The sequence below is a fragment of the Odocoileus virginianus genome, chromosome 4 (assembly GCF_023699985.2).
Source record: "Odocoileus virginianus isolate 20LAN1187 ecotype Illinois chromosome 4, Ovbor_1.2, whole genome shotgun sequence".
Classification (NCBI taxonomy): domain Eukaryota; kingdom Metazoa; phylum Chordata; class Mammalia; order Artiodactyla; family Cervidae; genus Odocoileus; species Odocoileus virginianus.
The window spans coordinates 68,635,159-68,707,247 of record NC_069677.1 but is presented as its reverse complement, the minus strand read 5'-3'; the positions used below and the strand labels follow the sequence as shown (position 1 = coordinate 68,707,247).

The 72,089-nt window shown below is 41.0% G+C and overlaps 1 long non-coding RNA gene across 1 annotated transcript; it reads left to right on the top strand.

The window, feature by feature from the left end:
• The first annotated feature begins 20,178 nt into the window (after positions 1-20,178).
• On the top strand, positions 20,179-37,057 carry LOC110141402 (uncharacterized). The gene is made up of 3 exons (XR_002315040.2): positions 20,179-20,590; positions 28,159-28,427; positions 35,910-37,057. It is a non-coding gene; the product is annotated as an uncharacterized lncRNA (long non-coding RNA).
• Positions 37,058-72,089: the final 35,032 nt, after the last annotated feature.

The window sequence follows — 72,089 nt, the reverse complement described above, 5'->3', positions numbered from 1 at the left end:
AATGGACAGATCCTTAGAAAAGTTCAGTCTTCTAAGACTGAACCAGAAAGAAATAGAAATTGTGAACTATCCAATTACAAGCACTGAAATTGACGCTATGATCAAAAATCTCCCAAACCACAAAAGCCCAGGACCAGATGGCTTCACAGGAGAATTCTATCAAATATTGAGAGAAGAATTAATGCCTATCCTTCTAAAACTCTTTCAAAAAATTGCAGAGGAAGGAACACTTTCAAACTCCTTCTACAAGGCCACTGTCACCCTGATACCAAAACCAGACAAAGACAACACAAAAAAAGAAAACTACAGGCCTATATCACTGAGGAACATAGACGCAAAAATCCTCAATAAATTTTAGCAAACAGAATTCAGCAACACATCAAAAAACTCATACACCATGATCAAATTGGGTTTATTCCAGGAATGCAAGAACTCTTTAATATATGCAAATTAATCAATGTGATACACTATATTAATGAACTGAAAGATAAAAACCATAGAATCATCTCAATAGATGCAGATAAAGCCTTTGACAAAAAACAGCACCTATTTATGATTAAAATTCTTCAAAAAAATGGGCATAGAAGGAACCTACCTCAACATAGTAAAGGCCCTATATGATAAGCCTACAGCAAACATTATTCTCAATGGTGGGAAACTGAAAGCATTCTCCCTAAGATCAGGAACAAGACAAGGGTGTCCATTTTCACCACCATTATTCAACATAGTTCTGGAAGTTCTAGCTACAGCAATCAGAGAAGAGAAAGAAATAGAAGGAATCCAGATCGGAAAAGAAGTAAAGTTCTCACTGTTTGCAGATGACATGATACTATACATAGAAAACCCTGAAGATAGTATCAGAAAATTACTAGAGCTAATCAGTGAATTTAGCAAAGTTGCAGGATACAAAATCAATACACAATAATCACTTGTATTTCTATATACTAACAGTGAAAAATCAGAAAGAGCAATTAAGGAATCGATCCCATTCACCACTGCAACAAAAAGAATTAAGTATATAGGAATAAACTTACCTAAGCAGACAAAAGAACTGTACACAGAAAACTCTAAGAAACTGATGAAAGAAATCAAAGACATAAACAGATGAAGAGATAGCCCATGTTCCTGGGTAGGAAGAATAAATATTGCGAAAATGACTATACTACCAAACACAATCTACAGATTCAATGTGATCCCTATCAAATTACCAATGGCATTTTCCACAAAACTAGAACAAAAAATTTCACAATTCATACGGGAGCACAAAAGACCCCGAAAAGCCAAAGCAGTCTTGAGAAAGAAGAATGGAGCTGGGGGAATCAAGCTTCCTGACTTCATATTATACTACAAAGCTACAGTCATGAAGACCGTATGGTATGGGCACAAAAACAGAAATACAGACCAATGGAACAAGACAGAAAACCCAGAAATAAACCCATGCACCTATGGGTACCTTATTTTTGACAAAGGAGCCAAGAATATAAATGGGGCAAAGACAGCCTCTTCAATAACTGGTGCTGGGAAAACTGGACAGCTACAAGCAAAACAATGAAATTAGAATACTTCCTAATAGCATACACAAAGATAAACTCAAAATGGATTAAAGACCTAAATGTAAGACCAGAAACTATAAAACTCTTATAGGAAAACACAGGCAGCACACTAGATGACATAAATCAAAACAAGATTCTCTACGACCCACCTCCTAGAGTAACATAAATTTAAAAAGTAAACAAATGGGACCTGATTAAACTTAAAGGCTTTTGCACAGCAAAGGAAACGCTAAGCAAGGTGAACAGACAACCCTCAGAATGGGAGAAAACAGCAAATGAAATAACTGCCAAAGGATTAATCTCCAAAATATACAAGCAGCTCATATAACTCAATACTAGGAAAACAAACAACCCAATAAAAAAGTGGGGAAAAGACCTAAACAGACATTTCTCCAAAGAAGACATACAGATGGCTAACAAACACATGAAAAGATGCTCAACACTGCTTATTATTAGAGAAATGCAAATCAAAACCACAATGAGATATCATCACACACCAGTCAGAACAGTCATCATTAAAAAGTCTACAAACAATGCATGCTGGAGAGGGTGTGGAGAAAAGGGAAGGCTCTTGCACTGTTGATGGGAATATAAATTGATACAGCCACTATTGAAGACAGTATGAAGATTCCTTAAAAAACTAGGAATAAAACTGCCATATGACCCAACAATCCCACTTCTAGGCATATACCCTGAGGAAACCAGGGTTGAAAAAGACATATGTATCCCATTGTTCACTGCAGCACTATTTATAATAGCTAGAACATGGAAGCAACCTAGATGCCCATCAACAGATGAATGGATAAAGAAGCTGTGGTACATATACACAATGGACTATTACTCAGCCATAAAAAGGAATGCATTTGAGTCAGTTCTGATGCGGTGGATGAACTCAGAATCCATTATACAGAGTGAAGTGAGTCAGAAAGAAAAAAAATGTTGTATTCTAACACACATGTACAGAATCTAGAAAAATATTTCTGAAGAATTTATTTACAGGGCAGCAAAGGAGAAACAGACATAGAGAATAGACTTATGGACACGGGGAGAGGGGAGAAGGGGTTGAGATGCATGGAAAGAGTAACATCGAAACTTACACTACCGTATGTAAAACAGATTGCCAACAGGAATTTGCTGTATGCTTCAGGAAACTCAAATAGGGGCTCTGAAGCAACCCAGAGGGATGGGATGGGAAGGGAGACGGGAGGAAGGTTCAAAAGGGAGGGGATATAAGTATACCTATGGCTGATTCATGTTGAGGTTTGGCAAAAAACAACAGGGTTCTGTAAAGCAATTATACTTCAATAAAAAAATAAATTAAAAAAAAAGAATATTGTACAACACAGGGACTATATCAATACTTTATAACTCTAAATGGAGTATAATCTTTAAAACTTATGAATCACTATATTGTACACCTAAAATATTGTACAACTACCCTTTAAGAAAAAAATTTTCATTTTTTAAAAATTAAATAAATGAATGTTAAAAACCAGAAGGTAGTAGTCTCCTTGGAGATTACTATTTACTTCTTAGTAACAACAGGCCTTTCTTCACTGAGTCATGAAATAGTACCAAGGATTCCTGAGCTTATTCAACCTACCTGACATGAGTTTGAGTAAACTCCGGGAGTTGATGCAAGCCTGGCACGCTGCAGTCCATGGAGTCGCAAAGAGTCGGACACGACTGAGCGACTGGACTGGACTGAACTGAACTGAGTAGATAATGTACCAGTATACAACTAAAACATGGTTAATACTGTAGAGCATTAAGCACACATAAAGTTCTCTACAAAATTAATCTTCTGGGGAAATCCCTGGTGGCCCAGTGGTTAAGACTCTAAGCTTTCACTGTCAACGGACTGGGTTCAACCCCTTGTCAGAGAACTAAGATCTCAAAAGATGCACTATATGGTGAAGCCAAATAAGTATATAAATAAACAAAAATAATCCTCTGAACACGATCTCAATCACACAGAGTTCCTATTTCCTGATTTTCAGTATTATTGTAAAGTATCTTGGTGGAGAAGAGCTTTGCTACAGAGAGCATGAACTAATCTTTGCAGGCAACCATTAGTCTACTTAACCAAAATAGACACCCAGGTAAAAGGTCAACGCAGGGGGATTCCTGGTGGCTCAGTGGGAAGGAATCCACCTGCCAATGAAGGAGACATGGGTACAATCCTTGGTCTGGCAAGATCCCACATGGTGCAGAACTAAGTCCATGAACCACAACTAACTGCAGCCAATGCGCTCAAGGGCCTGCATGACTCAACTACTGAGGCCACATGCCACAACTACAGAAGCCTGCACACCAAGAGCAGGTACTTCACAACAAGAAAAGCCACTGCAATGAGAAGCCTGCGCACCACAATGAAGAACAGCCCCCACTCACCGCCACTAGAGAAAGTCTGCTTGGAGCAACAAAGATCCAGCACAGCCAAAAAATAAAACAGATAAAGTGTCAAGCTAGCATGTATAGGAAGTAAAAAGTAAAAGGCATACTATCTACCAATAGAAGGGTAGATAAACATGCTAACACACAAAACTAGTAATTAACTGACTGTAAGTTAAGATCATAACTTGTATTCAGTGATTCTATTTAACCACAGGATAAAATCATGGCTCAGAGCCTTTGTCGTGGCAAAGGGACTTGTGTAACTCAATGAAGCTATGAGCCATGCCCTGAAGGGCCACTCAAGATGGACGGGTCATAGTGGAGAGTTGTGAGAAAATGCGGTGCACTGGAGGAGGAGATGGCAACCCACTCCAGTATTCTTGCCTGGAGAACCCCATGGACCGTATGAAAAAGCAAAAAGATAAGACACAAGAAAATGAGCCTTGGTAGATGGTCATTAAGCTGCTGGGGAAGAGCAGAGTGCAATTACCAATAGCTCTAGAAAGAATGTAGCTGCTTGGCCAAAGCAGAAATGATGCTCAGTTATGGATGTGTCTGCTAGTGAAAGTAATGTCCAGTGCTGTAAAGAACAGTATTACATAGGAATCTGGAACTTTAGGGCCATGAATCAAGGTCAACTGGATATGGTCAAGCAGGAGATGGCAAGAGTGAATACTGCTAATTTAGAAATCAGTGAACTAAAATGGACAAGGATGGGCAAATTTATTGTAACTCAGATGACTATTATATCTACCACCATGAGTAAGAATCCCTTAGAAGAAATGAAGTAGCCCTCATAGTCAACAAAAGAATCTGAAATGCAGTACTTGGGTGCAACCTCAAAAATGACAGAATAATCTCAGTTCATTTCCAAGGCAAACCATTTAACATCACAGTAATCCAAATCTATACCCAAACCACTGGTGCCAAAGTAGTTGAAACTGACCCGTTTTACATGGAGAAGGCAATGGCAACCTACTCCAGTACTCTTGCCTGAAAATCCCATGGACAGAGGAGCCTGGTAGGCTACAGTCCATGGGGTCGTGAAGAGTAGGGCATGACTGAGTGACTTCACTTTCACTTTTCACTTTCATGTATTGGAGAAGGAAATGGCAACCCACTCCAGTGTTCTTGCCTGGAGAATCGCAGGGACAGCGGAGCCTGGTGGGCTGCCGTCTGTGGGGTTGCACAGAGTCAGACACAACTGAAGCGACTTAGCAGCAGCAGCAGAAAGACCTACAAGATGTTCTAGAACTAACACCAAAAACAGATGTCCTTTTCATCACAGGGGATTGGAATGCAGAAACAGGAAGAGAAGAGATACCCAGAATAACAGGTGAATTTGGCCTGGAGTACAAAATGAAGGAGGGCAAAGGCTACCAGAGTTTTGTTAAGAGAACACGTTGCTCACAGCAAACATCCTTTTCCAACAACACAAGAGACAAAGACTCTACAGATGGACATCACCAGAGTCAATATTAAAATCAGATTGATTATATTCTTTGCAGCCAAAGATGGAGAAGCTCTATACAGTCAGCCAGAGACTCTACACAAGCACTATCACCTCAAGCTGACCATAGCTCATATCATAAGCTCCTTATTGTAAAAGTCAGATTTCAATTGAAGCAACTAGGGAAGACCACCAGGCCACTGAGGTATGATTTAAATCAAATTTCTTATGATTAGACAAGAGAGGTGAAGAAGAGATTCAAGGGATTAGATCTTGTAGACAGAGTACTCGAATAACTATGGATGGAGGTTCATAACACTGTACAAGAGGCAGTGACCAAAACCATCCAAAACAAAAAGAAACACAAGAAGGCACAGTGGTTGTAAGAGGAGATTTTACAAATAGCTGAGGAAAGAAGAGAAGCAAAAGGCAAAAGAGAAAGGGAAAGATACACCCAACTGGATGCAGAGTTCCAAAGAGTAACAAGGAGAAATAAGAAGCCCTTCTTAAATGAACTATGCAAAGAAATAGAGGAAGACAATAAAATGGGAAAGACTAGGGATTTCTTCAAGAAAATTGGAGATATCAAGGGAACATTTTATGCAAGCATGAACACAAAAATGGACAGAAATGGTAAGGACCTAACAGAAGCAGAAAAAATTAAGAGAAGGTGGCAAGAATACAGAGAAGAACTATACAAGAAAAGTCTTAGTGATCTGAATCATCCACAATGCTGCAGTCATTCACCAAGAGCCAGACATCCTGGAGTGTGAAGTCAAGTGGGCCTCAGGAAGCAATAGTATGAATAAAGTTAGTGGAGATGATGGAATTCCAGGTGAGCTATTTCAAATCGGAAAAGATGATGCTTTAAAGTGCTGCACTCTATATGTCATCAAATTTGGAAAGCTCAGCGGTGGCCACAGGACTGGAAAAGGTCAGTTTTCATTCCAATCCCAGAGAAGGACAATGCCACAGAATGTTCCAACTATTGTACAATTGTGCTCATCTCACAGGCTAGCAAAATAATGCTCAAAATCCTGCAAACTATGCTTCAACAGTACGTGAACCAAGAACTTCCAGGTGTATAAGCTGGGTTTAGAAATGGCTGAGGAGCCAGAGATCAAATTGCCAACATTTGTTGGGTCATAGAGAAAGCAAGGGAATTCCAGAAAAAGGTCTACTTCTGCTTCATTAACTACACTAAAGGCTTTGACTGTGTGGATCACAACAAACTGGAAAATTCTTAAGAAGAGATGGGAATACCAGACCACCTTACCTGTCTTCTGAGAAACCTGTATGCAAGTCAAGAAGCAACAGTTAGAACCTTACATGGAACAATGGACTAGTTCAAAATTGGAAAAGGAGTACGTCAAGGCTTTATATTGCCACCCTGCTTATTAAACTTCTATGCAGAATACATCATGCAAAATGCCAGGCTGCATGATGGAACATGATTGCCGGGAGAAATAACAACCTCAGATATGCAGATGATAGTAACTGAAGAGAACTACAGAGCAAATTGATGAGGGTTAAAGAGGAGAGTGAAAAAGCTGGCTTAAAACTCAACATTCGGGGGACTTCCCTGTGGTCCAGTGTCTAACACTCCTTGCTCCCAAAGCAAGCAGCCTGGGTTCAATCCCTGGTGGGGGAAATAGATACCACATGCCACAACTAACAACCAGTGCAGCCAAACAAATAGGTAAAAATAAAATTTTTTTTTTAAAGTCTAACCACTAAAAAACAAAAACCTCAACACTAAAAACTAAGATTACAGCATCCAGTTCCATCACTTCATGGCAAACAGAAGGGGAAAAAGTGGAAACAATCATAGATTTTATTTTCTTGGGCTCCAAAATCACTGCAGATGGTGACTGCAGCCACGAAATTAAAAGACACTTGCTCCTTGATAGGAAAGCAATGACAAACCTTTCTTGTTCAGTCACTAAATCATGTCCAACTCTTTGAGACCTCGTGGACTACGGCACACCAAGCTTACTTGTCCTTAAGAACCTCTCAGAGTTTGATCAAATACATGTCCATTGAGTCGGTGATGCAATTCAACCATCTTATTCTCTGCAGACCTCTTCTCTTGCCCTCAATCTTTCCCAGCATTAGGGTCTTTTCCAAAGAGTTGGCTCTTTGCATCAGGTGGCCAAAGTACTGGAGCTTCAGCTTCAGCATAAGTACTTCCAATGAATATTCAGGGTTGATTTCCTTTAGGATTGACTGGTTTGATCTCCTTGCTGTTCAAGAGACTCTCAGAAGTCTTCTCCAGCACCAGTTTGAAAGCATCAGTTCTGAGGCCTTCTTCATGGTCCAACTCTCACATCCATACCTAACTACTGGAAAAAAAACCACAGCTTTGACTATATGGACCTTTGTCAACAAAGTGATGTCTCTGCTTTTTAATATGCTATCTAGGTTTGTAGATATATCACTTTGCCAACAACATAATTATTATGGAATCTATAAGATAGGATTTTCCTGTTCTAAATGTTTGCTTTCTATTTTGTAAAATAATAGTTTGGGAAATGTTAATAATGTTGAGGGCAAAATAGGTAACTAAAATAACCCTGGTGGTCACTGAGATAACTGCTAACAGAAAAAATTCAGACTTCTAAGAGAGAAAAGTGACCCCATCTACCCCAATTTGAGCCCACTAGAGCTTGTCTATGGGAAGAAGCATATTCAGTAAGATCTCAACTCTTCAGCAGTAAAGAAAATAATCACACAGATTTCCCTGGTGGCACAGTGGATGACAGTTCATCTGCTAATGAAGGAGACACGGGTTTGATCCCGGGTCCCTGAGGATTCTGCATGCCACATGGCAACTAAGTCCATGCACGGAAACTACTGAAGCCACTGAGCCCTAGAGCCTGGGCTCAGCAACAAAAAAAGGCAGCACAATGAGAAGCCTGTGTCCACAGCTACAGTAGCCCTGCTCACTACCACTAGAAAAAGACCATGCAGCAACTCAGCGTAGCCAAAAAGAAATAAAGAAATAAAAAGAAAATCACCACAAATCTCCCATGTGCAGATAGGATATGCTGTCGTAATGGCTTATAATGGCATCACAACCAGAAACTTGCCTGAAACAAGTTACCTGGGCTCCAGAGTTAGACAAAAAAATCTCCATTCTGTCCTGTGCATCTCCTCCTATGTGTCCAGGTACTGCTAACAGCAAATGTAATGGGAATGCTCACATTCCTTTCTCATGTGAATATGAAGAGGAAAAAAAAGGCCAAATAGTACCAATTCTTCTCAAACCATTTTTTTTTTTAACGTTAAGGGATTAAAAATTGTCTACTGGTTCATTTATTTAAAAATAAATTTATGTCTACCTTCCTCTATTCCCATTAATTTAGGATCAAGCTTAGTAATATGTTTTAATGAACCACCCAAACAAATGACCTAAAAAGACGAGGGGAAAAATATATATCTTTTTTTTAAATGTAGATCATTTTTAAAGTCTTTATTGAACTTGTTATAATATTATTTTCATTTTATCTTTTGGTTTTTGGCCATGAGGCATGTGGGATCCTAGCTCCTGGACCAGGGATAGAACCCACACCCTCTGCATTGGAAGGCAAAGTCCCAACCACTGGACCACCAGGGAAGTCCCTGTATTTTCTTATTTTAAAACTCTGTAAAGATTATCTACACAAGAAGACTAGGACCTCTAACTACATGAGGTCATACATTAAGTGTATTTGTTACTTACATATATATATGACAAACCACAAAGCCACAGTCCAACTGTAAAGCCAAGGGAAAAGGAAAGCTTATCTTACATTCAAAACAAAAGTATACTATATCACATAACTAATTTATTGTTTAACTCTTATCCATAAAAAAGGACTATACACATAAAAACTTGCTCAAGAGTAGTGAGTGAAGAACTTTCTGGGTGGCCAGTGGTTAAGGCTCCGTGCTTCCAATGCAGGGGACGCAGGTTCAACCCCTGGTCTGAGGAACGAAGATCCTATATGCCACTCAGTGCAGCCAAAGGAGGAAAAAAAAAAAGTACTGAATGAAAGAAAGTTAATGGTTAAATGACTAAAAAATTGCTTCCTATATCCAAATACACAGGTACTGTCAAATCAAAGTGGTGATTATCATGCTAATAAACAACACTTCAAACTTACAGTCTCTTCTAACCTTCCTCTGAAAAAACCAAAAAATAAAAAAATTATTAAGGTGATCAGTTATAAGCATAAATTCTATCCCAGTTTTCACTGCAACATTGTTTACAATAACTAAGATATGGACACAACCTAAATGTCCATCAACAGATGAATGGATAAAGAAGAATGGTATACACAGAATGGATGACTGCTCTGCCATTAAAAACAAGAATGAAGTTTTGCCATTTGTAACAACACGGATGGATTCAGAGGGTATTATGCTAGGTGAAATAAGTCAGACAGAGAAAGAAAAATACTGTATGATAATACTTACATGGGAATATAAAAATTAAAACAAACTAATGAATAAAAAGAAAAAAAAAGACTTGACAGATATAGAGAACAAACTAGTGGTTACCAGTAGGGAGTGGGAAATGGGGAGGAGCAAGGTGGAGTAGGGGATTAAGAGGTACAAACTACTACATATAAGATAAATAAGCTAGAAGGGTATATTGCACAAGACAGAGTATTTTGTAATAACTATAAATGCCATATAATCTTTAAAAAATTTTCATCACTATGTTGTATACCTGAAACTTATATAACATTATAAATCAACTATTCCTCAATAAAAAAATAAACAAATTTTATTAAAATAAACAAGAACATAAATTCCAGAGTCATACAGATTCAGATTTGAAACCTGAGTCTCCCACTTAAAATCTGTATGCCACCTGGCATGTTAATTTCCCAAAGCTTCAGTTTTCTCATCTCTTAAATAAGGATATCATTAGTACCTTCACAACAAGTTTGTTATGAAGATAAACTGAATAATACACAAAGAGCACTTAGCATAACCTGACACATAGGTGTACATTTTACAACGTTAACTATGGTTATAGTTTAATTCTATATAGTAAATCACACAGTTTCTCTAATACATATATTGAAGCCACAATTTTGAATGGCAAACAAACATAAAACAGGTAACAACAACAAAAAAAAAAGAAAACAAGTAACAATAGACAGAATACATGGAATTACAGAAATCACTGACTAAAAAGTAACTGCCTATACTTCAATGAGAAGACAGTGAATTCTTCACAAATTAAAGATAAAATAATTGTTGCTGGTTGGTATGGTATATATAGTTCTCATAACACACACACACACACAGAGAAACATTCCTTTCCTGTAGGCAGAATGAGAATCTAAACTCAGAAGCCTCTCAGTTAGTTAGGGGATATTTTAATAACTTAATACAATTTAGTAATGAAATGGTAGGTGAAGCACATCGGTTTAAGACAACTAATGACTTCCAATGAAAATGGGAAATTTCCACCGCTATCAAGAGAACAAAAATTAAAGAATTATAATAGATCACAACGTTGTCCAAAACCAACAACTACCTTCTTCTGTGGATGTTTCCTTAGGCTCACAGAGCAAAAAACAAGTGCAATAAGAGAAATCCAGTTGGTTTTACCCCAGGACATGCCTCCAGCGATTAACCACAATGAATCTCAATTGCAGGAATGACACCCACATAGCTAATGAATATGTAACCATAAAAAAGGCTGAGCCCGGAAGAATTGATGCTTTCAAACTGTGGTGCTGGAGAAGACTCTTGAGAACCCCCTCCACACCAAGAAGATCAAACCAGTCAATCCTGAAGGAAATCAACCCTGAATATTCACTAGAAGGACTGACACTAAAGCTAAAGCTCTAATACTTTGGCCACCTGATGCAAAGAGCTGACTCACTGGAAAAGACCCTGATACTAGGAAAGATTGAGGGCAAGAGAAGAAGAAGGTATGGCATCACCGACTCAAGGGACATGAGTTTGAGCAAACTCTGAGAGATACTAAAGGACAGGGAAGCCTGATGTGCTACAGTTCACGGGGTCACAAAGAGTCGGACATGGCTCAGAAACTGAACAACTTTTGAAATATATCACAACTACAGAAATAAGTTTTAAATAAATTTTTGTTCAGATATAAAGGCAGAAATTTGTAATGATTTATAAAGCCAGAGGAAAACATCCATTTTAATAGCATAATATCTAAATACAAGACCCACACTAAATCAGTACCTCAAGAATCATTTCAGTTCAGATCAGTCGCTCAGCCATGTCTGACTCTTTGAGACTCCATAAACGCCAGCTTCCCTGTCCATCACCAACTCCTGGAGCTTACTCAAACTCACGTCCATCGAGTTGACACCATCCAACTATCTCAACCTCTATCGTCCCCTTCTCCTCCTGCCTTCAGTCTTTTCCAGCATCACATGTCAGAGGCAGTAGGATAGCTGCCTCTCTACAAATATGAACACTTGTATTTCGAATAGCAAATCTTCAGTTTAATTCCTATGAAAATGGTTAGCAGGTTAAGTGATTAAATAAACATTAAAGAGAACTTCAAATCGCAGTAAATTTATAATTCTGACAATCTCCAGTACTCATTTAAATCGCAAAAGCTCAATCATTTAAGCTAGTAAAGTACAAATGTCTCAAAATGGAGTTTGGCCTCTTGTTGACAATCACCTCAAATTTCTTCCAGTGGCTCAGCAGGTGAGGAATTCATGGAATTCTGGTCTTCAAGGTCTAGTAAGCACTGTGGTTAAACCATCCAGTCAACAGGGAGTCATGTGGGGCAAAGCCTATAGATTATCCAACTCCTTTGTCCCCTCCCATATCTTCTTTACTTTGTAACTACCATTACTTCTAAATGGTACAAGAAGAAAAACATGAAATTGGTAAATATTATAAATTAGTTATTAGAAATGCAAGGAAAAACTATGGTCAGGAATGTGGTTAAACTGCAGTTTAAATAAAGCTTCTGGATTATCCATGGATTTCTTTTAATCCACATAATCCTCTTCCTGAAGGCATGGATAATCAGGATCGCATTTCCACTGAAGGCAAATGAGCATTTGTCTAGTGGTCGCCCAAGTAGCCAGAGCAGCAAAAGACAAGCTACAGGGTCCAGGACGCGCCAGTCCCTCCTGGGTCTGCAGCAGGGGCTCATGAACTGCTGGCCTGGGCTTTTACAATACCACAACACAGGGGACTGCCAGATTAACATCCTTTGTTTTGGCAATAGATACTCCCAATTAAAGGGGCAAGTGCTAATAACCTTAGGTGACCTACTTTAAATACTTAAGAAAATGAGGAACTAAACATTCTTGATGATGAAGTCTGTGAAAGATCCTAAAGCCAGGATTTAGGGGAAGGATTTGTAAATTTTTTTTGAGGAAATGAGGGAATTTCTAGATTACTGACTATTTTAGGCTGGAAACAAGAAAGCTACCTTTGCAAAACACTAAAGCTATAAAGATAGCACACTTTTCCCTCCAATCCTAGAAAAGTGGAATACCTAAAATAACTAAATGCAGAATAAAATGGATAAACTAGCAAAAAGTGACAATGTTAGACAGAGAGAAAAGGGAGAAAAGCTGAGACTTCATAACATAACCCTTAGCAAAATTAATCTCTACTTTACCCTAGCCTACCCTGCAATTGCAGTAAGTGGGAATTCTGGATTTATTGAAGGGAGATGAAAAGATATGTGATGTCATCCATTATGATATTATCATAGACTCAGCCACCAAATTTGTTAGATGTCCCCTACTGTAACTTGACATTATGGGATTTGCCTCATTTGACAGGTTCCAGAAGTTTTACAATAATTTTTTAAAAATTTAAAGCCTTTTGGGAAAGGAGTATGTCAAGGTTGTATGTTGTCACTCTGTTTCTTTAATTTATATGCAGAGTACATCATGCTGGGCTGGATGAAGCACAAGCTGGAATCAAGACTGCCAGTATAGACAATCTTGGATAGAAGACAAGACGAACTAAAGAGCCTCCTAATGAAGGTGAAAGGCAGTGAAAAAACTGGCTTAAAACATTCAAAAAACGAAGATCATGGCATCCGGTCCCATAGCTTCATGACAAATAGATGTGAAAAAGTGGCAATAGTGACAGATTTTATTTTCTTGAGCTCCAAAATCACTGCAGAAATGAAAAGATGCTTGCTCCTTGGAAGAAAAGCTCTGACCAACCTAGACAGCATATTAAAAAGTGGATACATCACTTTACCGACAAAGGTCTGTATAGTCAAAACTATGGTTTTTACAGTAGTCACGTAGGGATATGAGAGCTGGACCATAAAGAAGACTGAACGCCGAAGAATTTATGCTTTCCAACTGTGGTGCTGGAGAAGACTCTTGAGACTTGAGACCCTTGGACTACAAGGAGATCAAACCAGTCAATCCTAAAGGAAATCAGTCCTGAATATGCATTGGAAGGTGAAGCTCCAATACTGTGGCTATCTGATGCAAAGAGCCAGCTAATTGGAAAAGACCCTGATGCTGAGAAAGATTGAGGGCAGGAAGAGAAGGGGTCGACAGAGGATAAGATGGTGGGATGGCATCACAGACTTAATAGACATGAGTTTGAGCAAACTCGGGGACACAGTGAAGGACAAGGAAGCCTGGCGTGCTACAGTTCATGAGGTCGCAAAGAATCACACATGACTTACAGACTGAACAACAAGAGAACATTCCTCCATCTACAAGGTTTAGTACTTTTTTCTAAAAGAATACCAACAATTAGGTTGATCAATTATCCACTTACTCCAAGTTCTAACCTTTTCTATCCATGAGAAATGTTCTGTTTAGAAAAAAAGAATAGTAAGTCCAAGTGTTAAAAAGGAAAGCAGTGGGCTTCAGAGGTGAAGAATCTACCTGCTAATGCACGAGAGACTGATTTGATCCCTAATCGAGGGAGATCTCATATGCCATGGTGCAGCTGAGCCCATGTGCCACAACTATTAAGCCTGTGCTCTAGAGCCCAGGAGCTGAGACCACTGAGCCTGCCACAACCACATGTCCTCAAGCCTGTGCTCCACAACAAGACAAGACACAGCAAGGAGAAGCCGGTGCCCCACAACTAGAAAGAAGCCCTCACTTGCAACTAGAGAAAAGCCCGGGCAGCAATGAAGACCCAGCATGGCCAAAAAATTAATTAATTACTTTTTTTAATGAAGGGGCATTGACTGCAAAGGGGGTAACATGAGAGAATTCTTTGGGGTGTTGAAATTATTCTGTACACTGTTAGTGGTAGTTACAGAAATCTAGGCAGAAAAAGATTTTTTTTTTTTTTTTTAGAAAAAGATTTTTTAAAAAATGATTTTAAAAAAAGTAAAAGAAAGTAAAAACAATCTAGGTACATGTTAAAACTCATAGGACTGTACATGAAAATGTTTTTGCAAAATTAAAGTTCAATGTCATTCTCCTTTTAAACATGTCCTCTTACTTAAAAAAAAAAAAAAAATCTAGTAACTCAGAAAAAGAAAGGTCTAAATTAGACATATGCAATCTGCAGTATCAGAGCAACTGGTAGGTAACACACTATACACACGCAACCATACATCTAATTCCTTTCCTTTTTCCTCTCGCAACTAGAAGCTTGTGACTCAGGATTATTTAATCTGGAGATGATAACATAAAGGCTACCATGATATATGAGAGAACAACTTTAAAAGGAAGTACAGGTACTTCCCTATTGGTCCAATGGCTAAGAGTCTGTGCTCCCAATGCAGGGGTCTGGGGTTCAATCCCTGGTCAGGGAATTAGATCCCACATGCCTCAACTAAGTTTGCATGCTTCAGTTAAAGGTCCCACATGTCACAACTAAGAACCGGCACAGACAAATAAAAATATAATTTAAAAAAAAAAGGAAGTACACCAGTTTAGAGTCACTCTAAAGGGTAAAGCTGGACTGAGTGGCTGGAAAATCCAGAGTCAGACCTTGATTATGAGAAGTAGAAAGGCCTCTTCAAGAAAGAATTAGTATCCTCTCACAAAAGGTGTCCCAGACTACCAAAGATACATAGACATTTCTTAGAAAAATAGCCCATACAAATCAGGGAATGCAGAGAAGTCAGAGGGAAAAATAATCCAAAGTATCAAAGTTTGGAGATGAAGGTGAGAAGGTAAAAGGAGTAAGAAGGGAATTTGTCCCACCCAAGCCTGAAAACCTATAATGCTCTCCTCTATCTTCTTTTTCTCTTCTACTAAATGTTCAATATTATTCCTCTTGTCTAGGATTTCCTTCTCCAACATATCTTTTTCCTATTATCTACTCTGACAATGGAATTCTACACTTTGATTTTTCCATACCCTTCTTTCTTCACAAACCTGGTAGACAGTCTTAAGGGCTGCAGTCTCAGGCAGAGGGAAAACCCTAAATTATTAATATTTGCCTCTTTCTACACAGTTAACAGTTAACAGTGAGCAGTTAACAGAAGACAAATGATAGAGATTTATCTCCAAGATATGCTAGGATACAACTGAATCAAATGGTTCAGAGGAAACACATAAATGCACACAAGCAGGGTAGGGGGAGTCTCACATTCAAAAAATATAATGCAACTGAAACAAAAATGCCTGTTCTCTAAAAATTCCAACTGCTACCCTATACAATTTGGTATGCAACACTGGATTAAAGTACCACATTTTACAGAACCAGTTCCCTCCAGTCAAGACCAAAATTTAATGCTTCTAAAGAACAAAACAAGGCTGAAAAGCTTGCTTGGTTTCTTATTCACAAAAATACTAATGATCCAGTATACAATGGACAAAATCCACATTTGTTCTTGCTATCAATGGCTTAAGGTCTAAATGCTTAGTCTTTTCAGGAGGTGCAGTACCTTAATGAAGACTGAGAGAGGAAGAATAACTAATAGAATAAGGATACCTAGAACAGAATTATAGGCCCTGTGATTACTTCCTCATTTGCACAAACCTGGGACCAAAAAAAAAAAAAGATCGTGTGTTCAATACATGCTATACTTGGAGTTATATGTATTTCATTCATACATTCATCCATTCAATAACAGCTAAATTTTCCAGATACTGTTCTGCTTATTGAGAAAACCTCAGGGAAGAAAAAGTTCCTTCCATCAGAGAGCATATAATATGTTGAAGAGAAAAGACCACAAACAAATCAACAAAGAAATAAACAAGATTAGTTGATAACACAGGTAAAGAGTTTGGGTTTACTTTTTAGTGTAATAAGTCACTGGAGCAGGAAAGTAACTGACTGCTGTCTGCAAATGGACTGTAGGAGAACAAGGTCAGGGGCAAGGAGACCAGTTAGGAAGCCACTACCCAGGAAGAACTGGAGTGGTGGCAATAAAAACAAACACGGACTTCACTGGTGGCCCAGTGGATGACAGTCTGCCTGCCAACACAGAGGACACGTGTTAGACTTCTGGTCCGGGAGGATTCCACATGCCATGGAGCAGCTGGGTCTTAGCTACAACTACTGAGCCCGAACTCTGGAGTCTGTGTGCGGCAACTACTGAAGCCCATGTACCTCGAGCCCATGCTCCACAAGGGAAGCCACCGTAATAAGAAGGCTGAGCACCACAACAAAGACAAGCCCCCGCTCACCACAACTAGAGCAAAGCCCAAGCAAAGCAATGAAGATCCAGTGCAGCCAAAAATAAATTAATAAAAATAAACAGGGTTGGCTTCATTTTTAAAAAAATAAATAAAAATAAAATAAATATATCTTGGAGGCAAAATCAACAGGGTTTGCTGAGGGACTGATTGTTCTGGGTGGTGGAGGAGCAGTAAGGCAAAGTGATGAATTAAGGATGACCACAATTCAATTAAAAAAATAAATTTTAAAAAAATTTAAAAAAACAAAACAGGATGACCACCAGGGTGGTCCAGTGGTTAAGAATCTGCCTTCCAATTCAGGAGATGCAGGTTCAATCCCTGGTCAGGGAACAAAGATTCCACATGTTTCAGGGCAACTAAATCAGCATGCCACAACTAGAGAGCTGCAACTAGAGAAGCCTTTGAGCCACAATGACGACTCAGGGCAGCCAAAACTTAAGAAAGAAAAGAAAGAATGACCACCAAATTTTTCACTTAAGTAGATGGAAGAGGAGACAGACAAGTGCTCTTATGAAATCCAGACTGCTGGAGAAGGAATAGATTGAAGAATGAAAATCAAGAGCTCCACTTTGAACATGTCAAATTTAATATAGACAAATGGAGTGTAGATACACAGGCAGGTGGAAGAAATTGAAGGTCAGGGCTGGAGATAAAAATCTGAAGAGTCCACAGCACAGTGGTAGTATTTAAACCACCAGACAGGATGAGATCACCCAGAGAGAATACAGGTGGAAAAAAGGAAAGAGATGGGCTTGGATGCCCTGAGGCATTAGGATATTCAGAATTCAGTAAGAGAAGAAAAAGTCAACAGAAGAGATAGAGAAAGAAAACCATAAAAGTGTAGTACCCTGGAAGGTTCTTTATATAATGATCCTCTAACGAACCACAACCCTCCCAACTCCTGGCCACAGAGACTCTCAAATTCTATAAACAAAAAAACAGGCCCAAGAAAACAGGTGGCATCCCAAAGTCCTAGCTATTTGGGACCCAGAGCCAGTCTTCCCTGGTGTCTCAGTGGTAAAGAATCTGCCTGTCAATGTCTGCCAGTGCAGGAGACGTTGGTTCAATCCCTGGGTTGGGAAGATACCCTGGAGAAAGAAATGGCAACCTACTCTAGTATTTTTACCCAGAAAATCCCAGGGAGAGAGGAGCCTGGCGGGCTACAGTCCAAGGGGTCACAGAGAGTCAACTTAGCAACTAAACAATAATCAGCCCTAAGAACCAAGATGTGACTTTCGACCCAGCCTTTTCTCAGTGACTAGCAGTGCTCTTACCGTTCGGTTCACCAGTGAAACAGGGAAGGTCTTAATTTAGGAAGAACAACAATTAGACTACAAGGAAGTACATAATTTAGATTACAAGGTTAATTTTAATTTTTTCTATATATTCTGTTTACAGTCACAAAGCAAGTTGGATCAAAAACCTTTCTGGATGAGTCTCTAAGAAAAGTAGGAAATACAGACAAGAAGTGCAAAATGGAAATAAATCAAAACCCAAATCAATTTTCCCCACCTCTAAAAAACTCTCTGAAGGCAGAAGACCTTCAGTAGGATGGGAATCAGAGATTGTACAACAAAGTTTTCGGTTTCAGCCTTTTTGCTTTGATGAATACAATTTCAGTTCTAAAGTTTAAGATTTTAACTTTGTTCCACATTTGCCTTCTGAAACTAAGTTAAGATCTTTATCCTGACCACCCTCTCCTATTCTGCATTATCATGACTTAAGCAGTTCTGCTTTTACCATAAAAATCTTAACAGTGTAACCTAAAAATCCCCAAATGATTAATGAACTGCTGAGAATTCTGACTCGTTGGCGATGATTTTATTAGGACTCATATTTTCAAACATCCATTCAGTGCTCCAAAATAAGTACTCATCTAATTTAATTATGATGACTTCACCAGACAGTAACACTGCCCACAATGATGTTTACAAAACCACTTGTCACTCCCTTCGTGTATGTAGCAATGCAGAAAAAGGAGTCTGTTTCCATATTCTTCTGTTTATACTCTGTAACAAGTGACAGAGTTTAAGTGGCACTTAAGATTTTAAACAGCAAAGCACTTCAAGTTTAATGCGTCCCACCACCTTGCATCCGAAGAGAATAGTAAATTCGCTCGATTTTATTTCAGCAGCAATTCCCATTCAATACCTGAGACAGGTATTCCAAGAAAGCCTTCGCAAAAAAAAAAAAGAGAGAGAGAGAGAGAGACTACACGATCTTGGCTACTATTAAGATAACAGGCTCCAATATTAAGCAACTTCAGTGGAGGTTACTGCAACATCAAAGCACTTCGAAAATAAGCGTGCCCCCCAAAAGTACACCAGCAACCAGGTATCAGGAACAGTTAACAAGGTAAGATGCTTCAGCAGAGTTACTCCTGATAGCTACCCACTGATCCAGCACTTGCTGTTCGGTCACGCACATCATCCTGTGCTAGCTTCACAACAACCCAGGTGAAGTAGGTGTAATTATTCCCACAAACAAATCCAGATACTCAGACCCAAGGCCCCAGGACTGGTCACCAGCGGCTCTGGGATCTGAAAACACGACTCTATCCCAACAGTCCAGGATCCCCGCCCCTAAAATACACTGCGCAAAAAGGCATCTGAGAGTCGGCAGCTCGCGGGTGTCCGCAGAGACGCAGCGGCAGAGGACGCCGCCTTTCCGCAGACGCCCCTCAGCAAAGCGACTCAAATCGCCGGCAGCCCGGGGCGCCTGGCCCCGTCCCTGCCGCCCGGAGGCCGGGGAGCGCCGCTCACCTTGGAAAGCCCGGGAGGCCGCAGGCGAGCGAGGCGCCCCCACGGGCCGGCGGGCGGGTGTCCTCGGCGCCAGCAGGAAGCGTGGCGCGGGCATCCCATTCGGCGGCGCCACAGGCTGTGGCGGGCAAGAGCGCGCCTGCCGCCCGCGCGGGAGCACCTCAGAGGCCCGCCGCGACCGCGCCGCGCCTCAGCCGTGCCGCATCCGGGTCCCGCGCCGCTGCACTCACCTGCTCAGCGCTCCGCCACCGCCGCCGCCGCCCGCTCTCAGCTCCCGGTGCGCGGTCAGCAGACCAGGCCGCCGCAACATTCCAGCTGCGGCGCCCCCATCCCGGTCTCTCTCAATCGCCGACCGCCTGACCCGCGCGGCGCTACACCAGCCCGCCGCCCACTGCCATGGCAAGCTCCGCCGCCGCCGTACCGACCGACGGAGCACGCGCGCGCCGCCGCCGTGCCCGCGCGCGCGCGCGCTCGCCTCCCCGCCCCACCTCCCAGCAGCCCTCGCCCCGCCCCGCGCGCCGCTCCGGCCAATCCCCGATCTGCGGCCCGGACCCGGCCGCGCCGGTCCCAGCTGGGAGGGGAGTTAGGCGGAACCCGCGCCTCCTTCTGCTCGGCTGCCCGCCCTGCGGCGGTGGTGCTGTGTGGCAGTTCTTCTGTTTGCAGCTCCGGGAGGATTCGGGATCGGGAATTCCCAGCAAGCTACTTTCTGGAGAGACCCACACCTCCCTCGACCCTCGCAGCCGCCTCCAAGAGATTCCTCTGTTCCTACGTTTACTTGCCGGCTTTCTCTTCTCAATCGCTGTCCCCAGTTCTGCGACTTTGAACCGATTGCTAGGTTCCTGGGTACGCACTTTGCTTTTCCTTCTCCGTCTCTGTCATTCCTGTTCTACGGGTGGGGCTGTTAGGTCGGCCTCCCAGCCGCTGGCCCTTCAATCCCTGAATTGACCATCAAAGCCAAAAAGTTCAGCCTTTCAAGCCCAAGATTGTTTTTCTGTGTGCTTATTTTTTGCGATAACAACCAGCGTTTATCTGCAGAGCCTTACAGTTTACCCAGCTCTGTTCGCATACCTTATCTCCTGTTATCTTTTGACCTCAACTGGGAAATTTCATGGTTCTCTTTCTTAGTGGCTCAGTTGAATTTCTCTTAATGAAAACCAAAATTTTAGCTTACTGTTAAGGTACTCTGTTGTAAAGTTGTGTAATAGCTCAGGTAAACAGTCCAGTAGTTTGGGATGAAATCTCAAGTAAACGTAATATAAAGCAAAGGTGACATACAAGCCAGTGGTAAAAGAATACTTTATTTGATCAGTGATCCTGATTTAATTTCTTCATAAGTAGTCAAATCTAGAGCCTTGCCATATTCAAAAATTAGGTTCCAGAAGAGATAGACATAAAAATATACAGAACAGACAAAAGAAATTTTTTAAAGAACAGTAATATAACTATAGTAAGGGGAAACGTTAAGAGGGAAGCCCAGACTCATTCCCCCCCCCAAAAAATACATAAATACTTTACAAGTTTTGCATGACATCACACTAAGACAAGTTTTTTATAAAAGAAATAAATAGATGGGAGTAGAACTGCACCAAACAGGGCAAACACACTATATCTCTAACATAGGTGAGTCACTATAAGTGGATAGGCTACCCATTCCAGTGTTTTTGGGCTTCTCTTGTGGCTCAACTGGTAAAGAATCCGCCTGCAATACTGGAGACCTGGTTTGATCCCTTGTTTGGGAAGATCACTGGAGAAGGGAAAGGCTGAGTGACTTTGAATAAAAGAAAATTTGGCTTTTTAAAAGTCCACTTGTAAAGTAATTAGCCTCCAACTAATAAAAATAAAAAAAATTTAAAAAAAATAAAAAATAAAAAATAAAAGTCCACTTGAAGTGAAGTGAAAGTTTCTCAGTCGTGTCTGACTCTTTGCAACCCCATGGACTATACAGCCCATGAAATTCTCTAGGCCAGAATACTGGACTGGGTAGCCTTTCCCGTCTCCCCCGGGGATCTTCCCAACCCAGGGATCGAACCAGGTCTCCTGCATCTCAGGCAGATTCTTTACCAACTGAGCTATCAGGGAACTGTTTTTATAATATAGGCAACAAGTATAAGCAGGCAAGTAATGGATGAGAAGGTCCAAATGATTCATTAAAAAGATGCTTATTTCACTAATATTCATGGTAAAGCAAATTAAAACAGTAATCCATTTTTCACTCATTGGATTGGCCAACGTTAACAAGACCAATCAATAATACTTGGAGAAACAAGCTCTGATGGGAGTGTAAATTGCCACAAACTTTCTAGGAGTAATCTATTGAAATTTAAATGCATAATACTTATTCAAGGACCAAGAAATACATTAACTCCACCCTATTGAAAAATTAAGGAAAATACTAGTTGCAAGGATGGATCCAAGGATGCTGTGGCAGGTTGAATGTTGACCCTCCAAAAGATGTGTCCACAGGAACCTGGAAACATAGCCTCTCTGGAGAAAGGATCTTTGCAGATGTAATTAAGGAGTGAAGGATCTTGAAATGAGATCATCCAAATTTGGAGTGGGTCCTAAATTCAGTGACAGTCATCCTTTCAAGAGAAAGAGAAAGATTTGAGATAGAGGATAAAGGGGATGTAAAGAATGAGGTAGAATTGGAGTAATGCACATAGAAGCTAAAGAATGCCAAGGATTGCAGGCACCTTCCAGAAGCTAGGAGAAGACCACAGAACAGATCATCAGAGCTAACACCTTGATTTCAGACATTGGAACTCCAAAAACTGGAGAGAATAAGTCTCTGTTGTTTTAAGCGACCCAGTTTGTGGTAATTGTTAAAGTTGCCAAAGGAAATTAATACAGATGCTTATTGTGTTACTTGAAGTGCAAAAGAAATACAAACTAAGAACAATGTGATTGTCCACAGGTAGTGGAATACATGAACCAATTGTACTGTCTCCCTTCTATGCAATATTATCAGCATTGAAAATAAGTTACACCTATCTATATTGACCCAGAGGGATACCCATGATATATTGCTAAAGTGGAAAATGCAAACTGAAGAGTGATAAAGAATGCTATGATCCTATTAGTATATTGCTAACCATTTATAGATATATTCATGTAGCCATCGTAAAAGGGGTGGAAAACTTTAGACTAAGCTGATCACATAGGATAGTTCAGAGGACTGAAGAAGAGGGGTTAGGTGGGAGGGAGTTATCTTTTCCTTTAAAGATATTTTATATCTTACTGTTAAAACCATTGTATGTTTTATCTTATTCCTTTAATAAGTAGAGCTTTAAAGGAAAAAAGCAACTTGTGTCTAGTTTTTAAACCATGATTAAAGTTGTGAACCTAAAGAAAAGGTTCTCTCCAGTTTTTAGAAGATTCAAATGTTCTACAAGACCCCCACTACTGAGTATTGAGTTATATGTTCAGTTTATGATCTTTTGGTGTTTTGGGAAGTGTTTCACCCATATTTTCCTTCTTCTTGCTTATGAGTACTTCCTTACTTCTGAGTATTTCTTAGGCTCACAAAAATTCATTTTTCTTTTTAAAATTTGAGTGCTTTTCATTTTATAATACAGCGGAACTTTATACATTTTATAATGTACAACAAAACACACAGTAGAAGTCTCGGCTATGAATCTCTCTTCACATACAACCAAAGTTGTCAGTTTCTTGAGCATCTTTCTGAAAGTATTATATGAATATATAACCAAGTACAGGTATACTTCACCATTTTTTCACACCTATGGAAGTGTTTGATTCATGCTTGTTTTTTTTTTCACATAATATCTAGTAGGTTGTTTCATATCAGTGCTTATAGAGTTTATGTATTCTTTTACAATTTTACTGCTATATAGAATACAAAAAAAATTGCCCACATCATAAAATTTTCACAAACAGAACACACCTGTATAACAACTTCTCAAATCAATAGAGAGCATGACAAAATATCTCAGAACACACTGTGATCCCTTTCAGTCACTGCCTTTCTCCCGGGGTAACTACAGTCCCAGCTTCTATCACTGCTGCTGCTGCTATCACTAGAGATTCCTATTTCCTGTTTTTGAACTTTAATTAAATAGATTCATACAGTGTGTGCTTCTTTTGAGTTTGGCTTCTTTTGCTCTACATTTCCTCTACATTATTTTGATATTCATACACTACTGCATGTAACTATTTTGCTGATTTTCATTGTATCTGCATTCTATTTTCTTGTTATATAATGTTCCATTGTAAGGATATACACTATATTTAAATGGTCCCTTATTGATGGATATTTTTAGACTATTTCCAGTCTTTTGATGTACAAATAATGCTGTAATGAACAGCCTTGAATCTATATCATTTTGTGCATATGCAAGTGTAACTATAGAATAAATCCCTAGAAGTAGAATTATTGGGTCAATAGGTATCAGTATTTGTAATTTTGAAAGATATTGCCAAATTGCCCTGTCTGTGAAATATACCCTTTACATTCCTACCAGCAGAATATCTGAGAATTAATTTTCTTAGAATTTTAGAGCTTGGAGCTTGGAGAACTCAGAAACTATATTGTGTACCGTACTCATTTTACACAGAGAGAAATCTAAGCCCTTTGAGGTGAAAAGACTTACACAGAGCCCTAAAATAAGTTACTTATCCCCAAATTCTGAAGGAGGAGACCTGGATGCTGATCTCGCATATCAGAGAGAGCCGACAAAGCCACAAACATCCTGTCCTGCCCACAGCGCCTGGCATGCTGCCCCTCTCTCCCCTCCTCTTCCCCAACTGCCTTCAAAGACCACTTCAAAAAGACCTAGCCTCCCCCCACAAATACACACTCCCCAGGGCCGCCAGCCATGGGAGGAAGGGGACAGAAAGTGAAAGGGAGTGGAGGACAGAGAGGACTCGGGAACCAGACCCCACATGCTTTCAGAAAGCAAAGTAAGATCTATATAAGACTTTGAATGGAAATTCAATAAAACAGTTACACCCGTGAGCACACACATACACATACACAGGTCCTAACTGAATTATGTGATAGTATACAACTGCAAAAATAATGAAGCACTTCTATATGAACTGATCAAGAACAATCTCTAAAATACTACTTTATGAAGTAGGCAAGATGCAGAACAGTAAAGTCTGCAACTATTTGTATATGCATAGATTATTATCAGAAAGACACAAGAAACTAACAGTGGTTGCCTTGGAAAAGGAGAACTAGAGATTGGGAAACAAAGAGTGGAAGGGAGAATTAGTTTTTATGGTTATTGTCTTTTATGCTCTTTGAAATTTTTATCATGCTCACATATAACCTATTATATAGTTAGAAATATATATATATATATATATATATATATATATATATATATATATATACCATATAGAAGAGATATAATTTAGCCAGAGATATGACTATCACTGAGGAAGGAGAGACAAAAAACAAGAAAGGAAGGGGTGGACCCTAGTAAGGGAGCATGTGAGGCAATGAGGGCACTAGAAGGACAGGAAGTAGACTCAGGGACCAGCCTCAAATCAAGAAGTCTGATCACACTGTATTTTAAGTGCAATTTGTCTTCAACTCTATTAACTTGCTTTCCTTGTGGCTCAGCTGGTAAAGAATCTGCCTGCAATGCAGGAGACCTGGGTTCAATCCCTGGGTTGGGAAGATCCCCTGGAGAAGGGAAAGGCTACCCACTCCAGTATTGTGGCCTGGAGAATTCCATGGACTGTATAGTCCGTGGTCTCGCAAAGAGTAGGACATGACTGAGCGACTTTCATCATCTATTAACTTGCAAGTCTAGAATGGTGCCGTTCAGTAAAGAAACATAAGTTGAATGTTGAAAAAAAATAAATCAGGCACTTCTAAAACCAATTAGCTCTGGTATGCAGAGTTAACTAGATCAAAGATTGTAGCTCTGATTCCCAAGAGGTTTGGGTGTGACTCTGCCTTGTGGAATGTGAGTTATTTATCAACAAAGGCTCTACCCTGTTTTTTGTTGTGGACAAGCCACTTGAAACTGCAGTTTAACCTGTTTCTATAAATAAGGATGTAATGTAATTAACATTTTAAATAATCTGCTAACTTAACAACTGGAATCCAGAATTTTCAGGCCAATTAAGGAGGAGTCAGAAGCAGAAATGCCTCAAACAGCCTAGGGGCCTGCTTACATTTTCACCCTGATAAATCCATTACTGAAATTTTATTGGAGAGCCTATATTCAGATCCTTTGACAGCACTCAGGGCCTAGTATCTGCACAACAAAGCCCAAATTTCAAAGGGAATTTCTTTAGCTAAAAAGATGAGCTTCATCAGAGACTTTTTTTCAAGTAGACTGCAAACCAAAGAGTTGACTTTACTTACTGCTTCTTAATCAAGTCTTTATTTCAAAATGTAAGTAGAGGAGATGGTTTGACTTTTTGCAGCAACTTTTGATACTTCAGTCAAGCCCAGCTCACAGGTCTAGAGTAGTCTGGAAATACTTATGCAAGTGAATGGGGAAGCTAGCAGGTACAGGATGGGTCTGGAAAACAGAAGCCTGGATTGCTCAATCTGAAAGGGTGGGGACCAAAGCAAAATGTGAAATGGCTCCTCCAGTCCTCAATCCCCCAAATTGGTCAAGACATGGATAAATGTACAAGGATCAAGACTTACATATTCAGAGGGTTCAGGGATGTTACATCTGGATGGAACTTCCAGAATGAAATCAGCAAGTATTTGTCATGTCAAATTCCAATAATACCCTTCTTTGGAGGGGAAAAAAAATAAATAAAATCTCGGGTTCTTGAGAATATTCACTTGAGAATATTCACCAGCAATAGCCCCAGGCACTGGATAAATGATGGAGATATGGGGGTGGACAAAACAATACGATTCCTACAGCGCCTGCAGCAGAGAAAGAAAGTCTTTAATGAAATCATCACATGATTAACTGCACATTACAGCAAAATGCCATAAGGTAGGGACACCTGACGCTTTAAAAGTAATACCAGAGGAATTGACTGAGAAGAGAAAGCAAAACTTTCCCTAAGGAAAGGCAAACTTGCTTCAGTCTGAAGGAAAATTAGACTAAGCAGAGTGGGAGTCAGAAGTGTCATAATCGGGGACTTCCCTGGTGGTCGGTCCAGTGGCTAAGACTTCATGTTTCCAATGTCAGGGGCTGGGCTCAATTCCTGTTCAGGGAACTAGATCCCAGATGCCGCAACTGAAGATCCTAAATGCCACAACTAAGACCTGGCAAAGTCAAAGGGTCACAATTGGGGGCGGGGGGCGGACGGGAAACAAAACAGCCAAGGCAAGGGTCCTATGGCAGGAGGGAGCATGGCTATTTAAAAAATGAAAAAGATGGGCTGGAGTGCTGGAAGCCTAATATTGTTGTTGAATTGGTCGACTAGACCAGCTCCAGGGTTCTAGCCCCAGCAGAGACCTCTTGTCTCAGGGAGGTTCTTTTTCCAATCAGATTCACACATCCAATGAGGAAACCTATGGTGAGACTAGACCAGCAGGATCTTTACTCAATGGCCAGAGAGTGGAGAAGCAGGATTCTAACTGCCAAATCAACTTCTCAACCCAATTCTGATGGAGACACCACACATACTGGAAAGTCAAAGTAAAAGGGATTTGGGAAGAGTAGGAGGAATATTCATGAGTTATTGGAGAACAGGGGTGTGGTTGGGACCTGGCATTGATGCAACCCTCGCTTTCAGTCCTCCTAGAGGCTTTTCCGGTTGTTGTCATGGCGATTGTCAACTGTCAAGGCCTGATGGCTATTTCACTGAGCATGCTAATGCATTCCAGTGAGCACATAAAGAGGCTCAAGATGTATTGCAAGTCAAATCTTCCACCATATTAAGCTTAAACAGTTATTTTTTTCTCTCTGCAGCTCTTAGAATTTTATTAGAGCTTGGAGCCTGGAGACTTACATTGTATACCCTACTCATCTTACACAGGGAGAAATCTGAGCCCTTAAAGGTGAGAAGCCTTACAAGAAGCCCTAAAACAAGTTACTTATCATCCCCAAATTCTGAAGGAAGAGGCCTGGATGCTGGTCTCCAAGATCCATAGCACTTATCCATTCTCAACATAGGTTTCCTTGTTGGATGTGTGAATCTGGGGTCGCAAAGAGTTGGACACGACTGAGCGACTGAACTGAACTGAACTGAGCTAGTCCTCCAATTCGGTAACAATATCATGCTTCCTGCACTTCTGCAGATCTTTTTGATTTTTCAAATAGCCATGCTCCCTCCTACCACAAGACCCTTGCCTTGGCTGTTTTGTTTTTTTTTCCCCTTGAAGCTCAGTAAGAGTAATTGGTTTCCACTTCAGAGCAGGGCACGTGTATGATTCTGGGGCAACAGCCTTGGTAACAGTATGAGACCCTTGGTAGAGATTACCACCACTTGCTAATATTTCCAATTCTCTTCTCCTGCAGAGCCCTATACTTCCTCGCTCCCTTGGAGTTAGATGGAATCTTTACAGTTGAATGCAGACATAAGGCTTGCTTTGGCCAATGAAATACGAGCAGAAGTGGCATCTGCTACATCTCAGTGGAAGCGTTTAAGACACAGAGTGTGTTTTTCTCCAGATCCTCTCCTTTCCACATGCTGATGTGAAGGTACCAGAAGAAAGGATCAGTGCTGTGGATCTTGGAGCTAACACTTGAAGAATGGCTACCCTGCAAAGCTGACAGGAGCAGATTGGGTATGAACCTTCACCATGTTCCACCGTTGTGATTTAGAAGTTGTTTGTAATTGCAGTAAACCTAGCAAACCTATACCTTACTGATACAATCCCACATTTGAAAAACTCCTCAGAGGAAATACATAACCCAAAGGAAAAACACTAAGTTAATTCAGAATTTACACAGACTTTCTTTCATCTACAACTATATCTACATCTCATCTACATTCACAGACCTTTATTCAGTTATAAATTTCCATATCTAGCTTTTCAGAACTGCATCTGACTTGCAGCTTCTGACTTTCAGTCTTAAACACTGAAGAAGAGTGTCTTTTTTTTTCATTTTATAAAATCGTATAGAAAACATTTATCAAGTACCACTCTACTATTAGCACCAAACTAAGTATCTGAATTCATTCATTTAATGTTCCTAACAGACAAAATGAAGGCCTATTACTATATACATTTTCTAGATGAGAACACTAGGGCTCAAGTGTACTTGTATTTCCTACCAGATTGTAAATTCCTTGGAGACAGGATATGGTATTGCTGTTTAGTCGCTAAGTCATGTCTGACTCTTTGTGATCCTGTGGACTGCAGCATACCAGGATTCCCTGTCTTTCACTATCTCCTGGAGTTTACTCAAACTCACGTCCCCTGAGTCAGTGATACCATCCAACCATCTCATCCTCTGTTGCCCCCTTCTCCTCCTGCCCTTAATCTTTACCAGCATCAGTCTTCCAATGAGTCAGCTCTTCACATCAGGTGGCCAAAGTATTGGAGCTTCAGCTTCAGCATAGGTGTTTTGTTTGTTTAAGAGTTATTTATTTCTGGTTGCACTGGATCTTTGTTGATGCATACAGGCTTTCTTTAGTTGCAATGAATGGGAGCTACCCTTTGTTGCTGTGTGCAGGCTTCTTGCAGTGGCTTCTCTTGTTGCAGAGCACTGGTTCTAGGTCACACGTGCTTCAGTAGTTGCGGTACATGGGTTCAGTAGTTGTGGCTCACAGGCTATAGGGCACAGGCTAAATAATTGTGGCCCACAGGCTTAGTTGCCCTGTGGCATGTGGGTCCTTCCCAGGTCAAGGGTCAAACCTGTGTCTCCTGCATTGGCAGGTGGATTCTTTACCACTGAGCCACCTAGGAAGCCCATGGTATAGTGTTTATTTCTATACTTCCCACAGTTGACACCTGGCCTCCCTCTCAGTGAGTCTTCAGCAAATATTTTTTAGATCCCTTTACCCGAATCCACATAGCAAGTCATGAATCAGGGATTCAAACCCCATCTGTTCAGGACAATAGCCCCAGTTCCTTCCACACCATACTCACACCACTCTAGCCTCCCTGAGTTCTATTCCTCCGGGTTCTTAATTAATTCAGTGAATTCTAGGAATATGCAATTTATGACCCAACCATACATGACAATGGGGAAAAGTAAGTTTTTTTTTAAAATTTTGTATTCAGCTTTGAAAAACATTAAGTCATCTGTTATTTGAAAAAGAAAGAATAGAGAAAACACACCTAATTTTACGTATGATTAAATGGCTTGAGGATGTTACACAAGCCAATCAAAGCACAGAAACCCAGAGTTCACCCTGCAAGAGCATCCTGAAATTGTGTCTCTACTTCCACTCTGGATTTTTGAATGAGAATGAGCTTCCCAGGTGTTATTTTCCAAAGATGACATGACTTAATATCTGTAGGTCTGGATTGCTCTGAAATGGAAAGATAGTATCTTATCATACTTTAGTCCAAGCAGCTTCATGCAGAGCTTCCAAACCTTTTTGACCCAACCTACAATAAAAGATGCATTTTACTGCAACCCAGTAAGTACATAAGGAGGGGTGTGTGTATATGTGTATTTGTAATATTGTATAATGAAATAAGAATGTGATGGAATAACACACATCATGTGTGATGCATTTTGATGTTTTCTAGGCCATTTCTATTTTCTGTGCTATACTAGTTCATGTTTTAAGAATTGTAGTTGCAATCCACCAAGTTAATTTTACTATCCATTGAGTCTTGCAGTTTGAAAATTACTGGTCTAATGCAAATATAGAAGTGATGATGAGCAACAGAGAGGCCTGGTGTGCTGCAGTTCATGGGGTTGCAAAGAGTCAAACACGACTGGGCAACTAAACTACAAGCAACACTCCTTGAATGCAGGAATATGTGTGTGTTCAGTCGCTAAATTGTATCTGACTGTTAATCCATGGACTGCCAGACAGGCTCCTGTGTTCACAGGATTTTCCAGGCAAGTGTACTGGATTAGGTTGCCATTTCCTCCTCCAGAGAATCTTCCCAACCCATGGATCAAATCCAAGTCTACTGTGTCTCCTGCATTGTCAGGCAGATTTTCTACCACTGAGCCATCTGGGAAGCCCTGAATCCAGGGATACATATCTTATTTACCTGAATCTTTAGCACCTATCACTTCCTTTTATTTATTTATTTTTCTGGATAAATAAGGGAGTGAATACCTATCATAGGCAACCAAAGCAGGAGCTAAGTATGCAACCAAGAGCAAAACTAAGAGCTAAAGCTGAGGGAATCCTTGCCCTGATGGAGGTTACAGCCTACTGAGGGAGACAGACTTTCAACCAATACGAAACTAAATAAAAAACTATTTTTGAATTACAAAATTGTTATAAGAATGTCAGCAGATATATGTAACAATGTGTGGGGCTAGGGGTGGCATCTCTCAGAGTGACGTATAAGCTGAGACCTAACATCCAATAGAAGTTAACCACATGGGATGCAGCTAGAGATTATCATACTAAGTGAAGCAAGTCAGAAAGAGAAAGCAAATACCATATGATATCACTTATATGTGTCGTCTAACAAATGAACCTATCCACAAAACGGACTCATAGACATAGAGAACAGACTTGAGGTTGCCAAGGGTGGGGGCAGGGGAGCAATGGCCTTCCAGTTTGGAGTTGGTAGATGCAAACTATCACATTTAGAATAGATAAACAACAAGGTCCTGGGACTTCCCTGGTATTTCAAGGGTTGAGACTCCCTGCTTCCACTGCAGGATCAGGAGTTTGAACCCTGGTTGGGGAAGTTCCACATACCTTTTAGTGCAGAAAACAAAACAAACAAACAAAAAAACAAGATCCTAATGTGTAGCACAGGGAACTATATTCAATACCCTGTGATAGACAATTATGAAAAATAATATTTAAAAAAGAATGTCTATATGTGTATAATTGAGTCCCTTTGCTATACAGCAGAGATTGGCACAGCATTGTAAATCAACTATATTTCAAATAAAAAAAAAAAAAAAGAAATTGGCCACATAGGATGTGAGTGGCAAAGAAGTGGGGAGAGCATTCAAGGCAGAGGAAACAGCACCCGTATCAGTAAACAGAGGCAACAAGGAGGTAGGTACACGTGAAATCTCTGCTCACACAGAGTCTGCAGAAAGAAGCCTGGACCTCTATTGGATCTGTCCCCACTTTTCCTTTAGAAGCCCTGACCTCTTACTCTACAAGGACCTGGTGGGACTACTTTGGAGGAGCTTTGCTCTTATCTCACAGGCATGAGTTGGGGCCCAGCCAATCAGAGCTCTGCACCTACCTGACCACAATGATGAATGTGATTCATTCAGGGAAGAGCAGGTGACTTTAACTGGACCAAAGTCACCTTTATAATTTGTATGTGGAAAGGGTCTTTTTTCCTCTGAAACTCTGGATATAAGTAAAGCCAGAGCTCTCTTCCATTGTGTGAAGGAGTAGGTTAGAAAATGAAACCAAATGCAGAGGAAAAGAGTGCTAAGAGCAGGAGGAATAGAAGAAAGAACGTCAATTGAAACTCTGGGTCCAGGACTTCCCTGGTAGTGCAGTGGTTAAGACACCGCACTTCTGTTAGGTAGTTAGAATAGGGAAAAGGAGTCCAAAATGGCGTTGGCTAAAAGACCTGGAAGGGAAAAGCCCTCGAAAATAGAACAAAGGAAGGTCCGAGGACTGGAGTGAGAACCTCAGGTAAAACAAACAACACTCCTGGCTGGCCCAATTTACATAAGACAGGCCCAGGGACAGAGAAACATATAAACAGAGGAGCCAAAGCCCTCTTCGCTCGCTCGCTCTCCCCCACACGATGGGCGCTCTTCTCTTCCCGTCTTTGGATTGAAGTGCCCTCACACCTCGAAGATGGATTTTCCTGCTATCATCTAAATAAAATAAAGCTGTAACACTGAGCTGTAACACTGATTTATTTAAGAGCTATAACACTGGTCTGTCCAAGACCCAAGAGCTGTGACCCACCGAGGGGGCTTCAATGTCCATCACTCCAAATTTTTGTTGTGACGAGACAAAGAACCGAGGAGCATACACTCACTTGACACTTCCATGGCAGGGAGCATGGGTTCAATCCCTGGTCTAGGAACAAAGATCCTACATACCGTGAGGCCAACAAGGGTGAAAAGAACAGAAACAAAAATAACAACAAAATCCCTGTGGGTCCAGATTGCCTCAAGCCAGAACCAGCAATACTTCATAATTGTTTGAGCTAATAGTTCCATTCTTCCCTATTAACTGGTTTTATTTGCAACTGACTATTTGCAACTGACTGCAAGTGTGAAAGGAAGGGTAGAAAGCCAATTAATTTCTTTTTTAAAGAAGAAATATGTTTATGGGGTCACATACACACTTCTTCCATGAATGGGAAATTTGCCTGGAATACGCCAGGTTTCAAGATTTCCAGATTTATGAGATTGTCATTTTCTCCCTTCTTTCCTTCCTTCCTTCCTTCTTTCTCTCTCATTATTTTATCAGCTGAGTGGAGAAATGTTAGGGGAGTTTTTAGAGAAAGCTGGGAAGCTACAATATATTCCCAGCTAGAAAAAAATATCTAGATAATGTGGCTTAAATGAAGGTGTCTTGCCAACAATAGAGATCAAGAGAAGCAAATTTAAGAACAATTTTGCTTGAGTTGCTAGGACTTGGTCATGGATTAGATACAAGGGACTGAACTGTCTAGATGAATGGATAAAATGGCTAATTAACCAATGCTAAGTTAAACAGTCACAGAGTAGCTGGAATGTCTTAGACCCTGTAGGAGGAGCTAGGATAGCAGAGATGAAAGCAGTCCTTGCCTTCAAGGATTTTACAGAAGAGGAGCCCTTAACATTCAGAAGAGAAACAAAAAATGAACAATAACAACAAACCAAACCAGGAGTAGTGAAGGGCTCACCTAGAGTTGAGAGAATGAGCTTTGTAGTCCCAGATGTGGGGGCCTTAGCCTTGCCTTTGGAAGACAGTACTTGTGTTGATGTGTAACCTGGTCCGCAGATTCCTCAGGCTGTTGTAGGGGTCAGCAGAAGGACTTGGAATGGCATTGAGAGGACAGTGTTTGAGGGGAAAGAAAAAAGAGGGGGGCAAAACTGTGTGCAGGGTGGAATTGCTGAGTTTCCAGCTGCATAAGATTTGGAGAAACAAGGGGTATGAGAGTAGCTGCTTTATGATGATTGAATGGGAACATCTAAGGACAGTATCAGGCCGGTTATCTCAGAGGCCATGTGATTAAATGCTTGGATTGCATGCTTTATTGAACCAAGGAAAAATACATATGGAAAAGCAAGGGGAAAGAGTTAGAGTCGGTTGTCACATTTAAGATAGGAAGCAAAGAGGTAGAAACATGGGAGAATTTGAATCTTGGGGGAACACAGGGCTTGTATATTGTCCCTTGGTTGCATTAGCCGTCCCTGCTAATGGTGAGTTACAGACCAGAGTTTTGAGGTTTGAGCAAAGTTATGCCTATGGATGGAAATTTCCTCATCAATAAACAAACTCAAAGAAATGCCCACAGCAATATACTTAGCCACGGATGTTGCTCACCAATTAGTCAGCTGAGCAGTTATGAGTTTTGTTTATATATTTTTGAGAGGATGGAGCCACAGTGGTTGCTATCTTCTTCATTAAGATTTCATGCATGAATATTTAGTGCCTTATATATTTAGGGTATCATGAATACTTAGAATTCCAGTACCTCACGTATATTTAGTACCTCAGAAATATTAGGTGGGCTTTCCAGGTGGCGCTAGTGGTAAAGAATCCCCCTGCCAATGCAGGAGACATAAAAGATGCAGGTTCGATCCCTGGATCAAGAAAATCCCCTGGAGGAGGACATGGCAACCTACTCCAGTATTCTTGCCTGGAGAATCCCATGGTCAGAGGAGCCTGGCAGGCTACAGTCCATGGGGGTTGCAAAGAGTCAGACACGACTGAAACAACTTGGCACACATTCACAGAATACTAAGTATCTCTTGGTCCCTCCATCTTTCCTCTCTGTGTTTAAACTCACACATCTTGTACTTACTACCTTTTTTAAAAAATTGGTATAGGCTTGTCACGTGTTTGTTTTGCTTTTTGGGTCATGCCACTCAGCATGTGGGATCTTTGTTCCCCACTAGGTATCAAACCAGTATCCCCTGCATTGGAAGAACAGAGTCAACTACTGGACTACCAGCGAAGACCCTGTACTTACTATCTTTTCTTCACAAATCTATATAGGGTTTTGTCTTCCTCTTACAAAACTATAAACTTTCTCTTTTTCTAAAATAGACTCAAATAGTCTAGAAACAAATGCACAATGCAGTAAGACTTCCAGGTCTTCAAGCTGGAGGAGCTTCCAGTTGAAAACTACTCCGGCCAAGAGGGCCTGAAGCCCTGGCAAAGGCTCTTCAGATACCAAAGAGGAAGGGGACATTCTTCTTCAGGAGTCAAGAGCTGAAAGCAGGAAGGGAAGAGGGGCAGCCAGAGCCTTTCAAGAGGTGCTTGGGGGACAGTAGCCAGAGGTGTGATAGGGAAGCAACTGGAATAAACAGAGCAGCCTAGCATCCAACCGAGACAGGTAGGGTGGTTGACACCCAAAGTTGTAGCAAGTGGCTTTTCCCTAGGACTCCAAGAATGAGGAATTAAGGGAAGACGTGAGAGGAAGCCGGGCTAGGTCCAGCCCAGCCCTGCCCAGCCCTCAGTCATATGAATAAAGACCAGCTCATACCAGGACTCCCCAGGTTTCTTACAAATCTGTAACTTCCTTAAAGTTGGTTATTTTTGTTATTCCTTGTTTCCCTGCAGCTCAACTAGTAAACTGAATAAGCTTTAAGCAAAGAAAGGAGGAAGTGCAACGGGGGGTTGGCTACTTACTTAAAAACCGGTCTGGGGAGCTGAGAACATCCCCAGATGGGGTAGGTGGGGGTTGGGTGGCTGTGAATGGACAGCACCCAGGGGGTCTGTGAGGAGAGAGGAAAAGGGGTCCATTGCAGTGGAGGTGTGAATGCTGGCTGGGGTTAGGGGTGGGTGTAAGAGCTCAGTTAACCCCTCAGGCTACACTTGGGCTTTCTAAAACCGCTTTGCTTTGTAGTCAGAGGTGTAGGAACTGACTGCTGTGGAAAGGGGGAAGTGTGGGAAGCAGTTCTGCCCCCTCCCTCCCTGCTCCTACTGTTCACTGGGCTGCCTCTTCCATCACTGTACCCTCATTGTCTGCTCTCTGTAGGTCTCCCCCGCCAGACCATGAACGTCCCAGGAGCAGGCACTGTGTCCGATTCACCTCTTTCTGCCTCACAATGTGGCCCAGCATGGGGCCTGACACTTGGAAGTTTCTCAAAGAGTTACTTGTTGAATGAATGAACAAATGAATGCTTTCTCCAAACTACACTGAACTCGGGATGGGATTTACAAAGAAGGAAAGGCCTGATTACCCACTTATCCTGTGCCTCCAGGATTCAAGAAGGCAATGAGCCCCTAAGGTTTGGTTTCCGTGTTTATATGTATTTTCCTAAGGATAGGATTCTGAATCATTCATCAGATTTTCAAAAGGGTGTGTGTCCCCCAGAAGGATAATCACTTAAGAACATAGTCCAAGATGGATGTTTTATATAAATTGTCTTCCAATTCATTTTCCTGAACTGAATTACTTTTTCTTCCCAATACTACTGCTTTCTTCCTATATATAATCTCTTGGGGTGTGTTACTTTGTAATGTCAGAATCTCCCATTCATCTGAGGAAATGGTAAGGAGATGCCAATGAGGTTCAAGACATGCTACCCCAAAATATGACACCTTGGCATATTAAATACCTTAATCGGAAGGAATTTTAAAAAGCAGCAGAGGGACTTCTCTGACCGTCCAGTGGTTAAGACTCTGTGTTTCCACTGCAGGGGGCTCAGGTTTGATCCCTGGTTAGAGAACTAAGAGCCCTCATACTTCTTGGTGCAGCCAAAAGTTAAAAAATAAAATAATGATTTTAAAAGACAATAAAATTTTTAAAAAAATAATACTAAAAAGTGGCTAAAGCAGGATGGTCATTCTGACCTCCCTACCCTTCTTCCCTGAAACAGGTCATAAAATTCCCTTGTGAAAGTACCCTCCCTAAACCAGGAGGAAGGAGAACTTTCTTGTTGCCAGGAACAGTGAATTTGGGGCAGAGGCTGTGTAAACAAACTGTGTTAAGCTAACCCTTATCTTCCGAGTTACTTCTTGGCCATTTACTACTCCTAGCCCAAACCCTCTGTCTTGTCAATTCTTCACACATTCATTATTTGCCTAAGAGATGGAAAAGCTTCCTGCTCTGATCACGTCTTCATTCACTTGTGAAGAACTAAATTAAAATGTATTAAAAGTTGTATGCAGTTTTCCTGTTAACCTGTCTTTGCCAGTTTCATTTTCATACCCAGCCAGGAGTCCTAAGAGGGCAACTTTTTCCTCCTCTCCCCTGCCTTAGCCAAAGCCCCCTTGTTCATTTCTCCCACACTCCCAGCTCCTTTGTTCCACATTTTGCAGGTGGGAAGATAGTGTGGAGGGGGTGTGGGGCTTGCTGGAAGTGAGACCTCAAGGGCAGAGGCAGAACCCGGAAGAGAGCTGTGGAGTCACCCTGCTACCTAATCCAGCTCTCCGCGCCTGCATAACAATGGAAGGAAAGAGGAAGTGGGAAAGAATCAGGTCATCTAATTGAATTAGAAGGGGAATTACCAAGACCCTGGAGCAGAGGTGAAGCAGCTCCCAGAAAGAAGGGCTGAAGACGGCACACAAAGACAAGGAGTGGGAAATTAGTAACAGATATTCACTTGTGTCCAGAAGCAAAAAAGTCAAAAGCCCAGAGCTGAACTGCTCAGGCACTGAGGAAAGCTGAGATTGGCAGGCAGGTCTGGGCCGGGGCAGGATCCCCAGAGGAAGAGAGAAAGCTCCAAGCCCCGCCAGGATTTCTTGGCGGCTGCCTTGGCCTAATACTGAGTATCGGTGCCTCAAGGGAAGGATGAGTCAGTGCCAACAGATCCAACTTTAGGGTAAAAGCCACTGGAAGGCACTGGGCAAACACGTTTCCTATGAGAGGGCTCTCTCACCACCCAAACCCTGGCCCTATGCAGGAAACTAGGGGGTCCCTGGCCCCTGCAGAAGAGCTCCTTCTCTGAGAGAATGAAAGTGAAGTGCCCAGGTACTCTACCTTCTTTCCTCTACAGGAGGTTTCTGCCAGACATGCTGCCCATTGGTTTCATAAAGCTATCTAAAGTCAAGGTTGGCATAGCACAGAGGGCAAAGGGGTGAGTCCCAGCTGATGGCTGTGACTGTCACACCTTGCTGCAGGAGGCAAGGAAACCTGGAAACTAAAGAATATTCTCGGTCTCGGGCATGGCCATAAGTATGCGGAGTGCTTGGGTGCCTCACAGGGGAGACTGAGGCATGGTCTGGGGATCTGGCCAACTGGCATGTAGTTCCTTTGAAGAAGGTAAGTTCCACCACCCCATCATGGCATTCAGGATTGTTGAAAGGATGGCAGGACCGGTTTCATCACTCAGCCTGCGAGCTCAGCACTCAGCCTGTGAGAGCGGTTCACAGAGGCTAAGGAACCGATGATTATATTGCATGTAAGGGAAAGATTGCCATCTTTGGAGGAAGTTTGAGATGGGTGACTTTGCTTATATGGTTTTGTGGGTATTTTCTTTTTTTTTTTTTAGGAGCTTCCCTGGTAACTCAGCTGGTAAAGAATCCACCTGCAATACAGGAGACCCGGTTTGACTCTTGGGTTGGGAAGATCCGCGGGAGAAGGAATAGGCTACCCACTCCAGTATTCTTGGGCTTCCCTGGTAGTTCAGCTGGTAAGGAATCCGCCTGCAATGTGGGAGACCTGGGTTCAATCCCTGGGTTGTGAAACCATTTACCACAGATTGGGACTTGAACCTATGTGCTGGGACTTGAACCTAGCCAAAACCCTGCTTGGGACTTGAACCCATGTGGCTGGGACTCAAACCCAGTCAAAACCCTTAGTATCTGGTTTCAGGACCTAATGAAGCTCAGGTTCTTGATGTTTCATTGCAGAAAGAATTCAGTGAGAGATAAAGTGATAGGTAAATGGATTTATTCAGAATCAGAGAGAAGCACACTCCACAGTCCGGGCTGTTGCAGAGGGCGAGTGCGACCCCGAAATTTGGTGTGGTTAGTTTTTACAGGCTGGGTAATTTCATATGCTAATGAGTGGGAGGATTATTCCAACTATTTTTGGGAAGGGGCAGAGATTTCCAGGATTTGGGCCACTGCCCACTCCTTGGTCTTTTAGCAGTGCCTTGGAACTGTCATGGCACCTCTGGGTGTGTCATTTCACTTGCTGATTGAGGATCAAGTACCTCAATGAGTGCCATCTTAGTACCACTTGATTCTAATCAGTTTATGTTGTGTCCTTGGGCTATGTCATTCTTTCAAAAGTTGTGCCTTGCCCCTTTCCCTCCTGTTACAGTTGGGATGATCCCCTGGAGAAGGGGTAGGCTACCTACTCCAGTATTCTTGGAGTAGCGAAGTAGGCTTCCCTACTGGCTCACCTGGTAAAGAATCTGCCTGCTGTGCAGGAGACCTGGGTTTGATCCCTGGGTTGGGGAGATCCCCTGGAGAAGGGAAAGACTACCCACTCCAACATTCTGGTTTGGAGAATTCCATGGGGTTACAAACAGTTGGACACAACTGAGTGACTTTCACTTCACTTTTTTAAATTTTGCTATTTTGTGGGGTTTTCTGACTGAACCCTGGGTCTTGTGGGATCTTAGTTCACTGACCAGGGATTGAACCAGTACCCCCTGCAGTGGGATCATGGAATCCTAATCACTGGACCACCAGGGAACTCCTCTAAATGTGCCATTTTAACTAACCATTTTTTAATTATACAGTAATTAATTACATTCACAATGCTGTACAACTATCACTACTAACTAATTCCAAAACCCTTTTTTTAAGTTGGCTGTGTCTGGTGGTAGTTGCCGCATGAGAGATATTTCACTGTGGCACACAGACTCTTCAGTTGTGAACTCTCTAGTTGTGGTGTGCAGGCTCCAAAATTCAAGGGTTCAGTAGTTGCAGCCAAGGACTTTGCAACAGGGCATGTGGGATCTTACATCCATGTCCCCTGCAACGCAAGGTGGATACTTAACCACTGGACCACCAAAAGTCCCTCCAAAACTTTTCCACCACTCTAAACAGAACCTTTGTACTCCTCTGTGTGCTTGTTTCTGTGGCTGTTTTTTTCTCTAGAATATGGTGACCCCTGTACTGGCAGAGTCTTGCCTGATCAGTCACACCTAGTCAAGTTCTCCTCACCTGAGTTTCTTTCATCACAGGATTGCCATGAGTTCTTTCTGTGTAAACAGTACTGATACTTTTGCCCTACATATGCATACCTATTTCAACAAAGCAGGTATTCGATCACACTACCTCAAAACTTAGTGCTTAATACTACAACCCTTTCACTGGCTCACAATACTGTGAGTCATCAGTTTGAGCAGAGCTCAACTGGGCATTTCTTCTGGTATTATCAACTAGGATCATTCATGCCACTGCAGTCTTCTGGTGGCCCAACTGGAGCTGGATACTATATGCTATATGACCTTATTTTATGAATAAGACATTCAGTGTCTGGCACTGGCTATGGGCTGGGTAGTTTTTTTCCAGCATGCTACCTAGGTAGCAGGGTTCCAGAAGCAACAAGAGAGAGAGGTCAAGACCCAGCATACAAATAGTTTTTAAGCAGCCGTTGGATCATCTTTGCTGATGTCCCATCATCCAAAACAAGTCATATGGGAAAACCCAGAGTCAGTGTGAGAGGGGATTTAATGAAAATCCAGAGAGAGACAGGCATGGCTCATTGGGATCATTACTGTAACAATCTACCACACCTACATAATATTATGCATTTTCATTTCCTCCTTAACAGTGTATCTATTTTCAAGAGTAACAGATGTGGAAAACAAACTTATGGTTACCAGGGTATAAGGAGGCAGGGATAAATTGGAAGATTGGGATTGACATATATACATTACTATATATAAAATAGACAACTAATAAGGACCTACTGTATAGTACAGGGGACTCTACTCAATACTCAATAAAGGCCTATATGGGAAAACAATCTAAAAAAGCGTAGATATATGTATAACAGATTCTTTTTGCTGTACACCTGAAACTAACACAACATAGTAAATCAACTATACTCCAGTAAAAAACTTTTAAAAAGAAAAAAAATTTTATCTATTTTCCAAGTTTTACAATTCTTTTTTTTTTTTTTTTTTTTTTAGTGCTGTGAGTCAAGTTTTATTTGGGGCAAAACGAGGACTATAGCCTGGGAGACAGTGTTTCAGACAGCTCTGAGGAAACTGCTCTGAAGAGGTTGAGAGGATAGGAAGGATATAGTTTTTATAATTATATTTGTAATAACTGTAAAATAACCAATCAAAGGACAGCCAAAATGTACTTAATCATTATTACTCTAGTTTTTGCATTTGTTTTAATTTTCACTATTATAAATAATTTATTAGCTAAATGGATATATATGAGTACCTACTATGTGTAAGGAATTATTCAAGGGCATTAAGGACACCATTTGCTTTGACTCTTTGTGAGCAGTGGGGAGGAAACACAAACACATGAATATATAATATGCAATATGGAGAAAAGTAAGAAAAGAGATTAAAGCCTACAGGATGGGGAGAAGGGGCGGGGTTTGCTATTTTTAAATCTTTTAAAAAATGTTTTGGGATTATATTCTAAGAATAAAGGATAATTTCTTTTGTATCACCTCCTTGTTGTGAGAAGTGAGATCACAAGACATAGGGAGGGAATATTGCTAAGGCTTTCTTTTTTTTTTTTTTAAGGCTTTCAAGATGGATGGCCCAGTACTCATCCAAGAGTTTTCCCAATTTATACTGCCACCAGTATAAATTTGCCAAATGAGCAGCTTGGACAACAGTAACACTGAGCATTCTTATTAAAAAAGAAAACTTTGCCAATTTAATAGGTGATTCACCTTTTGTCAAAGGGGCTTTTTTTTTTTTTTCCAGTTTAACTTTTCTTTCTTTTTTAAAAAAGATTTTATTTTTTGTTTTTTGGCTGTAGTGGGTCTTTGCTGTTGCACTTGGGCTTTCTCTGGTTGTCCTGAGTGGAGGCTACTCTTCCTTGTGGTACACAAGCATCTCATTGTGGTGGCTTCTCTTACTGTGGAGCTTGGGCTCTAGCCACAGGGATTTCAGTAGTTGTAGCTCCTGGACTCAGTAGTTGTGGCACACAGGCTTAGTTGCTCCATGGCATGTGAGATCTCCCAGACCAGGGATCAAACCAGTGTCCCTTGCATTGCAAGGGGGATTCTTAACACTGGACCACCAGGGAAGCCCAAAGTAGCATTTTATATCATTATTTATCTTGACCACATTTTGGACTTTGTAAGCTTTTGGATTGTAATTGCCATTTGCTGTTGGTATGGTGTGTATGTGTGTAAGAGTATACATTTGTATGAGAGGAAGAGAAAGAGAGGGAGAGAATGAAACAGAGATTAAAAAAATTTTTTGGATATGATGACACTTGGACATATACATGTTTCCTACTGTGGAGAAAAAAAAAATTGGGGATAGAATATTAAATCATAAAGATTCAAATATGGAGAAAACCATTTTTTTTTTCTGTAGAATTAGGCAATTTATTGTCAGTTCAGACCTTGGAATTAAATAATTCCTTAAAGAAAGTTTTAGTCACTCAGTTGTGTCCTACTCTTTGTGACCCCATGGACTGTAGCCCGCCAGGCTCCTTTGTCCATGGGATTTTCCAGCAAAAATACTGAAGTGGGTAGCCATTCCCTTTTCCAGGGGATTTTTCCAACCCAGGAATTGAATGCTGGTCTCCTGCACTGCAGGCAAGTTCTTTCCTGTTGGAGTATCCAGGGAAGCCCTGAAATAATTCCTTAACATCCCCAAATTTACATACCTTTGGTAAAGGGAAATATGTGAAGATAAAATAAAAAGATTACTACAGGTCTAAAATACATCATTTTATGCTAAAATTGGGAAACTGTCCAGAAATGAAATGTAGATTTCTTAGATGGCAAAGAATGTGTAATTTATTTTTGTTTCCCTGGAGTTCCTAAGAGTTTCACAGTTAATATTGGTTGAACAAATGAAGCAGCAGTTTAATGCAAAGTTTTACTTGTTTGCACTGTTATGCAAATATATTTCATACCCTGCAGGGCCCTGTGGGACTCCTGAGCACAAAGCCTTTTCATGTCATCCATTTTTTTGACTATAGGAAACAACCTTCATTCAGCCTCCAGGACCTTCCCTGAGTTTCAGTGGGCAGATTCAAGCAGTTGTCAGTTAGGGACTGGAGGGGATGTGAGACCAGGGAGAAAGAAAGTCACGAGCTGCCTTGGGACAGGTGCCATTTCCCCATCAACGGAAACCCACAACAACATCTTTGAGCTATTTTGTGGATACTGAAACCCCCTCCAGGTGGGAAAAGTTATGGTATGCTGCCCACAAGCAGGTAGACCCCAGGTCAGTTAAACCTGAAGGCTGACAATGTTGACTCCTACTTACCTTGCCACAAATCCATCAGAAGAATATCCACAAGCCGATTACTCCCTCTTTTACTATAAAACCTGTCACTATCTTCCCCAAGTTAAGATACATGGTTTTGAGGCGTTAGGCTGCCATCTCCACTTTTGCGTGGCAAAGCAATAAAGCCACGCTTTTCTACTACCCCCCAAACTCTGTCTCTGAGATTTGATTTGGGACTGGTGTACAGAGAAGCTGAGCTTTCAGCATCAGTTTTCTCTCTTTGGGAATCAGGAGGCTTAGGTAAGTATTTTTTGAGAAGTAGTAGCTGAACCTTGGCCCTCAGGAAGGATAAAAGTTTCCTTTGTAGGAACCCATACATGGTAAGCACCCACTTAAGGCTGTGACCCTGTGCTATGTGGGGACAGTCTTGGGCACTGACCAGGAGGTGGGGCCATTTTTGGTCCTAACAGGAAGTGCCCCAGTTTGGGGCTTATTGTGCTCATTGTTTCTATCTCTGCTTTTTTTTTTTTTTTTTTTAGGGTGATGGAAAGTTTATTTGGTGCTTCACGCAGCATCAGGTAGGGGATAAACCTGGAGAGAGGGCCTGGTTTGGAGGTGTAGGAGACCCAGTAGGATTCCTTTCTGTGCCGGAGGGTACCAGGGAGGGCTTAAGGCTGTTTTCTTGGAGGGCTAGAGGGGTCTGAGGCAGGGCAGGGCTTTCATTAGGGGGCCCTCAAGTGAAACATCTTAGAGAGGGCTGGGAACGGACAGGAATTCTTCTGAGGGGTGATGTCGAGTGCTGCCTTCACCCAACCAGGCAGAGAAGGGCAGAGAGTAGATGGACGTGGGAGACCAGTCCAAGAGAAAGCGCTCACTTGGCACAGTTTGGCTCAGAGGGCACAGGGGATTCTTCACCACCAGCTGAACCTACAGCACACTGCGGGTGTGGCAAGGCACATCTCAGCTGGGCCCCACACCCAATCAGTATTCATGACAACCCTTGATCCCAGTGAGTGTCTCATAGTAGTGGAACTTGTAACAACTAGTTTGGAAGTCCAGAAAGCTGTCCTTCATGTCTGGCAGGGACATCTTGCAAACAAAGGAGTGGGTAGAGAAGAGCATCCCACATGTCAGCTTGTATGCTGCCTCCTTGGGGATCCCCACTTGTTTCTTGCAGGCCACTTGCTGTAATGCAGACACACTCCATTCTGGTCAAATAGTTGCAGGTTGTGAACCATCATTAGAACTGCTCCGAATGCCTGTCACTCAGTACAACCTATCTCTACTTTCTCGGTCTATCGGTATCCATGACCCATACATAGTACGTCTGTCTGCCCCCATGAGAAAGTGTTTCATTAATTAATGCATATATTTATGCATTTATTTACCCCTCTATTCATTTGAGCATGCATTTGTACACTACTGCAGTCATTCATTCAGTATACATTAAGTGTAAGTTCTGTGGGAATTCCCTGGCAGTCCAGTGGTTAATTCTGCACTTCCATTGCAGTTGGTGTGGGTTTGATCCTTAGTCTGGGAACTACCGATGTGAGAGTTGGACCATAAAAAAGGCTGAGTGCTGAAGAACTGATGCCTTCAAATTGTGGTGCTAGAGAAGATTCTTGAGAGTCTCTTGGACAGCAAGGAGATAAAACCAGTCAATACTAAAGGAAATCAACCTTGAATATTCATTGGAAGGACTGATGCTGAAGCTGAAGCTCCAATACTTTGACCACCTGATGTGAAGAGCCAACTCATTGGAAAAGAGCTTGATGCTGGGAAAGACTGAAGCAAAACGAGAAGGGGGCAGCAGAGGTTAGATAGCATCACTGACTCAATGGACATGAGTTTGAACAAACTTTGGGAGATAGTGGAGGACAGGGAAGCCTGGCATGCTGCAGTCCATGGGGTGATAAAGAGTTGGACACGACTTAGTGACTGACCAACAATAATAACTGGGAACTAAGATCCTGAGTGCCACGTGGAATAGCCCCCAAAAAAAGTTACAACTTTTTACTTTGTTACCAGAGGAATCAATGATAATTAGAGACCCAAATGGGTGCCCAGGGAAAAGCCCCAGGCCCAGACCTACAGTCCTGTTGTTGGTGTTATGTAAATTGAGATCATGGCAATGCGCTGGCCAACACTTCTTGGTCCACTGACTTTGAGCAAATAAATTCTTGTTTTACCAAACCCAAAACAAGATGTGCTGACTAAGCTTTCTTTACCAGGAAAATTGTATTATACTTCTCTTTGTGATAGCAAAGGTTAGAAAAACAATATGTGACCTTAACAGCTCTGGGCACTGAATCTGCACTTTGTCAGCTGTGAAAAAACAGACATCCCAGCATTCAAGTGAGAATATTTGGTAAGTTTATGTAACTTTGTATTAAGAGATGAGGGAAATTTTTGTTTGTTTGTTTTAAAGCAAAACTGAGACTCTCTGGCCTTAAGGAGTTTATAGTACAGGTGAGAAATTAAGGCCAGCCTACCAAGAGTTACAGATCATAGATCTAAGGAATGTGTTATGTTGAAAGCTGTCTAAAGACCCATCTGGTCTGAAATTCCCTACCAAGGTGGAACACCCCTGACAAAGTACTCTGGACTCTGCAAATAGTCTTTTCAGCTTTCTATCAACATTTTTCTGTGAAGAAACTATTATTATTTTTTTTAATTAGAAAAACTATATAACTTAATGTAGCACATTGAAACAATACAGCAGAGTATCACAGTAAAAAGTAAAGCCTCAGCTCAAATCCCCTCATCCACCATTTGTTACTGGATGATGAAAATAGCTCACTATTTTCTATACTTGCACAAGCACATATATAAAAATTCCATCCCATACTTTCAATTATAATCTATTTTTAAAATAAGATAACATGTACAATATAAAAACCAAAAGAGTATAAAAAAATACAGTAAAAAAAATTTTTCTCAAAAAGGAAAAAAATGAAAAAAAAATTTAGAAAAAGGAAAACAGAAAAAGAAAAAAAAATTGAAAAAGAAAAAGACAAAAACAATCAAACAAAAAAAAAGAACATACAGTGAAAACAAAATCTCTTCTATCCCTTTCCCTCTAGCACCTCAGTTCTGATCCACAAAGGCAGTCACTGTTACTATCTTTATATACATCCTTCCAGAAATAGTCTGTGCATTTTCCAAGCATATATGTTATTCTTTTTTTAAAAAAAGCACAAGTGTTAGCAGATTACATACATTTTTTCCCCTTAATTACATGTTTTAGAAATTATTCCATACTATTACTTGGAGTCAGCTCCTTCATTCCTTCTAACAGGTCCATAGCATTTCATTTTAAAGATAACTCATAATTTAACAAATCAATTTATTATGAATATTTTGGTGTTCCTGCCCTTTTGCTATTAGAAACAAGGCTGCAAAGAATAACTTTGGTTGCATTACATTTTTTTTCATGCAAGGTTGCTGGATAAATATTTAAAAGCAGAATTTCTGGATCAAAGGGCAGATGTTCTTGTTGTTTTGATAGACATTTCCAGTTCCTCTCAATAGATGTACCATTTTGTACTGTTTTTTTTAGGTGCTAAGTTGTGTCCAACTCTTTGCCACCCCTTGGACTGCAGTATGCCAGACCTCCCTGTCTTCACTATCTCTTGGAGTTTGCTCAAACTCATGTCCATTGAGTCAGTAATGCCATCCAACCATCTAATCCTCTTTCACCCCCTGTTCCTCCTGCCCTCAATCATGTTGCGTTCCTTGTGACCCTATGGACTATAGCCTGCCAGGCTCCTCTGGAATTTGTTATCATTTTCTTTTACAGTGTTTTGCTTTTATCTATTTATTTTTGCATTTGTTTCACCATACTGAATGAGGCTTGTTTACAGCAAAATACAAAAATCCTACCATATTCTCTTCTAGTGCTGAGATAGGAAGGGGGTCAGTTAGTTCAGTCCCTCAGTCATGTCAGACTCTTTGTGACCCCATGGACTGCAGCATGCCAGGCCTCCCAGTCCATCACCAACTCGCAGAGCTTGCTCAAACTCACGTCCATCGAGTCAGTGACGCCATCTAACCATCTCATCTTCTGTGGTTCCCTTCTCCTCCGGCCTTCAATCTTTCCTTGCCTCAGGGTCCTTTCCAATGAGTCAGTTCTTCCCATCAGGTGACCAAAGTATTGGAGCTTCAGCTTCAGCATCAGTCTTTCCAATCTATATTCTGGAATGATTTCCTTTCAGATTGACTGGTTTGATCTTCTTGCAATCCAAGGGACTCTGAAGAGTCTTCTCCAACACCACAGTTCAAAAACATAAATTCTTTGGCACTCAGCTTTCTTTATGCTCCAACTCTTGCATCAATATATGACTACTGGAAAAACCATAGCTTTGACTAGACTGACCTTCGTCATCAAAATAATGTCTCTGCTTTTTAATAGCTTTTCTTCCAAGGAGCAAGCATCTTTTAATTTCATGGCTACAGTCACCAACTGCAGTGATTTTGGAGCCCAAGAAAATAAAGTCTGTCACTGTTTTCAGTTTTCCCCCATCTATTTGCCATGAAGTGATGGGGCTGAATGCCATGATCTTTGTTTTTTGAATGCTGAGTTTTAAGCCAGCTTTTTCACTCTCCTATTTCACTTTCATCAAGAGGCTCTTTAGTTCTTCTTTGCTTTCTGCCATAAGGGGTGGTATCATCTGCATAAAAGAGGTTATTGATATTTCTCCTGGCAATCTTGATTCCAGTTTGTACATCATCCGGCCCAGCATTTTGCATGGTGTACTCTGCATATAAGTTAAATGAATGGGGTGACAATAACAGCCTTGACATACTCCTTTCCCATTTTGAAACCAGTCCGTTGTTCCATGTCCAGTTCTAACTGTTCCTTCTTGACCTGCATACAGACTTCTCAGGAGGTAGGTAAGGTGGTCTGGTATTCCCATCTCTTTCAGAATTTTCCACAGTTTGTCATGATCCACACAGTCAAAGGCTTTGGCATAGTCAATAAAGCAGAAGTAGATGTTTTATGGAAACTCTCTTGCTCTTTCTGTGATCCAACAGATGTTGGCAATTTGATCTCTGGTTCCTCTGCCTTTTCTAAATCCAGCTTGAACATCTGGAAGTTCTCAATTCATGTACTGTTGAAACCTGGGTTGGAAAATTTTGAGCACTACTTTGCTAGAGTGTGAGATGAGTGCAATTGTACGGTAGTTTGAACATTCTTTGGCATTGCCTTTCTTTAGGATTGGAATGAAAAGTGAACTTTTTCAGTCCTGTGGCCATAATGAGTTTTTCAAATTTGCTGGCATATTGAGTGCAGCACTTTCACAGTGCTTGAAGTAGCTCAGCTGGAATGCCATCACCTCCACTTGCTTTGTTTGTAGTCATACTTCCTAAGGCCCCCTTGACTTCACATTCCAGGATGTCTGGCTCTAGGTGAGTGATCACACCATTGTGGTTTTCTGGGTCATTAAGATCTTTTTTGTATAGTTCTTCTGTATATTCTTGCCACCTCTTCTTAATATCTTCTGCTTCTGTTAGGTCTTGCTGTTTCTGTCCTTTATTGAGCCCATCTTTGCATGAAATGTTTCCTTGGTATCTCTAATTTTCTTGAAGAGATCTCTAGTTTTTCCCATTCTGTTATTTTTCTCTATTTTTTTTTTCATTAATCTCTTAGGAAGGCATTCTTCTCTCTCCTTGCTGTTCTTTGGAACTCTGCATTCAGATGGGTATGTCTTTCCTTTTCTCCTTTGCCTTTTGCTTTTCTTCTTTTCTCAGCTATCTGTAAGGCCTCCTCAGACAGCCATTTTGATTCTTTTGCATTTCTTTTTCTTGGGGTGGTCTTGCTCACTGACTCCTATACAATGTCACAAACCTCCGTCCATAGTTCTTCAGGTACTCTATCAGATCTAATCCTTTGAATCTATTTGTCACTTCAACTATATAATCATAAGGGATTTGATTTGGGTCATACCTGAATGGTCTAGTGGTTTTCCCTATTTTCTTCAATTTAAGTCTGAATTTTGCAATAAGGAGTTCATGATCTGAGCCACAGTCAGCTCCCAGTCTTGTTTTTGCTGACTGTATAGAGCTTCTCCATCTCTAGCTACAAAGAATATAATCAATCTGATTTCAGTATTGACCATCTGGTGATGTCCATGTGTAGAGTCATCTCTTATGTTGTTGGAAGAGGGTATTTGCTATGACCAGTGTGTTCTTTTGGCAAAACTCTGTTAGCATTAGCCTTTGCCCTGCTTCATTTTGTATTCCAAGGCCAAATTTTCCTGTTACTCCAGGTTTCTCTTGACCTCCTACTTTTGCATTCCAGTCCCCTATGTAAAATAGATAGCCAATGGGAATTTGCCGTATGACTCAGGGAATTCAAACAGGGGCTCTGTGACAGTCTAGAAGGATGTGATAGGGCGAACGATGGGAGAGAGGCTTGGGAAGGTGGGACATCAGTGTACCTATGACAGAAAACCACAAAATTCTGTAAAGCAATTATCGTTCAATTAAAAAAATAAAGCGGGGGAAAAAAAGCTCAGGTTCTCTCTCTCTTTTTAAAAACAAATTTATTTATTTATTTATTTTTGGGTGTGCTGGTGCTTCATTGCTGCGAGCTGAAGCTACTCTCTAGTTGAGGTGCTTGGGCTTATCATTGCTACGACTTTTCTTGCTACAGAGCACTAGCTCTAGAGCACAGGCTCAATAGTTGTGGCACATGGACTTAGTTGCCCTGTAGCATGTGGGGTCTTCCCAGACCAGGGCTCGAACCTGTGTCTCCAGCATTGGCAGGAGATTCTTTACCACTGAGCCATCAGGGAAGCCCAAAGCTTAGGTTCTTAATTTCTCATCACCAAAAGAATTCAGTGAGAGACAAAGTGATAGGTAGATTTATTTACAGAAAAACATACTTCACAGTGTGGGCCATGTCAGAATGTGAGAGCAGCACCAAGGTATGAGGTTGTCTTTTTTTATGTGTGTGGGCAAGCTGTCATGTTTGACTATTGGCAACCCCATGAACTGTAGCCCCCCAGAATCTGTCCATGGGATTCTCTAGGCAAAAGTACTGGAGTGGGTTCCCATTTCCTTCTCCAGAGGATCTTCCTGACTCTGGGATCGAACCCCCATCTCTTGTGTGTCCTGCATTGGCAGGCAGATTCTTTACCACTTTGCCACCTGGGAAGCCTGTCAGTTTTCATAGGAGTGGGTAATTTCATAGGCTAATGAGTGGGGAGAGTATTCCAGCTAATTGGGGGAGGTGCCCAGGAATTGGACCACTGCCTACTTTTTGAACTTTTTGATTGGCCTTTGAATTGTCTTGACACATGCACGTGTGTCATTTAGTTTGTTGATGTGTTACAATAAGGATAAGCTGAGGCTCAAGGTCTAGTGGAAGTCCACTTGTCTGCCATCTTGGACTTCTTTGGTTCTAATCAGTTTATGTCAAGTCCTCAGGCTATGTTATTCCTTTTAAGGTTGTGCCCTGCCCCCTTCCCTCCTGTTTCAGAAGTGCCAAGTGGTAATCACTGGACCTACAGGGAATTCCCTGAATAATCCATTTTTAGAATATCATCTCAATAACAAACTATAAATATATATGTATATATATATATATATTATATACAAATTTTCGCATATATAAGTTTCTGGGCTCTTAATTTTGTTTCGTTAACCTATCTGCCTAGTGTTTAAAAAACAAAATTCAACCAAGTAAATTTGAAGAATTACAATTGGCTTCATTGGGCACTTCATGATTTGGGTAGAACCTCATCTAGCAACTAGAAGAACCTCCAAGGATTTGTACAAAATGGAAGGTTTTTATAGAAAGAAGGGTGGGGAAAGTGTTACATGCTAAGTCGCTTCAGTGGTGTCCGACTCTTTGAGACCCCATGGACTGTAGTCCACCAGACTCCTCTGTCCATGGGATTCTCCAGGCAAGAATACTGGAGTGGGTTCCCATTTCTTACTCCAGGGGTACTTCCCAACCCAGGGATTGAACCCTAGCTCTTAAGTCTCCTGCTTTGGTAGGCAGGTTCTCTACCACTAGCACACCTGGAAGCCCCATGTTGGGGAAAGAGAGCTATTAGCAAAAGAAAAGAAAGGATTATTTTTAGGCCAGGGCATCTATTTTAGAAGAAAAGGAATGGCAAAGGTTTTATCATGCAGATTGGCACTTCTTGAATGGAGGAAGAGGGGTGGAAAGGGAGAGGGCCAATGTGACAGATTACTTTACTGGTGCTGGATCTGAAAATTCCAGGCTGGTTGGTTCAGATTACACTTCTGGAAGAGGGTGAAACTTCAGTTTTGTTTTTGTTGTTCAGTCATGAAGACATATCCAACTTTTTGCAACCCATTGAACTGCATCAAGCCAGGCTTCCCTGTCCTTCATTATCACCTAAAGTTTGCTCAAATTCATGTCCATTGAGTCAGTGATGCTATATAACCATTTCATCCTCTGTCGACCTCTTCTTTTGCTCTCAATCATTCCCAGTGTCAGGATCCAGTGAGCTGGCTCTTCACATCAGGTGCCAAAGCATTGGAGCTTCAGCTTCAGCATCAGTCCTTCCAAAGAATATTCAGAATTAATTTCCTTTAGGATTGACTGGTTTGATTTCCTTGCTGTCCAAGGGATTATCAAGAGTTTCTAGCACCACAATTTGAAAGCATCAAATGTTTGGCACACAGCCTTCTTTGTGGTCTAACACTCACATCTTCACATGACTAGTGAAAAAACCATAGCTTTGAGTAGACGGAACTTTGTAGGCAAAGTGATGTCTCTGCTTTTTAATACGCTGTCTAGGTTGGTCATAGCTTTTCTTCCAAGGAGCAAGCATCTTTTAATTTCATGGCTGCAGTCACCATCTGCAGTGATTTTGGAGCCCAAGAAAACAAAGCCTGTCACTGTTTTCACTTTTCCGCCATCTATTTGCATGAAGTGACGGAACCAGCTGCCGTGACCTTAATGTTTTAAATTTTGAGTTTTAAGCCATCTTTTTCACTCTCCTCTTTCACCCTCATCAAAAGGCTCTCTAGTTACCCTTCCCTTTCTGCCATTAAAGTGGTATATTATCTGCATATCTGTGGTTATTGATATTTCTCCTGACAATCTTGATTCCAGCTTGTGAGTCATTCAGCCTGACATTTCACATGATGTGCCCTTCATAAAAGTTAAATAAGCAGAGTGATAATATATAGCCTTGACATACTCCTTTCCCAATTTTGAACCAATCCGTTGTTCCATATAAGGTTATAACTGTTAATTCTTGTCCTGCATACAGGTTTCTCAGGAGACAAGTAAGGTAGTCTGGTATTTCCATCTCTTTTTAAGAATTTTCCAAAAAAAAAAAGAATTTTCCCGTTTGTTGTGATCAACACAAAGGCTTCAGCATAGTCAATGAAGCAAAAGTAGATGCTTTTCTGGAATTCCCTTGCTTTCTCTATGATCCAATGGATGTTGGCAATTTGATCTCTGGTTTCTCTGCCTTTTCTAAACCCAGCTTGTATGTCTGGAAGTTCTCAGTTCACACACTGCTGAAGCCTAAGTTGAAGGATTTTGAGTATAATCTTGCTAGTATGTGAAATAAGTCTAATTGTATGGTAATTTGAACATTCTTTGGCATTGCCTTTCTTTGGGATTGGAATGAAAACTGACCTTTTCCAGTCCTGTGGCCACTGCTGAGTCTTTCAAATTTGTTGGCATATTGAGTGCAGCACTTTTACAGCATCACCTATTAGGATTTGAAATAGCTCAGCTGGAATTCCATCACCTCCACTAGCTGTGTTTCTAGTAATACTTCCTAAGGTCCACTTGACTTCACACTTGAAGATATCTGGCTCTAGGCGAGTGACCACGCTACGCTGATTATCCAGGTCATTGAGATTGTTTTTTGTATAGTTCTTCTGTGTATTCTTGCCACCTCTTCTTAATCTCGTCTGCTTCTGTTAAGTCCTTGCTGTTTCTGTCCTTTATTATGCCCATCTTTGTACAGAATGTTCCCTTGATATCTCTAGTTTTCTTAAAGAGATCTCTAGTGTTTCTTATTCTATTATTTTCCTCTGTTTCTTTGCATTGTTCACTTAAGAAGGTTTTTTTTAATCTCTTCTTGCTATTCTCTGGAACTCTGCATTCAGTTGGGTATATCTTTCCCTTTCTCCTTTGCCTTTTGATTATCTTCTCTTTGCCTTTTCTCAGTTATTTGTAAGACCTCCTCAGACAACCACTTTGCCTTCTTGAATTTTCCCCCCCCCTTTGGGATGGTTTTGGTCACCACCTCTTGAATACAATGTCATGAACCTTTATCCATAGTTCCTCAGGCACTCTGTCTAACAGAACTAATCCCTTGAATCTATTTGTCACTTCCACTGTATAATCACAAAGGATTTGATTTAGCCCCTTCCTCAATGGTTTAGTGGTTTTCCCTACTTTCTTCAAGTTAAGGCTGAATAAGGAGCTCATCATCTGAGCCATAATCAGCTCCCGGTCTTGTTTTTGCGGAATGTTTAGTGCTTCTTGATCTTCAGCTATGAAGAATATAATCAATCTGATTTCAGTATTGACCATCTGGTGATGTCCGTGTGTAGAGTTCTCTCATGTGTTGTTGGAAGAGGCTGTTTGCTATGACCAGTGTGTTCTCTTGACAAAATTGTTAGCCTTTGCCCTGCCTCATTTTATATTCCAAGGCCAAATTTGCCTGTTATTCCATGTATCTCTTCACATCCTATTTTTTTTCTTTTATTTATTTATTTTTTCCATTTATTTTTATTAGTTGGAGGCTAATTACTTTACATCATTGCAGTGATTTTTGTCATACATTGAAATGAATTAGTCATGGATTTACATTCACATCCTATTTTTGCATTCCAATACCCTATGATGAAAATGACATCTTTTTTTGGTTTTAGTTCTAGGTCTTGTAGGTCTTCATAGAACTGTTCGCCTTTAGCTTCTTCGGCATTAATGGTTGGAGCATAGATTTGGATTACTGTGATGTTGAATGGTTTGCCTTGGAAATGAACCAGGATCATTATGTCATTTTTGAGATTGCATGCAAATACTGCATTTCGGACTCTTTCGTTGACTATGAGGGCTAGTCCATTTCTTCTAAGGAATTCTTGCCCACAGTAGTAGATATATTGGTCATTTGAATTAAACTTGCCCATTCCTGTTCATTTTATTTCACAGATTCCTAAATTGCCCATGTCCACTCTTGCCATCTCCTGCTTGACCATATCCAGTTTACCTGATTCATGGACCTAACATTCCAGGTCCCTAAGCAATATTGTACTTTACACCATTGGACTCTACTTTCACCATCAGCGTGTGTGCTAAGTGGCTTCAGTGGTGTCTGACTCTTTGTGACCCCATGGACTGCAGCCTGCCAGGCTCTCTAGCAAAGAATGCTGGAGTGGGTTGTCATGCACTCCTCCAGGTATCTTCCCAACCTAGGGATTGAACCGACATCTCTTACAGTCTCCTGCATTGGCAAGCGGGTTCTTTACCACTGTTGCCACCTGGGCACCAGACACATCCAGAGCTCAGCAAGGTTTCCTCTTTAGCCTAGCTCCTTCTCTCTTTATGGAGCTGTTTCTCCATTCTTCCCCAGTAGCATATTGGACACCTACTGACGTGGTCGGCTTCTCTTCCAGTGTCATATCTGTTTCTTTTCATTGTGTTCATAGGGTTCTCAAGGCAAGAATACTGAAGTGATTTGCCATTCCCTTCTCTAGTGGACCACATTTTGTCAGGCCCTGACTAGCAGGGACATTAAATCAGGTATTAAATTTAGGTTTTGTACATGGACTTTTAAGAGGAGTGATGCCATTTTTAGGACTATGATTTTTCTTTTAACTTTCTTCATGTCACTTACCATACTGTTTTTGTTATTCTATGCTTAATATGTTTAATTCCTAGAAGATATGGTCATCTTTTTTCCCCAGCTATTTTATGGATTTTGTGCTATTTTTTGAGCACAATAGCTTTGAGCTATTTTTGAGCACAATAGCTTTGAGCTATTTTGTGGATACTGAAACTGCCTCCAGGTAGGAGAAGTTATGGTATGCTGCCCACAAGCATGTAGACCCTAGACCAGTTAAACCTGAAGGTTGACGATGTTGATTCCTATTTACCTCACCACCAACCCATCAGAAGAATGTCCACCAGCTGATCACGCCCTCTTTCACTATAAAACTTGTCACTATCTTCCCCAAGTTGGGACATATGGTTTTGAAGGCATTAGCCTGCTGTGTCCCCCTTTGCCTGGCATAGCAACGAAGCTATCTTTTTCTACTCTCCCCAAAACTCTGTCTCTGAGATTTGATTTGACACAGATATAACTTATATGCCAGGCACATCATGAGAAATGCTGGGCTGGATGAGTTATAAGTTGGGATCAAGATAGGTGGGAGAAACATCAACAACCTCAGGTATGTGGATGATACCACTCTAATGGGAGAAAGCAAAGAGGAACTGAAGAACCTTTTGATGAGGGTGAAGGAGGAGAGTGGAAAAGTCAGCATAAAACTAAATATAAAGAACACTAAGATCATGGCATCTGGCCCCATTACTTTAGATTTCCTCTTCTTGGGCTCTAAAATCACTGCAAATAGTGACTGCACCCACAAAATCAGAAGACAATTGCTTCTTGGCAGGAAAGTTATGACAAACCCAGACAGTGTGTTGAAAAGCAGAGGCATCACTCTGCTGACAAAGGTCCAGCTAGTCAAGGCTATGGTCTTCCAAGTGGTCACATATGGTTGTGAGAGCTGGACCTTAAAGAAGACAGAGTGCCAAAGAATTGATGCCTTCTAACTGTGGTGCCGGAGAAGACTCCTGAGAGTACCTTAGAGACCAAACCAGTCAATCTTAAAGGAAATCAATCCTGAATACTCATTGGAAGGACTGATGCTGAAGTTGAAGCTCCAGTATTTTGGTCACCTGATGCGAACAGCCAACTCATTGGAAAAGTCCCTGATGCTGGGAAAGATATTGAGGGTAGAAGGAGAAGAGGGCATCAGAGGAATAGATGGCTAGATGGTATCACTGATACAGTGAACATGAACTTGGGCAAATTCTAGGAGATGGGGAGGGACAGGGAGTCCTGGCATGCTGCAGTCCATGAGGTCACCAAGAGTCAGACACAACTGGCCCACTGAACAGCAACAGAGAAGCTAAGCTTTCAAAATCAAAAGGTATTCATAATATGTGTGTGGAACACTGGGGTAAGTAGATGAAGCCTTTTCAGTCCAAGGTGATGGCGGTGGTAGGGAGCAAATTAGGCTACTCCAGGCCCTACTTCTGATGTGGGGGCTGAGGGAGCCACAGCTGGGACACGGTGAACCCCCACTGGGGCACATTATCTGGGAAACTCTTCACTAGAAGGTCCACTCCTTTCCCCTCTCCACCTCTCTCACTTCATTTCTGCTCCCCAGATTTGCTTTTCTTTCTAGACCTAAATATACCAAGTACATTCTCTTTCTTTCTTTCTTTTTTTGTATGTGTGGCTGAGCTGGGTCTTTGTTGTTGTGAGCAGGCTTTCTCTTGTTGCAGCAAGTGCGATCTACTCTCTAGTTTCAGTGCACCGGCTCTAGGGCTTGTGGGCTCAGTAGCTGTGGCCCACAGGCTTAGTTGGCCCTCACCATGGGGGATCTTCCCTGACCAGGGATCAAACCCTTGTCCCCTGCATTATCAGGCAGATTTTTAACCACTGGACCACCAGGGAGGTCCCACATTCTCTTTTTAGGACCTTTACATTTGCTCTTCCCTCTGCCTAGCTGGCTGTGGCCCCAGAAATTCACACAGCTGGCTACTCATTCTCTAGCTCACTTGATAATCTTGCCTAAAGGACCACCCTTCTCCTGCCCCAAGTAATGCTGCTTTCTTGGTATCACATCTGTTTTAGAAACACATAGATGATATGTGTGTTTCTTGTCTTTCTCCCTACCACTAGAATGTAAGTTCCAAAAAGGCAGAAGTCAGATCTGTTTTGTTCTCTTCTATCGCCAGGGTCTTACTCAATGCCCTGCCCATGCACTCAATAAATATTTGGTATGTGAATGAGGGAGTGGGCTTCCTACTCTAGATCTTGGAGGATATTTTTTATGACCACATCAGTTCTTACTCCCAGGTTGACCCCTCTGTATGCATCTACTTCCCACAACCAACCTCTCCTCGGTTTGATCGAAGAGCTGTTGGAGGTATTTGTCTAGCTATTTATGATTCCTGCTATCTACACTCTGTTCCATTTTTTGGCCATCCTGGCCACAGAGACACCACAGGACCTTATCGTCCCCCTTGCAGAACCCAGATAATACTGTGCCTGCAGTATTCTTAGAATCTATTCATTTAGTAGCCTTATCAAAAACGGAAATGAGGTTAGCTTGGCAGGAAATGAGGTCAGTTTGGCAACTGGTAGTGAAACACTGAACAGTGTAAGAGCTAATAGTCTGAGTTAACAATGTAAGACACACATAGCAGTGCAATAGAAAGATCAAATAGACTATAAGCCATGCAGGGCAATTTGGAGAGAGAGAAGATCCCAGTAAACTGGTGATTGATGGTTTTCTCTGTACCTTGGGGAGGTGAGTGTGTAGTGGAGCACTTCTGAGTCCTCTCAACCTGGAATAAAGATCTCTCAGGGTGTTGAGGGGGAATGGCTTCGGTTAAAATTGAAAAGCACCACTTATTAAGCATCCCATACCCTGTATTAAGCATCTGTTATCTCTACTTCTGCTTCTAATCCCTAAGTAGGTGATGTTAACCATTTCAGGGAGAATGAAATAGAATTTTAAATGACTAAAGGACCTAACTAGGGTCACAGGATGCATGAAAAAGCAGAGAGGGAATCCAGCCCACACTTCCACCCCAGTTTGCTCCCCCTATTTTTTTTCTATATTAAATGAGGTGGAAAATGCAAACATAGGGCTCTAATTTTTTTTTTTTTTTCCTTTCTGGCAGCAATGTGCAGTATGTGGGAAGTGTGGAGTTTTAACCAGTGAACTACCAGGGAAGTCCTCTAATGTATTTTTTAAAAATTAAAGTATGAGCCAGAAAGATAAAGACCATTACAGTATACTAACACATATATATGGAATTTAGAAAGATGGTAACGATAACCTTATATGCAAAAAAAGAAAAAGAGACTCAGATGTATAGAACAGACTTGTGGACTCTGTGGGAGAAGGCGAGGGCGGGATGTTTCAAGAGAACAGCATCGAAACATGTATATCTAGGGTGAAACAGATCACCAGCCCAGGTTGGATGCATGAGACAAGTGCTCAGGCCTGGTGCACTGGGAAGACCCAGAGGGATGGGGTGGAGAGGGAGGTGGGAGGGGGGACTGGGATGGGGAATACATGTAAATCCATGGCTAATTCATTTCAATGTATGACAAAAACCACTGCAATGTTGTAAAGTAATTAGCCTCCAACAAATAAAAATAAATGGAAGAAAAAAAAAAATTAAAGTATGGTTGATTTACAATGTCATGCTAATTTTTGCCATATAGACTCAATTATACACACACCTGCTGTTGCTGAGTCGCTTCACTTGTGTCTAACTCTTTGTGACCCTATGGATTGCAGTCCTCCAGGCTTCTCTATCCATGGGATTCTCCAGGCAAGACTACTGGAATGGGTTTCCGTGCCCTCCTCCAGGGGATCTTCCCGAACCAGGGGTCAAACCGATGTCTCCTCCAGTATTAGTAGGTGGGTTCTTTACCATTAGCGCCACCTGGGAATCCATGAAACTGAAAGTGCAAGTCACTCAGTTGTATCTGACTCTTTCCAACCCCATGGACTATACATATACAGTTCATGGAATTCTCTAGGCTAGAATACTGGAGTGGCTAGCCTTTCCCTTCTCCAGGGGATCTTCCCAACCCAGGTCTCCCGCATTGCAGGTGGATTCTTTACCAGCTGAGCCACAAGGGAAGCCCATACACACACATATATATCTTAAAATGTTCTTTTCCATTATGGTTTATCCCAGGAGATTGTATATAGTACCCTGTGCTATACAGTCTAATGAATTCTTTTGCAAGTAAATATTGGTTTGAATCTACCTACTTAAAAATGCTTAATTAATTCTGAAATGTATATTTAAGTCTTTGGAATTATTCTTGTTAATGGGCCAAATACTAAAATAGAAGTTAAGAGTCAAGAAAATCTACAGAAAAGTCTAGAATAGTTATTAAAGATGATCAGCATACTCAAATTTCCAAATGTCACAGTCCATCAAAGCCAATAGCCGTAAAAGCAATCAAAAGAATATACCCATAAATAAAAATAATGATGCTGCTAATGTAGATGTGGGATAACAGTTGAGCCCATTTGCCTCTTGTTTCAGCCAAACCTTTTCTGAATTTGTGGGGTCAATGAGGCATTTATAACCAGAAAGAACTGAGGCAGATTAGAATTATAATTCCATGAGGAGGACACTAAATGTTTTCATCGCAGAATCATATGTCCCCATTTCTTTTGGCTTATCATCACCACTGGTTGCCTCCTCTTCCCCTCTGCTAACTTGCCCCCCTTTTGAAAAGACCCTTAATCTGGGAAAGATTGAAGGCGGGAGGGAAGGGGACAACAAAGGATGAAATTGTTGGATGGCATCACCGACTCAATGGACATGAGTTTGAATAAACTCTGGGAGTTGGTGATGGACAGGGGGGCCTGGTGTGCTACAGTCCATGGAGTCGCAAACGGTCGGAAACGACTGAGTGACTGAACTGAACTGAACTAGCCCCGTCCCCTCCACCTCACCTGCCCCACTCGCTCTAGTTCTACACCAGGATGTTTCAGTTGGCATTAGGGGAAGGAGTAATGTTCTTGGGTGGAGTAGCTGGAAGGTGTAGCCTGAAAACTGCCAACAGCTATTATTACATTCACTTGCAGTAACTTGTCTGCGAGAAAATGGTTGACATACAGAGAGATGCACAGACAAGAAAAGGAAGGGGAGAAAGAGAGAGCCAGTCTTAGTTGTCATGGCCCTTGAGGCTCTTTCTGTGGTCATCTAAGCTAGTAGAACTGGGTTTCTTTCACTTGCAGCCAAGAGGCTGACTGTTTACTTTTTCATTCCAAACACCTCAGCCATCAGCTTTCTTTTGACTGAGATTCATCCTCTCTGGTAGGGGAGAATTCTGTTCTGTGTGTGTTGGTGTGTGTGTGTTCGTGAGGCCTCACCATTCTCTCCTGGGAAATCTCCCTTCTAGGCTCTTCCCTTTCCAGTAATGTGTTTTCAGGGACTATACATAAGCTTTAATACTCATTTACTTGAAATAAAATTAATTCTACTTTTTGATTCACCCTCATTTATTTAAAAATAATCTGTTGGTGTTTTTCTTTCATTTTATCCCTACAACTGGGTGTGGGCAAGCCTTGGCCTAAACTGTGTGGTATAGTAGATAAAGCACTAGAGTCACATGCCCCAAGGGGACAGTAAGGGGAATTTCCTATTGAAAGTATCTTCTCCAGACACTTGCCACTTCCTGCTAATTAATTTATGCTCAGAATGCCAAAGTGAACTTACCATAAAATTATCACACTACCAAATCAAATATATTCACAGAGTCAATTATTCGTGCCTTTTCCCCACTCCTCTAAGAGAATAATCAGATTTGAACACAGAAAGTGAACAGCTTTGCCATCAACCAAAATTTATTAATATGAAGCTTCTCACTGTGGTAGAAGAGCAGGGGATGTAAAGAGGTGGCAGGTCCAAACTTTAATCATGAAGACCTTGCCCATTCCAAAGACAATATTTCTGCAGTCGTGTTCATTTGTAAATCAGCAAATATGTTTGCTAAAGGAACATCTAAAATCTTCTAGGGTCTAGACTGAGACAGCAGATCAAATTGTTGTTGTTGTTGTTGTTTTGGCCATACCAGGCAGCTTGCAGGATCTCAGTTACTTGACCAGAGATTGGACCTGCACCCTCAGCAGTGACAGTGCTGAGTCCTAACCAGTGGACCATCAGGGAATTCCCAAAGAAGATTTTATTTTTTACTTTTCCCCCAGTCTTGTTGTGCTATAACTGACATTATATTACATTAAGGTGTACAACATAATGATTTGAGATATATAGCTATTGCAAAATGATTACTGTTAAGTGAATTTGAAACACTTAATCTGGATAACTTTCATTTTTGGATCTGTAATTGATTTTCATCTCCTTATTGACTCTTGTACACTAAATTTCCTCTGATTATAAATTTATCCATGGATTTCTTTTTAAGAGCCCCAAACTCTGTCTTTTTTTTTTTTTTTCTATTTTAATATTTATTTATTTGGCTATGCCAGGTCTTAATTGAGGCAGGAGGGATCTTCAGTCTTCGTTTTGGCATGTGGCATCTAGTTCCCTGACCAGGGTTGAAACCCAGGCACGCTGCATAGGAGCACGAAGTCTTACCCAGTGGACCACCAGGAATGACCTGTTTATGGATTCTTATCCCACAGCGTACAGGATCACAATTAGATAAAGTTCAGATGCTAACATAACTCCTTCCCTGGACACCAAATCAGGCTCACATGGGCACAGATTTTGCTCATCCCTAGCTGATGCGATCCTGGGCAGCTGCAGCTGGCACCCTGAAGCACTAGGCTTCTGGCTAAGACTGGCCAAGCTTGGTCTGCTTCCTGTAGTTAAGTCTAACAGGGCACTTTCCAAGGGTCTTTTTTAAACCAGAAATAAAGATTTGCCCTTGTGGTCTAAGTAAACACTTTGCCCCCGAATTAGGCTCAGTGTTAAGGAATCACCAGCTGCCAGAGCATGTGATGCAGTCAAGACCTTTACCCTTGTTCTGAATAGAGGAATAACCTGAATAGAGGAAGCAAAGTTCAGTTTGTGTGGGGTCCTGATGCTGGCAGAAGCAGTACCCACTCTCTGCTGGGGATACTTCTTTTACCAGTTGTTGTTTTTTGAGTAGTTCTTTTCAGTAATCAAAGTTAGCGTGTCCTCAGTTCTGTATTCTGATCCCCAAGCCTCCAGTCCTGCACCTTGGAATGCCTTTACTTCCCAGGGGCCTCAGAAGAGTATGAAGACTATGGCTCCTACTGGGCCATTCCTGTGCCCTGGGGCTGGATCTGGAGTTTCAAGTTGTCAGCAAGACAGAGTCCTGGCAGAGCCTGAATGAAGATAGTGACTTCAAAGGAAGAGGGAAAATTCCACACTAGAGATAAACTCTAGAGAAAGTTAAAGCAAGAATGGTAAACAAAATTTAAATACCACTCAGTCTCCTAGGTTAAAAAATTAGTTAGGAAGAGAAGGAGCTGAAAAGATTAACATTAGCTTGTTAACAGATTCGTCTTTTAATATGCGATTACAGCTAATTTTTCTTTTTTTTAAGTAATTATTTTTATTGAAATGTCCTTGATTGACAATGTTAATTTCTGCTGTAAAGCAAAGTGATTCACTTTTTTATTTATATTCTTTCTATCAGTAGGTGTTAGCTTTTCCTTTTATAAAGTTTTTTTATTTTGCTGCTCTGTTTATGGGGTTTTAGTTCATGAGTAGGGATTGACAGTGAGAGCACTGAGTTCTAACCACTGGACCTCCAGGAAATTCCCTTAAATTGTTTTTTAAATCACGAAAGTAATGGAGGATCATTGTAAAGTGTTCAGATCACACAGATAACTAAATATAAAAAAGGAAAGGATCACTTCACTCAATCAATACCAGTCCCACCCCCCCAAATTTATAACCACTGATAAAATTTTACTGTATACATGCATGGGTATATATGGGCCCTTCCCAGTTGGTGCTAATGGTAAAGAACCCACCTGCAAAATGCAGGAGTTGTACTAGACGCAGGTTCGATCTCTGGGTCGGGAAGATCCCCTGGAGTAATGGCAACCTACTCCAGTATTCTTGCCTGGAGAATTCCACAGACAGAGGACCCTGTCACACCACAGTCCATAGAGTAGCAAAGAGTTGGACACGACTGAAGCTACTTGGCACTCACTTATAGGTATGTGTATTTAAAAGTATGATCAAAGTTTTTTCTCTTAACAGTGTGTATTGAAGACTTCTCAATGTTAGGTCTGTCCCTTTTAAATTGCTGTATTTCGTAAATGAATACTGTAATTTGACTAGTCTCTTTAATGTTTAGTTTATTTCAAAAAATATTTTCAATTACAAACTCTATTGCATTCAGTATTATTGCATGTACTAACCTGTGTGCATCTATGTATCTTTAGGATCAATTTAGGGACAAAGCATTTATGGGCTAAAGATCTATCCACTTAAATTCTGGATAGAACCTGCTAAACTGCCTTCCAAAAGACTTACCAATTTATTTGCTGCTCAAGAATAAAACAGAGCACCCATTTTTCCATAGCTTTGCCAGTAATGGACATTATTGCATGTTTCAGTTCAGTTCAGTTCAGTCACTCAGTTGTGTCCGACTCTTTGCGACCCCATGAATTGCAGCATGCCAGGCCTCCCTGTCCATCACCAACTCCCGGAGTTTACCCAAACTCATGTCCATCGAGTCGGTGATGCTATCCAGCCATTTCATCTCTGACGTCCCCTTCTCCTCCTGCCCCCACTCCCTCCCAGCATCAGGGTCTTTTCCTCGCATGAGATGGCCAAAGTATTGGAGCTTCAGCTTCAGCATCAGTCCTTCCAATGAACACCCAGGACTGATCTCCTTTAGGATGGACTGGTTGGATCTCCTTGCTGTCCTCTTCCCCCCAAATTATTTTATGCTGTTTTAATTCACATTTCTCTGATTCCTAAGAAGGTTGAGTAAATTTGCATATCTTTATTGGATGTTTATATCTCTCCTACAGATTGTTGTTATTCAGCTGCTAAGTTATGTCCAACTCTGCAACCCCATGGACTGCAGCACGTCAGGCTTCTCTGTCCTTCACTATCTCCAGGAGTTTGCTCAGATTCCTGTCCATTGAGTTGGTGATGCTATCTAATCATCTCATCCTCTGCTGCTCATTCTCCTTTTGCCTTCAATCTTTCCCAGCATCAGGGTCTTTTTCAATGAATCAGCTCTTCATGTCAGGTGGCCAAAACAGTGGAGCTTCAGCTTCAGCATCAGTCCTTCTAATGAATATTCAGGGTTCATTTCCTTTAGGATTGACTGATTTTATCTCCTTGCTGTCCAAGGGAATCTCAAAAGTCTTCTCCAGCACCACAATTTGAAAGCATCAATTCTCAGGCCTTCTTTATAGTCCAATTCTCAGATCTATACATGACTACTGGAAAAACATAATTTTGACTATATAAACTTTTGTCAGCAAAGTGACATCTCTGCCATGTAGGTTTGTCATAACTTTCCTTCCAAGGAGCAAGTGTCTTTTGATTTTATGGCTGTAGTCATTCACTGTCCACAGTGATTTTGGAGCCTAAGAACATAAGATCTGCCACTGTTTCCACATTTCCCCATCTATTTGCCATGAAGTGATGGGACTGGATGCCATGATCTTAGTTTTTTGAATGTTGAGTTTTAAGCCAGCTTTTTCACTTTCCTCTTTCACCTTCATCAAGAGGCTCTTTGGTTCCTCTTCACTTTCTTCCATTAGAGTGGTATCATATACATATCAGAGATGTTGATATTTCTCCTGGCAGTCCTGATTCCAGCTTGTGATTCATCCAGCCTGACATTTCATATGATGTAACTTAAATAAGCAGGATAACAATATATAACCTTGACAGGTGGATTCTTTACCATCTGAGCCACCAGGGAAACCCAAGAATATTGGAGTGAGTAATCCATCCCTTCTCCAGGGGATCTTCCTGACCTGGGTATCAAACTGGACTTTTCTGAATTGCAGATGGATTCTTTACCAGCTGAGCTACTAGGGAAGTCCCACACTCTAGAGGGCTGACTAAACAGTTGTGAGACATGGACTCACTCAGTTGCTGTGTGGCATGTGGAATCTTCCTAGACCAGGAATCAAACCAATATCCTCTCCATTGGCAGGATTCTTATCCCCTGCACCACCTGGGAAGTCCTTCCTTCTGTTTTAAGTTTTGGTTTTTTGGCCACAAGGCATATGGGATCTCAGTTCCTCAAGGAGGGATGAAACTTGCACCCCTCACGTGGAAGCATGGAGTCTTAATTACCAGACCGGCAGGGAATCCCTTTAATACTTTCTTGGGTTTTTATATTGAACTTTTAAATAATTTTTATTGACATGTAGTGTGAGGTAGAACATAATTTCTAAATATTCAGTTTTCTAACACCGGTTGTTTTTTTTTCTAAGATTTATTTATTTATTTATTGGCTGTAGTGGGTCTTTGTTGCTTCAAGTAGAATTTTTCTAGTTGTGTCTAGTTATGGCAAGTGGGGGCTACTCTTTGTTGCGGTGTGTGGGCTTCTCATTGAGGTGGATTCTCCTGTTGAGAAGCAGAGGCTCGAAGTGCATGGGCTTCGGAAATTGCAATGTGTGGGCTCAGTAGTTGCGGTGGACAGGTTTAGTTGCTCCATGGCATGTGGGATCTTCCGGGACCAGGGATTGAACCAGTGTCCCTCGCGTTGCAAGGGAGATTATTAACCACCAAGGAAGCCCCTCCAACACCAGCTTTTTACTGTGATTTGCTATTCGATAAGGCAGCTCTCCTCATTATTGATCATTTTTTAAAAATGTTCTTTTCTGTACTCTTGATTTTCAATTTGAACAACCTTTGAGACTCAAAGCTTGAGGATGACCCTATGGTCATTCCAATAGATGTCAAAATAGCATTTGATAAAATTGAAAATCTACAATATGAAATATGCAGTTGTCTAAGATAAAGAGAGACACAGAGCAAGAAAAAGAGCTATTTGTACCTTAATGGAAAGAACTCTAATACAAGTGAAGAAAGCAATAAAACAATGTATCTTATGAATCTCTTGAATTAAAGAAAAGTTACATATATATATGCCTGTATATGAAAATATATATGAATTCCAGAACACAGGTCTGGAGAGATACATGTTTAAATGTCATGGCTTTTGTTTCTGATGAGAGATTAGGAGGGTAGGGATGTCCTGGATACTGTGTGGTGTTCTGTGGATGCCCTTTCTTAAGACCAACACACTTCACCCAGTTGCAAGAAATGTTGCCTATTGCCAGCTTATACAGAGTGCCTCTCCAGACACTGCCCTCAGCTGCATGTAGCTACCTTGCCAAGCCAAAGTTCCTGCCTGGGGACAGATTGTATCCAATGGCTGGTTTTTATGTAGTACAAATGCTTGTGCCCTTTGTTTCAGTTTGGCACAGTGATAAAGGGCAACCCTAGCTTCAGAGCTCCCCCCAGGAATTGCTGCAACCTCTGTTGCAACCTGCATCTACTTGGCAACCTAAGTTTTCTCTTGGCTTCATCTTGCTCCTCTCTTTCCCTCCCAGATGTTTCTGAGAGTACTTCCCAATAACTTGCACACAAGTCTCCTTGACAGTGTCTTTCTTGGGATACCCAGCCTACAACAATGGGCAATACATTATTGAGTGGTGAAGGGTAGGTGGGTGGGTTTTTTTTCATTTTTTCATATTTTGCTTTCTTACTTAAACTGGAATAATTTATTTATAAGACTTGAATAATTTTTATTTTGTGTTTAAATACTACCATTAAATAGAAAATCTAACAAGGATGTTGAACTAGCTTTTTAAAAGGTATGCCATGCATACCTTCATCCCTTCCCACCCAGTAGTCTCACTACCTTAGCACAAGTCATTTTATTGCTATGTACTTCCCTGAGTGGGGATCACACAGAGCCTGGCTTGCTGTGATGGAAAGAACCATACAATTTTCATACAGGTGGACATTTCAGTGCTGTATAAGAATGATAAAAGAGCAAGGTATCATTGAACTAGAACAGCCATTCAAAGCATTCTGAGAGCTGTTGCCTCTGCTTTGGATCCAGAGCAGGTGAGTGAGCCGCATTCTATGAACAAGGAAATTCCTGGAGGAACGTCACATCACAAACCTCTGAGCTAAAGCACCAGAATTGAAATCCAGGGTTCTGAGCTGCAGATTCTCAGTGCAGCTTTCTTTCCACCAAAGGAAGTCTCCATTTTATATAGACTGAATATTCTCTGATTAGGATCCTCCTCCAGATGAACACAGCAGGTATCAATTTTCTGGCAAGGGTAGAGGAATTCTTGTCCTTTGAAGGGAAGGGAATATGGAAAGTTATTCAACCCTGAGGAAGTAGTTGTGTATTCCACATGGCTGAATATTCGTTAGCTGCTCAGAAATTCCTTCTTCCCCCAACTTTTCTCCAGAGAAAAGTTTTCACATTTCTCTGGAGACCGATCTCCAGAAGCTGTGGGGAAATACTCTCCCACTAGTTATTTTCATACATCTGGGAAACCTCCCCTTTAGGAGCCAAGAGGTCAGGTTGGCCAATGAAAACTTAAGCAGAATGAGGTAGTTGGAGACTTTCCTAAGAAACGAGGAATCTCAAAATTGTCTTATTTATTGATCCAGGACAATTGTGCTTTATTCTTCCTCAAACAAACTTCATACAACTCCAAACGCAGCAAACAACAAGTGCTGATGATGATGTGGAGAAATTGGAAGCTTTGTGCATTGTTGCTAAGAATGTAAAATATTACAGCCTCTGTGGAAAACAGTATGATAGTTCCTCAAAAAATTAAAACTAGAATTATATGATCCAGCAAACCTACTTCTGGGTATATACTTGGAAGAATTGAAAGCAAGGTATCAAAGAGATTTTCATACCCATATTTACAACAGCATTATTCACAATAGCTAAAATGTGGAAGTAACCCAAGCATCCACTAATGGATGAATGAATAAACAAAGTATGGTATATACATACAATGAAAGATTATTTAGCTTTAAAAAGGAAGAAATCCTGTCACATGCTACAACATGGATGAATTTTTTTCTTTATAAAATTTTATTGGAGTATAGTTGATATACAATGTTGTATTAGCTTCAGGCATACAGCAAAGTAAATCAGTTATACATATACCCACTTTTTATTTTTAGACTCTTTTTCCATATAGGCTATTACAAAGTATTGAGTGGAGGTCCTTGTGCTGTATAGCTGGTTCTTATTAATTGCCTATTTTATACATAGTAGTGTGTAAATGTCAATCCCAATTTCCCAATTTATCTCTCCTCCCCTCTCCCCATAACAATGTTTGTTTTGCTCTACTTTTATTTTGTAAATAAGCTATTTGTACCTTTTTTTTTAAAAAAAGATTCCACATATAAAAGATGTCATATGATGTTAGTCTTTCTGTGTATGACTTACTTCACTCACTATGACAATTTCTAAGTCCATTCATGTTGCTCCAAATGGCATTATTTTATTCTTTTTTATGGGTCAGTAATATTCCATTGTATACACGTACCACATCACCTTTATCCATTCCTCTGTTGATGGACATTTAGATTGCTTCCATGCCCTGGCTATTGTAAATAGTGCTTCAGTGAACATTGGAGGGCATGTATATTTTCAAAGTATGGTTTTATCCAGGTATATGCCCAGGAGAACATGGATAAACTTTGAGGACAACATCCTATGTGAAATAAACCAATCACAAAAAGACAAACACTGTATATGTGATTCTACCTATATTAGGTATTTAAATTAGTCAAATTTATAGTTTTAGAAAGTTGAAAGTTGGCTGCCAGGGGAAGGAGAAAATGGGGAGTTGAATAATGGGTATAGAGTTTCAGTTTTACAGAATGAAAAATTTCTGGAGACTGGTTGCACCAGTAATGTGAATATGCTTAACATTACTGACATGTCATCAGAATCTCATCTTAAGAATGGATGAGATGGTAAATTTTCAATTATGTGGTTTTTCTTTACAGTTAAGAAATATATGGAATTCCCTGGCAGTCCAATGGTTAGGACTGCATGATTTCAGTCCCTGGTTGGGAAACTAAGATCCCACAAGCCATGTGGCATGGCCAAAACAAAAACAAACAAATACATAAAACACTAAATGAACAGGTCAAAAAGCAAATTAAATGTAATTGAAAAGGGAATTAATAAACTAGAAGATACAACTGCTGAAATTATTCAGAATGCAAGACAGAGGAACAGATGTTAGGAAACATGAATTATGCAATGAGAAAGTCTAACATATAGACCACTGTGTTTCAGCAGAAAAGAATAGAGAAAATGAAAAAGAAATATTATTCAAAGACAAAATGCTTGAGAAATTTTCCAGAATTGATGATGAATCCTCTGATTTAGAAAAGAATGAATCTCAAGAATAAAAATAAGTCCACATTTACACTTTTCATAAGGAAACTACAGAATATTAAAGTCAGGGAGACTATACTAAAAGCATCTTGAGAGCTACCCAGATGAATGATCAACTAATGAAGGCAATAGGTAAACAGGTAAATAGTCAGTGGTACATCATGCATTGTACATCAGTGCATGAAATATTTAGTGCTAAAAAGAAATGAGCTATCATACTTCCTGGAAGTCCAGTGGTTGACTCAGCACTTCCAATGCTTCTGCTGCAGGGGGCGAATGTTTGATCCCTGGTTGGGAGAACTAAGATCTGCATACAGGACATGACAAAAAAATTTTTTTCATAAACAGACTTGAAGTTGCCAAGGGGAGATGGGTGGGAGAGGGATATACTGGGAGTTTGGGACTAGTAGATGCAAACCATTATATATAGAATAGATGAACAACAAGGTCCTACTGTATAGCATAGGGAACTATATTCAATATCCTGTGATAAACCATAATGGAAAAGAATAAGAAAAAGAATTTATATATGTATAACTGAATCGCTTTGCTGAAAAGCAGAAATTAACACAACAGTGTAAATCAACTCTACTTCATAAATTAAAAAAAGAAGCAAGTATGTTTATTATCTAAATTTGAAAAGATGCGAAAAAAACTTTAATACACATTGAAAAGAAATTTAAAAAAATTTTAATACACATTAAAATGTTGGTTATTGCTAGGTATGGTCATGCCCTATTCCCTGCTCCCTTCCTCCTACCCTCTGTTTGTCTTCATTAATGTGGATGATAGCTTTTATTTTGTAAGTAGAAGAAGGAATAGGCCAAGGTGCAGGAAGAGAGGAGAAAGTTTATTCAAGGAGGAAAGGGTGTTTGGTTTTAAATAGTGATAGTGATCTTGGAAGAGAAGAGATCCAGAAAGGCCATTGGTCTATTTTCATTTAGGGGGATAAAATTCATCCTACTTCAGTCTCTATGTGGCAGGGGCCCACTGCAGACAGTTACAATGATGGTGCCCGTTTATGGGAGCTTAGAACTCTAGATATATAATCATCTCTGAGAGAAGTCATTCACCAACTCTGTCAGACAATGCCAACCACAATACTTCTAGATATCTTGGTTGGTCTATATTACCTGATATGTGTTTCTTGAAATTTTGCAGATTCCCTATGTTTCCAACATTTCTTTTTGCTTGTGAGCAGAGCAAGGTAGGATAAGGCTTTGAAATTTTTTATCTGCAGTTTGGACCTTTCTCAGAAACCCCAGGCTGCTAATTGAATACTTCCATTAGAATGTCTAAAGAAGCATCTCAAATTTAATATGTCCAAATATCAAGCCCTTGATTTAATACTTTCAACTTGCTTGTCTTGCTGATTTTCCTCTCAGAAAATGGCAACACCACCCTTTCAGATGCTGAGGCCCAAAACTTGGAAGCATCTTTCTCTGCTTTCATCTCTCATACTTTATGTCCACTGCTTCAGGGAATTCTGTTGGCTCTATCTTTCAAAATACATCCAGAGTCCACCCACTTCTCGTCACCTCCACTACGATCATACCGGTCCGAGTCTTTTATTTTTTCTTTATTTTTTTGGCTGCGCTGGGTCTTGGTTGCTGCACAGGCTCTTCTCTAGTTGTAGAAAGCAAGGCTATTCTCTAGTTGCAGTGTGTGGGCTTCTCACTGCAGTGGTTTCTCTTGGTGTGAAGCCTGGGCTCTAGGTGCACGGGCTTCAGTACTTGGGGCACATGGGCTCACTAGTTGCAGTTCCTGGGCTCTAGAACACAGGCTCAACAGCTGTGGCACACAGGCTTACTTGCTCGAGGCAGGTGGGATCTTCCTGGAGTGGGCTCGTACCCATGTCTCCTGCTTGGTAGGCAGATTCTTTACCACTGAGCCACCAGAGAAACCCTCCATCATGTCCTACTTGGATTACTGCAATAACCTCCCTAACAATCACTCATGGTAGGACCTGGACAAATAATTGTTGAATGAATAAGTGAAGCAATTCCCAGGTATGAGTAATCTTTGGTGGTTTGAGGGCTCACAGTTACTTTAGAGACCCTTTGCCATATTTTGGAGAGAGAATAGGAAGAAGTATATTTGGGCAGCGAGTACTGTGGGCCCATGGAGGAGACAACAGGGAGGAAAGTTGAAGAAAGCATGAAAAATACAGGAGACTGATTCATGGCAATGTATGGCAAAACCGCTACAATATTGTAAAGTAATTAGCATCCAATTAAAATGAATAAATTTATTTAAAAAAAATACAGGAGGAGTCAGTGGAATTGGGAGTTTGAGTGGGAACCAGCAAAGACAATCCAGGTCACTGAGTGCCCCTGTCCCTGCTGTTGGGATTGCCTATTCTTTGCATGTATAGAGAGCCTGACTGGATACCAGCTTCTGCCTACTGACCCATCCAACCTGGGGCTTGTGAGGTGATCTCCATGAAGCCTGAACAGATGAATGACCCTCGCTGAAGATCAGGTGAACAGTGAGTTTCCTTCTGAGCTTCAGAGATGCATTCTCTAGAGGTAGGGAATTGAGTGGATCAACCAAGATCTCGAAACTGGGGCCGGAGAGAAAGGTAAGGGAGACATCTTGGTATGGCTTCACCTAGGATTGCTTCCTCTCCTCCTGGGGAGCCCTACGACCCTTTCTTCTCCCCGTTCCTGTAGGAGATGCAGCAGCTGCTTCCAGCAGTCTATGTCTTCTGCCTATGTTGAG